Raw genomic sequence first — 72,089 nt, forward strand, 5'->3', positions numbered from 1 at the left:
CCTCCTAACTTCTACAAGAATCAAAAATTATCGTTTAGTGTTCGCTGTGCCAAAAAACATCCAACCATCAAAGCACCCACAAGTCCATTAGGGGATCCAAACCTCTCCCCCCAAAATTTTTAAGTTTGTGAGTCCAGAGTCCTGCGCGGTTTTTTTTTAATGATTTGGAATCCAAACTCCTGAATCAAACCACTTGGCTTCCTCTGCAGTGATACCAAGATGATATTTTGCCTTTTCTTTTATATACCTCTTACATATCCTCAATATTCTTAACATGCATTCTTAACATTCCTTAAGTCTAATAACTTAGCATACCTCTAGTATTTTGTTAGGCTGAGAGACCAAACATCCCAAAGGCCTCATAGCAAGAAGCCAGAAGACCCCATGCTATCTTGGGAAACCAAGGTTCTCTCTAGAACATATCCCATAAACTAAAAATCTGGCCCATTCAGGAAGAAATTCCTCAAATGGAGGAATACCACATCATTCATCCAGGCCTCCAATTGGAACATCTTTATTAGATATCTTAATTTGTAAGGTCTATAAATTATATACGCGATATATCTTATATGTGCATTGTGGCACGTCCCACCTTGATGAAGTGGTGTACCAATAAGCATCCTTATTAAAATACCAAAGTAAAACCCCTTATCCCTTAACTGTGTCTGACTCTCAACTTTTTTAAGACCATAAAAAGGCATCAGCAGTATGCAGGAGACCTGCAAACTAAGGACAGGACCCTCCCTAGGAAATTAACCAAGGAAGATCTAGCTCAGTGCCAGCCCTTTCACATGACTTGTGTTTAATTTGTTTAACACAGGTGTAATATATAAATGTGTTCTAGTCTGGTTGCTGTCTCCAGACCCACTCCAGAGTGAGAACTGCTGGTGGAATCAGCCAGGAGTGCCGAAGGCAGCCTCACCATCCCAGAGCAGTCAGCAGAAACCGGAGCATGGCACGTGGTGGTGGCTGGGTACACACCTTTGAACTTCCCCTTACAAATGCAGGGAAAAGCCAGGCATAGGCAAAAGATAGTTTGAAAAATACTATCTTAGTACAATTCAAATACAACCCCCCACTGAGCAACAATTCACAACCTAGGACCCTTGTGTGCGCTTTCAAAAAATAGTCTGTAGGAAATTTAAATTGCAAATGAAGCTACTCTAATCTTAGCTTCTTTAAATACCTTACTACATGGCTCCTTCAGGGTGACAGATTACTAGATTTAGATTTCTTTCAAGTTAGTCTCATGACAACCATTTGGGAGATAATATAATCTCCATTTCTCTGCTACTCTGAGGTAGGCTTTGGCTGTTTGATGTACACTAAAGATAGCTTTGTTAAAGCTCCTTGATACTCTGCCCCACAGAAAGCTCAGCTACCCCTTCATTCTTAGTCCAGGGTCTGTGTGTGTGTTTGCCTATTAATAATAACAAAAAACCCCTTCAGATCACCAACATCAGACAAACTATGGCCTAGCATATAGTCATTTTTCATCCACATGGACAATGACAGCATTTCTAGTGACTAAACCTTTCTGGCAGAGTGATTGAGATTTCTTATGCAGGGAAAATATTGTCTAGAGCTAAAGTGTATTACAAACTATTTATTGGTTAATCACCACACAGTAAAGTTCTTGATACAATTTCTCAGTAGAAGTATATTAAATTCAGCTGAAGCAATTAAGGGAAAGAGATAATGCTCTGTGCTCTAATAGTATTTTATTTAATTGTTTACTATTGCTAAATTTTGTTTGGACATATAATCTCAAGCTACATCTTTCAAGCCCACAAATCTCATGCCAGAATTACTAGGGAAAAATGTTCTCTGTTATTCCACATTTTGGTAGCTACAGCGGGATTAAGTTGAAGAGCAGAGTTCTAAATTGAACCACAACTATTCTCAATGATGTAAATAATACAATATTTCAGAACTAAACTCACAAAGGAAAAATTCAAAACCTGCTAGATAACATTGTAAAAAATTCCTATATCAATGTCAACATCTAGAAATTGACCTTTTCCTTTGAAAATCTCTTTTAAATAGTCTGATAAAAAATCCCTGATATTAATATTCTTAACGTGAAATTAACGACCTATGCACAAACCCCAGTATTGCTTCCATACCGTAGAAATAAATCTGAACTGATGAATACTTTCAAATAAAATATCCACAGCTATGTTGCCACAATGGACATTTCTAAGAGGCCATGAGACTGCACCTTAGGATGACTGCAAGAGGAGTATAAATTACCTTTATACCATTTCCTACTCCTACAGATTTTGTCAGAAAAATTAATATATCTTGCACTGCATTCTGTACTTGCTGTAGTCTGTCTTAGGAATTAATTATCACCAAATTTTAATGCTTCAATACTGTGCATTTTTATTCTCATTATAGTCTCCCTTTTTTTCTCAATCTTGTGAGAAAAATTATAATAATAAAGAGAAAGTAGCAGAACATTTATCCATTTATCCATTCCCTTGACATCCTTAATATTGTAACCAGAGCAGAAAATTATATGAAAATGATTTGTTCTTATACTAAATATAGGCACAAGGAAAGAAATATGTTTAAAATTAATCAGTCCCTTGAAGAATATGAATCCCTGGTCCATCTTCAGCGCCCTAAAATATACTTCTACATTGAGCATTGTCATCAATTAAAGTTACAGTCAGTATTAGACATTGACATCTGCTACTGTGATGTGGACTGCTGTGAAGTAAGCCTGCAATTGGACATGATATCATTTAGTACAGTGAGGCATAGAGAAAAGAAAGGCAAGCACTAGATCTCTGAAATGTTTTATAGAAGCACAAATGTTAGGAAATCTGAACTCTGCAAGTCCTTGTCTCTAAACTGAAAAGGATCACATTTCTGCTAAACATGCAGAATATGCTATATATAATGTTATTTGGTCACTCCTTTTTTTTCATAACAGAATGAGATACAAATATATAAATTGTCATTTTCTTGGTATGAAACATTTCAATACCAAGGAAGAAAATAAATTCATCAAACGGTGTCTTAGAGTACCATTTCATAAGTACAATCCATCTTTAAGTACACATATATTTCTTTAAATACACATACATCATTACAATGTCTATACACACATAGATAGACATACAAATACAGATGGTAACGATATTCCAAGTAAAAGCAGCCAAACAACTTTTTGCAAGTGAGCTTAGGATAAGCTTGCAGCTAAGTAAGTTGTCAAAACTGTCTTCTTGTCTTTACCAAGGAAGAAGTGTAAAGAAAATTATTGTGGATGCCTGCAGAACATGTGTATCCTCAATAGCAGTGACCATGACCAATGGTCACTGAGATTCATATTGCGTCTCTTTTGGACATGACTAGTTCACCTGATCCTCCCAGTGTCAGGTCTGTCCCTTAGGGTGCTCTACTATCATGTAGTCAAGAGCAATTCCTGTCCCAAAGAGATCATCAACTGCCTCAGTAAGAAATGGGAGAAGAAGCTGAGGCACAAAAACTTGCCATAGGGATGGAAAAAAAAAACAGTGACAAAGAATATGATTTGAGTTTCATGACTGTCATGCCAATATCCTTTCTAGGAGTCATTCACCAATCTGAAAAGCAAGACAATTTAATGACTCGAGCTGATGTGAAGATTTTAATTTTGATATTGGTGGAATACATCCAAATTAACCCAATATTTCAACTGCCTTTACTTTATATGTCATAAAGCTCATCTAAAGTCTAAACATTTTACATTTTACAACTACAAGTACGTGTATTTTACTACATACTTGAATCTGAAATCAAGTTCAGATTAGAAGCAGTGTGAATTGAGGGGCTGTGAATTCCATCATGGCATAGAAAACCCAGAACCCCTGGGTGATGCTGGGAGGGATGCTACAGCTTCTTTCCCTCTGCTGATAAGTCTGTATATCTTTCCTGTCTCTGTACTCTCTTGGTAATATCTCACTGTGTTTTAAAGGACTGATATTTACTAATAATTCGTTCTTTTGCCCACAGTATCTTCCTATGAATTCTAAGAACATGAAAACATGTTCTTATATCTGAGAGGATAACTAGTAAACTAGTGTGTTAATAAACTGATCTTGATGAGTACCCACTAAAACAAAGGCAACCCCTAGTTTTAAGGTAACACAACACAAACATGCTAGCTTATAATTCTTTTTGATCAGATAAAAACTAGTCTTGTGTAACAATCAAAATGAACCCTTGGTTTTATTTTTAGTCAGCGTAAGGATTTATCACATGCTATAATTGGCCTCCTCCTTATATTAAGTGCATAATTTTTGCTTAAAAACAAATTTCTTTTATTTAATTTATTTTAAAAAGAGAAGTTCCTTCCTGGCACTAAATTATATCATCTAGTCCAACTTTGAATTTAGGAAAGTCATAATAAATTAACTCACTATTTCTCTGAAATGCACTTCTGTGGATATACGCTGAAAATCCTATTGTTGACAAGAAACAATTAACTACAAGCCTTAGCAGACTCTTGGGGTACCTAGAAGTTCACACTATTTGGAAAACTAATAACTAGATCTACTAGCTCTGTATCTGCATTGTAGGTAAGATTTACTACTTTAAAAGTCAAATGAGATCATCATTATCCCTGAAAAGCAAGTAAATTATTTTCTTATTCATAATACAGTGATATTATTACGGTACTGCAATCAAGGTCTTTTTCTAATTCTGCACTGAAACGTGAACACAAAGGAAGTAGAAATCTACCAGTATGAAGAAAGAAAATGGAAAAGTATGCTCAAAGTCCATGAAGCTGTTAGATCTTGTGGGCAAGGAAAGCAGTTATTTTCAAAGATCATGAATTATGGAAACATGGGTCATATGGCTTAAAATCATAGGGAAAGAAATCACAGTTAAAAGTCTCCTATTTTCTTCTTTGAATTTTTGATTAACAAACTGCAAATTATTGCTTTCAAGAGTTCTTTTCTGTGTCAAAACCTTGGCAGAACTATTTCTGAAATTTCAAGAAATTTTATGTATCCGATATGTCGGCAACACATAAGAACAGCAAATCTGGGAAATCTGAAAATTGAGGACAATATAAATGAATTAAATTGAATATCTGAATTTAAAACAGCAAGCCTATAGAATTAAGATTTTTTTTTAAATATACAACCTTGAAGAAGAAACTCAGAGCAATGTAAAGAAATACCTTTGCATTTACCACAAAAAGTAAAAAGGTGTCAACTCCTAATTCAATCATCTGAAATGACAGGAGACTTGAAAAAAGTGGCAAGAATAACAAGTTTCAGATCAAAGAAGATAAAAACAGATTTGTGCTTGTAAATTGGCAAAAATAACTTACTGAAGTTTATGTAATAGTCAATTACCAGGGATATCAATGCAAGGCTCTTAAATACCTAGCAGCATCAATTATTAGTAGCTATTGAATTCAGAAACATAGTAGGACATGAGAATTACATTTTTGTCCGCTCAGGTACTGCTTAATTCTGCTAAACACCAAGAAGAACCAATTTAAAGACAGCTGTGCACATCTCCTACAGGAGAACCTCTGGATGTAAGCTATTAAGTTCTACAAGAAGTAAATGAGCACTGGAATGAATTTTGGGGTTAGGAAACATGCAAGATTAAGAAAAGATTTAATAAGTATGAAAGCCTCAGAGAAAACATCTGTAGTAAGTACAGAGAAATTCCGTCAGCCTTGATGGGTGATCATTATGATAAGTGAAGAAGACATGAGGTACATTCTCCATGAATGTGAATTTCCCTTTCTTAGGACTTTGCAAACTTTCTTTCTGTATGCTTTAGAGACCTCCTGCAGTTACCATCATTTTGCCTGAAACTAGTCAGGGCCTCTTAGTAGGACCTTTCTCTGTTTTTCTGCTGTGAAACCAATAAATAGTATTTTACTGCACATTATTAATATTAACAAGAAATGTGCTCTTAGGGGAAAGTGATGAAGTAAAATAATGAGAACAGAGAGGGATCTTTCAAGAGCACAGTTTCAGCATGCCAGGAGCCCACCCTGCTAAACATGTTCTCTAACATAAGGGCACTTTTGGCACGACTCCTTGCTACCTCCACTACTGGCCATGGTAGCAAACTGCTGGCATCTCCTCTTCAGTTCTCCTCCAGACTCAATTACACACTAAGTTTTCCTGCTTCTCCATAGCCTGATGCCTAGAAAATTTACAGCTGTATATAATAATTTTTACACAATCATTTACTTAACGTCCAGTTTCATGCTCCTGGCTATCACAATCTGTTTTGATGGGCAGTTTATCTGGACACCCTCAGTTCGGCACTATCTTTGCAAGTAATTATATATAATGAGTAGCTATTAGGCATTAGTATGCTCACCAACCCAAAGTCTTTGCAGGTGGGGAGGGCTCATTCTCTGCAGCTGACTGGAAGGGGTCCCAGGTGTTGCAGAGCTACTGTGCCCCACCAGCTCCATTGAGACTGATAACAATGATGACATAACTCAATTACTCTGATTCCTCGGCTAACTCTTGACCAAACTTCTTAGTTTTTTCCTTTAGGATTTTACACCTTTTCTTGCTGTGTTTTCCTCTTGAATGCTTCAGCTGCTAACAATCCTGTCTCAACAATTTCATTTTTGTCTCTAAGTTTACCTTCTTGACCATTCTGCATAATATCTGACAGGTCTTCCTCAGCAGCAAGAGCAAAGGTGAGCATGCTCAAAGCATGAGCAGCATGATGCAGTGGGGCTACATGAGAACTAGGACTTGGAACTTGTGACAGAGTCCAGGACCACTGGGTTCATCTGGGTGCACAGCCCTTGCTATTCTTTACCAAGCCTTTGATCCTCACTCCCACATTCTTAGGAAAAGATTCTCTTTGCCTCTCCCAGAGCTGACCTAAAGCCACATGCAGACTGAACAGAGCGTAGATCCCCACCCATTACCAGGTCCAGCTCAGGGTCAATCATCTGAGATGTCAAAGTCCTAACAAAAAAAATTTCAAATAAAGTGAGACCTATTGCTAGTTCTGGGGCAGAGATTGGGTCTTTTAAGGCCCAGATTCTTTGTGAGGGAGCTTTGATGTGCTCCTCAAAGCTTTTTTTTTTTTTTGTTCACAGCCCAGTGTACTAAGGGACCAAAGTGCAGGCAGAGAACGGACATGGTGTGGAAACATGGCAAGCTTTTAGCACTATGATACTTCACAGCTGGTGTTTAATACAGCCGTTTGCTTGACCAGCTGTGACAGAACACATCACTGGCCAGATGCTGCCTTCTTCTGCAGGACAGCTGGGACAGGGTTGGTAAGCTTTTCCTCTGTTCTAACAGAAATTTATACAGTCCAGGGATCTTAACATACATGACTGACTATTCATTCCCTTCAGTGGTCATGGGAGCTTCATTTATTCATGCCTGACCAGGAAAGGAGAGTCTGCACATTAATCACTGACTCGGGTGTTATTTCAGGTAGACGTGATGGAAGGTTATAACACATGATGTAGCAAAGCTGCATTTGCCAGGCTTGGGTACAGTGCTGGAAAAGTGCTCTGAAACACAGGGAGCGCCCAAGCACTCCTCTCCTATCATAACCATACTGAGAGAGAAGGAGTGAGCAACCATTGATCACTCTGGTTATTTTTTGCTCAAGTGCATAGACAGTGCATAACCTTTTGACTACCAGCAGTGATAAAATCAGGCCACACAATTTTGCATCACCTCGACCTACATTTTATAGTATCAAAGAAATAGAACTCATATTTTATCAAATTTATCCAATGTATCTATCAAATATTTATTCTGAGGCATTTACAACTCTGAAAATCTAGCTAATGGCCTTAGAAGTGTCAAGTCTTGTTGCACAAGTGTTAGGCATCTTGGGAAGATGTTGGGTTGGAGATGGGCACCTAAGACTTCTCAGTAGAAAATACAATTGTTTTTTTATGATGGACCCTGCATAAAGGGCATTTTCATCTGAGGGAAGATGCAAAAATGGTTTAAACTGCAAAACAAAAGCAAATTATCATTCTGTGTTTTGGAATGAATTAAGTAAATATTACAGAATGCTAGGGTATTTCATAGTAATCTAAAGCTACCACTGTGCCTGCTCCAACAGAAAAGATTCACAAGAGTTTCTTGCAAGAACCACTAATGTTCCTTTTCTAGATGTCTGTAGTGGCAAGCTGAAAGTGCAATTACAAAAAAACCACATAATGTATATGACATGGTGGTATCAATAAAAAGTTTGAGAATTTGCACAAGTTAACTAAAAGACTCATCAGCCTGGGTGTACAATGACAATAAATACACCACAAACTTATCCAGAGGGAGCACTTGATGAAGACCTGTTACCACAAAATCATTAAAATGAAGGGCTGAAGTTACTGCCATGATATCTAACTAGTTCAGATTTTTCAAGCTTTTATACTGATTGGCAAAAATTAGGTATTCCTACTACATTTCCCCACAATACCTACAAGTGCAATTCAGTGAGAATTTTTTTGCTGTCAAATCTGCTTTTGCCAGACATGCTATATCTGACAGCAGTGTCTGACAATGGGCTTATAGTTCAAAGGACATTTTAGGCATTTTAAAACTATATATGTGACTACCTATAGGACATGGAGTCCATGTTAATTCTCAATACAAAACAAAACATGTTAAAACAATAAACCAGTATTGAGGTGATTGGTCTTTATGTCTTGGGTGATACAGAAGAATAGGGATGCCAGATACTGAATCCTGATCCTGTCTTCTAGGGTCTCCTTAGGTTAGTGATGACTTGCTCATTTTGGATGTGCTTTCCTGTACTCCTTAGGAAGGGAATGCAATTCAAATTCCTTTTCCATCAAGTCTAAGGACTTACTCAGTGTCTCTTGGTTTCTGATCTGAGTATCCAGAGAAGCTGTACATAGATCCTGAAGATCTGCTGGTACTGGTGTCATCAACACATGCCAGTTTTCTGTTGTTCTTTCTGGTGCTTCTGCATTTCCATTCACCATGCTCTCATATCAGTCTTCATGGTTCTTTATAATTCCTTTCACAGATAATATAATCACAAAATTATATCAATGAATCATCTGCTGACAGCCCCTGACACTTTGCTAAACAAAAACAAAACCCCTGCACAGTAAGAAAACAATGTCAGAGTTACTGCGGGATGAGAAAAAGACAAATATGGGTTTAAAAAAGACCTATCAGTACTGTAGGAGCTGCCACCACCTCCTGAAAAGAACACTGTTCATCTCTGGGACAAGAAACTAATCACCAGCATATGTTTTTCAGGAGATTGACCCAAGGCTTATGCAAGATTTTTTCTCAAAAAATATGAGAAATGGAAAAAAGTGTTTAGGAGACTGGGGAAAAGGAAGTACTCTGAAATGTGCCAGAAAGGGCCACAGATAGGGACTAATAACATCAAACTGGTCATGGCATAAATGGATATCTGGACCTGTCAACCTCAAAAGCAGTTATGCTAAGAGACCACAGATTTGTTCATCCAAGAGCAACTCAAAGATTAAATAAAACATGGTCAGCATCGTATTTGTTTGGTGGTATCTTAATTTATTTTTAATGGCATAGCATATTACTGCTATTTTTAATACTAATCATCAGCAGGAAGAGGAAAAAATGACACTGGACAATACTGCTTTCAGAGACTGAGCTTCCCAGGCAGAGTGTCTGTGAGCATCACAGCAGAGCCCTTGAAGCTCCACACTGCCTACTGAATCAAACACGGGCTAAGCCTGACCCCTGGCAGGATCCCCAGCACTGCACAGCCACAAGCAGAGGATAATACATGTTTCTTCAACAGTGCCCAGCTCTGAGACGTTCTTGGTCATGCCTGCAACCTGATAACCAGACATCCAAGCCCCCTGCTACTCGTGCCAGGTCACCCTGATGCATAATGCCATGCTGGCATAGCCTTGTTCCTGTGCTTCAGGGGATGAGGAGAGGCCAGAGACCTGCTCTATGAGATGCTCAGAAGCTATGCAAAACTTGATTCCACAGGAAAAAGTTTGGGTGCAAGGAAAGCAGCTAACCTCTCTGAATTAACCCACTCATTTTTGACTGAAACACTCAATTGTACATCTTTCTATATTTAAGGATGCTTTGCCTTCCTAAGAGGCAGAGCAGCTTGGCAGCCAGGACACTCCTGCCTTATGTCAAACATGCAAGTTTGAGCTCATACTTTGAATGGGGCCCAAGTAAAGATTTGAAGCTGAACCTTTTGGGCTGCTTCCACAGTACACTATTGTGTATGCACACTGGCATTTATGCACCTGGTTCCCAGGCTGTGGTGAATGCTACATCCAGCTGATCTGCACCTTGAGCTCAGCCACAGTCTGGGGCTGCACCTCCACAGTGGAGATCCCTACAGCAACACCGAGGATCCCTTCCTTGGAGCTGCCAGTTATCTCTTGAACAATCAACAGGAAGCTCGTTAACCATGTAGCAGTGTCAGCTAACAGATGGTTCTGCACATGCCTGGTGGCAAGATTATAGACACTTTCTGGTTAAGAGATTGATGACAGTGGTATCACATGGAGATACACTCAGGAAATAAGTCCTCTTGATGAATTTGACCTAAAATTGCCAAAGTTATGACTACAGGGCTTTCAGGGTAAGATAATGTGAATTGTCTACTGCTTTTTCATCAATAAATTTCGAATGCTAAATTGATACAGCCACCAATACTTTAATTCAGATTCAGTTACTCATCATCTGATGTCACAACTGAAACACTGAAAGCAACACTAACTTCAGTTCAGTAACTCATAGAAAGAGTAAGCATATAGCAAAAAAAAAAAAGGTGCTATGCCAAATTTCCTTATATGATCACAAGGAGGATTATACAACATTTATCCTTTCATTACTCATCTCATCATAAGGCCTATTGCATCCAAAGGCTAGATAATATGCTTTTCTGTAATACTTCTTCTTCAGAGAAGTATGACTTGCTGCATCTTATCAGCTTGGAAATGTCAATTGGAGGAAGTGAACCAAAGAAATCAAGACCATTTATTCTACTTCAGAATTAGCCTAAACTCAGAGCAGGTGCCTAAAAAACCTGTTAGAAAGAAAAATAGTAATAAGTACATTCAATCTACAGGAATAAGTTATGTTTCTAGTATCAGTTAAATGGAGGAAAAGAATTTGTGTTTAATTTCTTCAACACATTAACTCCAGCTGCACACAAAGCACTGGAGACTAATCTCTCTATTAGTCACTCACTGGGGTTTACAATGCTAACAACTAGTAATACTTTTCCTACCACAAACTGACATTAAGGGCTTATCATTCATCCTTCATGCAGACAGCGTGAAAATTGACACTCCACAGAGACATTATAAATAAAGCCAAACACTACAGGATTATTAAATAGTCCAGGTAACTTTTCTCATCTTCCAAAGAGACATTTTTGCACACTATCATATTCTACAAATATATTATTGTCACAATGACTTGCTCTTGAGGTTTTTAGAGCAAGCACAGAGAAGAAAGTGTTCCTATGCAATCTGAAGGACTACAATGCAGAAACTTTCAGTAACAGTCATTGACCTTTTGCTGTAGAAAACTGTCAGAGCAGTGAAACTAAGAATGAGGATTTTTTTCAGTGGCTTCTGGGGTGTTATACAGCCTTTCATGGGTATACTAATTCAAATCCTGCCTGGACCACTCTTCTTCTTTCAGCCACACTCAGCGGACAATTACTCTGCCACAGTTAAATGATTGCCATCAGCTTTCTCCTGAAGAAAGCAAACAAAGAAATAAACAAAAAGTTAACTCTTAGCCTCTCTGTTCTGTTCTCCAATGTAATCCTAGTTTTGTGAGACTTGCCCAGAAAGCCTCAGCATCAAAGCACAAGGTGCCTGTTCTAGTTGCAATTAAAGTTACAGAACTGACTAGAAATTATTGCTTTACAGCAATAAATTTAGATGATGCCCATATGGCTTCACATCTGAACACTCACCAAAACAAATCTTCTGTTTTCTTTCCCATAGTATGAAGAATATAACCACTATCTGCAGCTCCAGCACAATCTTCTATCCATCAATACATTCCACCAGCACTTACATGTCAATTGGCCTTGGCATAGCTTTCTTTCTAAATCAAAATCAAACATTTTCACTCTATACCTCCTGTTAAAATATCAGTCCATGCACCTATCATCTCAATCTTCTTCTTTATGGCCTCCTCACCATCTGCATAAATCTTTTCTGATGCATTGAAAATAATAAAATAAGCATGAAACAAAAGGACACTATTCTTAATGAAAGCAATGTCTAAACCAATCTGCATACACCTATTGTGTTCCAAAACACACAGCCTAATGGATATAGGCTTTCCAATTTCCTGCAATCATGGATAAATAAGAAGCTACATTACTACAAGCTAGGAACAGAAAGTGTGACTTATCTCAAATTGGACTGGAAATCATAAAAGAGTCAGAATAAATTTTGAATCCCTCAGTGCCTGACACTTCCAGAAGATGATAGATACAGAAAAAAAAGACCCCAGAGACTATGAATAGAAGCAATTAACATCACCTATTAAATATTTTCAATATATTCTGCAATAACGACAAATAGGAACTCATTTAGTTTATCGTAGGTTTATCATTTAGTCAAAAGCATTAGAATGTAGATGCTCAAACAAAATTGGTTTCAAATTCAGTAATCTTCTGTCATCCCTTTTTTTAGGAGTTAACTCTCTACATCCTCAGGAAGCATTACATAATAGAACCTATTTTCAAATGGTCTTTATTGTAGCTGCCTTTTCTACATGTTTGCATGTAATCACAAAGTTTGTCTGAAAGGCCTCTGTTTGCAGGTATGCAATGGTACATAACACTGAGGCATAAAGCTCAGCTCCTATACACTGAAAATCCAACCTTAACACCTGGAAAAGTATTATAAAATAGCAGGATACTAGTCGAAGGGATTTAGTGCCTTCTCTATTTGCTGGGATACACATTCAGGGCTTGATCTGGCAAGGTCCTAAATGTGCTGCTCCTGACACTGTGAGCAATCAAGCACGTGAGTAAATTTAAACAGCTGACTCATTTCTTTGACTCTCTGTGCTCCATGTACATGCATTGGGTGGCATGTGACTGATGAAGTGCTTCATGGGATGTCAGCCAAAATGCGCAGACTCTCATACTGCTCAGACTAAGGGAGAAGTTAAACATCCCAAACACTTCAAGACAATACATGTATTTATGCACAAACATATACATAAATATGTTCATATACATATAAACACAATTTTCTGTATGTATTCCATACATTTATATCTTCATGGTATTGCATATTTTGTCTAAAAAGTGACAAAGTTTGAGTCTTGTCCTGCTGATACTGATGAGTTTGCAGCCACAGATGAAATCTTTGCAGACCATATTTCTGGACTCTTCTGAAGAGAAGTAACACATCCTTAATGCATAAAATGTGTAATTTTCCCTAGTACTGCTCTAGAGTTACACAAAACAGCAAATATTCCTCTAAGTGAAGTAGCCTTGATCCCATTTGAAATTGAGAATTAGTAAAATCAAATGTTTTGCAATTAAGGATGCTACAAATAAATTCCGAAATAGTGACAGAAGTATATATCTATATTATATATATTTTTACAGCTTCCATCACATCTTTGTGATCTTTGAATCTCCACTGGATCATAAGGCCAGTCAGCACAGAAAAGACTGAACTCTGTAATGGCAAAAGACATTTCCTCAGACATTCATGGGCACTGTGGTTTTGGCAGGAAATTTCATACATCCTGACAGAGATGGTGCATTTTCACAAAAGTATTTTCCTTTTCTGTTTCCACATAAATCTGTGGAAGTGGCCACCAGCTACAATGGGAACAGAAGTGGGGGAAAAAAAGAAGGCACAGGATCCTTCCCTGACTTTGCTGTTGAACTTCTGCAAGAATTCCATAATTAATTTCATCTTTCCATGTCTTGATATCTCAGATGTTAGCTGGGGATAATTGTCCGCTGTTTTTCATAACACACCACAAAATCCATACAGGAAAGCTAATATTTAAACAACAACCAAACTGTACTAAATCTATAAAAAAAAATATTTTATTACTTTGGCTAGTGAGTTTGGATTGAGTGCTCTAATACTAATCTGGCTATCATTATTATTGTATTATTTTTATGTAAATTATTACAAACATACACATCTATATAGCCTCCATATTTCACGAGTCTTAGGGTTTTATCACCATGGTCACTGAAGTAATTAAGGTGAGATTTATCCGTTTTAATTACATGTATTTAGAACTTTATTTCTCAGTTTACACATCCCCAGTGGTATTTCTTATGGCATGAATTTTCAGACTGGTAATAGAAGCTAAATAAATTTTCCCTTAAAAGTTTGTGTAACCTGTGAAACATAAAGGCATTACACAGTTATATTTTTCTGAATCATGGTGTTTTTTTGTAAGAATAGCTGTGTATTTAGTTCAACAATGAAACTCAAACTATTTTACTAATGAAAAAGGAGCAGGCTATTGAAAGCAGATAGTTGGTTCATTCAATGTGCCTCTCATGAGTGATGCCACTTCCCTTTTGACTGGCAGTTAAATAACCCAGACTTTGCATTCTACAAAGTATTTATAGGACTTTCTGTGATAAAGATATAGAAAATACATTCCACACAGAAAATAGAACTTCTTAGCCTGCAACAGAAAAACTTCAGCATTTAGCAAACAATTTCAAGTAGCTCCTAGGATAAATTACTTTTGATGAAATTATTTATAGGTTTTCTGATGGGCTTACCACTACCATTGGACTGCTGCACATGCATCAGAAAATTTATGAAATTTTGGTAATATTGGGAAGAACAATTACCGGATTTTAGATAGAGGTGGATTCATTGGCATACTGAAGGCAATGGGAAAACTCCAATATCAGACAATAAGACAATACTTTAGATAGGGAATTCAAGAAACCTTAAACAAAAACATCCAAGGTGAACATCCATATTTTAATTAGTTCTCAATAGAGTAATCTGCACCTATGACTTCTTTCTTTAAAGAGTAATTATAGTTTCATACTATATGTCTCAGATATTTTTATTCTTTCCCATTTTTATTCTTTGGCTTTGTTAATTTTTAATTCTGTGTATAAATTTAATTACTTCTTGCCTTGGATATAATTCCATAAAAACCTGTGTATCAGGACTGTTCACTCTTCATGCAGAACAGCTGAGCAGCCTGGTCCCTGACCGGGTTCTTAACAGTAGACCACGACAAAAGGGTTCTGAAAGATCTGAGTCAGTCTTAAAAGATTGTTTAGGAAAAGTGCTGAGCTGATGACCAGAAATACTGAGCTGCATTTTTAAAGACACATTGCAAGAACTACATAAAAGCATGTTACAACTAGTGACCCAGAACCACAGAGTATTTAATGTGTGGTTACTTTAGGAGTCGCCAAGGGGTGTATAAATTCCTCCCAAACCTCTCCACTCCTCAGACCAATGTAGAATTTATAGAGCATAGCAACATAGTAGGGACATTGTTTTTGCCAACAGCATGCTCAGGTGTGTTAGGAAAAGCATTGCCAGCAGTTACAGGGAGGTGATCCTGCCACTCAGCACTTCGAGACACAACTGGACTGCTGGGCCCAGTCCTCTTCTCTGCAGTACAGAGTGACATGGATATGACAGGAATGAGTCTAGAAAAGGGCCAGGAAGGTCACTAAGGGTCTGAAGCATCTGGCATGTGAGGAGAAATTGAAATTAGAGGGATGCACTAGCTTGGAGAAGGCTGGCACATCGTTAGCAATGCATACACATATATGCAGCAGTGAGTATACATACCTATGGGGGCTTAAAGAAGAGAGAGCCAAGGTCTTTTCAGTGATGTCCAGTGACAGGATGAGACAATGGGTTCAAACTGAAATAAAGAAAACTCCATTTGAACATATGAAAAAAATTCTTCACCATGACAGCAGATGAAACAACAATAGGTTGCACAGAGAGGGTGTAGAGTATCCATCCCCGGAGCTATTCAAAACCAGGTGGTTGGACTAAATGATCTCCAGAGATGCCTTTCACAGTCAGAAGTTCTATGATTCTCCTTCCTTGGTAAGAATTTTGTCATGTAGCACAGCTCCTCCTTCTGAATTTTGTCCCTTCGTCTGACAAAGATACACCACCTTCAGCCTAGCTGTAATTTCTTGTTTTCCCAAACCACCTTCTAATTTCAGCAAACATTCCTTGGGGCACTAATCTTGAATAAAACATATTTTAGCATGCAAATATGAGGGACAATTTGTATAATGTCAGTTTTTTCATTTATAACTAACATGCTTAGATTTAGATGGCTCAAGCTCCATAAGAAGGTAAACTTTATTTCTAATAATACCTAAAGATGGGGGGGGGAAAATCCATCAATGTGGATATTTTCCTCTAAACAGGTATCCAAATGTTGATTAGATCTAGATTTGAAATATACAATTACACAAGTTTATGATGTTAAAATCAATTTGTTTTTCAAGAAAATTCTACTTATAACAACCATATGCACAGAAGTCAAGAAAATGTCTGACAGCATAGCTTGGAAAAAAAAAAGATGCACTATAGAAAACATGATGTAGATGACAGCTGCTACTCCCCCTTTGACTCTTATTCAACCTCTCTTATGTTAAATAGTATCTTCTTTTATTTGCCATTCAATACTAACAAAGTGTCATCACCAGGCCCTCTGAAGCTGAACTGCTTCTGCTGTATACATTTTCCTGGCTAATACTGTAACATACATTTTTTCTCAAAAAGAAACAGGGTAACAATATAAAATATTCAAACTGCTTGTGCAAGCACTCTTGAAGAATGTGAGAACATCTCAATAGCTGACAAGAGTACAAACACTGAAATCAGGAAGACTAGATTCAGACTTTACTTTCTCAAGGCTGGAGGTAGTTTGGATGCATCATTCTTGCCATTGTCAACCTCTACTTTTGTTATGCTTCTACAAAAGCCCAAGAAATCTGCGCCTTACAATCCACAAAAAGCATGACAGTGTTCATAACCATCACAGGGAATCCCCAGATTTGCCACTATTGATGAGTAGCTCTCACATTGCCCTGTGGAGTTCAGTGGGGAAGTCAATCAATGGGTGTTTAACTCTGGCTGGCATGCTCTGCGCTCACTCCTGCAGTCTGGCTGCTCCTGCCTCCTGCCAGCACCAACTCCAGAGCTTTTCATATTGCAGGGCTGGCAGCTGCCTGCATGTCTCTCTGCTCCAGCCAGCGCTGCACAGAGACATCTCTCAAGTGCTGGCAAGAGAGCTCAAAGAGATTCCAGCAGGCAGAGGAGATCCCCTGCCAGGCTAAAGGACTGAGGGAAAAGGAATCACTGGGCTTTTTAATCCTTTTTTTTCATGTCTGTATAAAGGACAGCAGGAAGTATGTGACCCCAAACGAAAGAATTTTCTGTCAAAAACCAGCACCATTCTTTCTGTAAGCCTTTCTGTGCTCTCAGAAAGAAGCAACTTTTCCTTCTTGAAGGGATCAGAAGGAGTCTGCCAGGGTGACAAAAGAAAAGGAGAAGTTAACCTCCTGACAATGATAATAGGTTAAGCCAGTATGAAGGAAGCTTATACTGCAAAGATCTTCTAGGACTGAGAAGAAAACTGCCTTTGGTTAAGCAAAAGAAGAAATGCAACACCAGAGGATTAGAAAGAGAAGGAACACAGTAAAAATGAGAAACCAGAGAGACACCCCTTTGCAGCAGCACTTTGAATAAACAAAGCTGCAGGGGTCACAATGAGAGACAGGACATGACTAAGCCACAAAGGCAGAGAGAACTGTTAGTAGGCCTGTGCTACATGCAGTAAAACTTCAACACAAACGAGTGGGAATAAAAAGACAGAGAAGATGAAAACATGAGTCATGGATGATATTCAAAACTATTTGTCAATAGGAGCATCCAGGGCACAATCTTTAGACAGTCAAAAACTGAAAAAAACACAGATGGAAGCCTAGCACATCCCCAGCAGCAGAAGAAAGAGGAGCCAGCACTAAAGATTAAAAAAACAAAAGAAGAAATGGGAAAGGACTTTTTTTTGGATGTGCATTGGGGGTTTTTTAAGTGTTTGCTGGATTTGGAAAGAGGAATGGGAGTTTCTAAAGCAACACATCAGTCAGAGCCAATGATGAAACACAGGCCTTTATGGCTAAGTTGGGAAGTGGAGATATTCATGTGATATCCAGCTGATGGAGGAAGGATTGAGCCATACTGAAGGAGATGCAGGATTAGGGAAGTTCTGAACAGCATGTTTGGAGAGGTTAGAGATGACAGGAATAAAACAGATTAAATTATAGGAAGGGACTCCAGTGGGTGTTTTTATGACAGGGATGATTTGTGACTATCTACCTTTATTTGAGAGGAAACTTAAGGACTTTGAGAAATAGAAAGGAAAAAAGGCAGGATGAAGTAGACACGCAGGATAGGATGGCAAGGGACAATAAGAGAGGAAGTAAGAGAAAAAAATGAAATCAACATCTGTGTGACAGCAGACTAAGAAGCAAATATGGAAAAGGTTAATGATAGAAGTAATTAATTCTGTATTTAAACTTTGGATTTTTTTCTGTAGAAGAAAATGAGGTGGTTGCAGTAGAGCCTATTTGTTCAAAGAAGGAGAAAGACACTCTGAAGTCCAAATGAAGAAAGTAATGTTTTTTTAGTAGAAAAACTGGATGTAGATCTATGACTGAAGTGAAAAGATGAGGACATAGTGATAGTCAGCTAAAATGTCAGATTAAGTATCATCAGAGAAAAGTAGCTCAAGGGTGGACATGTGCATGCAGAAGTGATAATCACTGCCCCATAGTCAGCATCTTATCTATAACCAGAGTTAGCCTTTTTCATTACAGCAGTGCAACTGACGTCCAAAAATTATTCGGGAAGCTTTTCAGACATGCTCATTTCAGCCAGAGTAGAGTTAATTTTCTTCACAGTGGCTGGTATGGGGCTGTGTTTTGGATTTGTGCTTTACACAGTGCTGATAATGTAGGGATGTGTTTGTTGTTTCTGAGCAGGGCTTACACAGAGCCAAGGCCTCCTCTGCTTTTTGTACTGCCACACTGGCCAGGGGGCTCAGCGTCCATGGGGGTTTGGGAGGTGACACAGCCAGAGCAGGTGACCCCAACTGACCGAGGGGACATTCCAGACCATATGCCATCATGCTCAGTTCATAAAGGGGGGGAGAAGGAGGAGGGAGATGACATGTTGGAGTGATGGCATTTGTCTTGCCAAGTGTAGCGGGTTGAGCTTGGCTGGGTGTCAGATGCCCCCCCAAGCCACTCTATCACTCCCTCTAGCAGCTTCCCACAGAACCATCCCTGTAGGCCCCCTGCTACCAAAGCTTGGCCATGCAATCCCAGTGCACCAAGCAAGTGTTATGTGTGAAGGGGTCTGCTCTCCTGGGGATGGCTGAACACCTGCCTGCCCGTGGGAAGCAGTGAATTAACTCCTTGTTTTGCTTTGTCTGGTGCAGCTTTTGCGTTCCCTATTAAATTGTCTTTATCTCAACCCATGAGTTTTCTGGCTTTTACCCTTCTGATTCTCTCTCTCAAGCCTGCTGGTGGGGCAGGGAGCCACTGGCCATGTGGGGCTTGTGGGGTGAAAGTATGACATCAGGTCAGCGTGGTCGTGCAATAAACAAATGTCTCTCAAAAAACTAGATGAACCAAAAATGAGGAAGAAAAAAACCAACCCAAAAACCCCACAAATACCCCCTTCAGGGTGTAGCTGATTATAACTTTTTCCGCTCCAGAAAGTACACTTTATTTTCAATTTTCAGTCTCACAATATACCTACCTCCTTAGCCTTGTGCTCAAAATTTACAAAGCTTTAGCTTGTCAGCTCTGGGAATTCTCTGACTTTCCTCTGAATATTAGTTACATAATAGCTTGAGCAAAGCAATCAAAGCAGTGATAGGTCAAAAGGAAGATTTGCCTGAGGTGATGTAGGAAGTTGATGGCAGAGCTTGAAGCTGAATACACATTTCTCTGCTATTCCGACAGCACAAAAACCAACAGAGCCTCCTTGACTGTTTGGATTTTGTTGGCTTCTTTCCAAAGAAGCACTGTTTCTGAAGCCAAAGCTACAAAATGCAATGGCATTGAAAGAGCTAATAAGCCAAAGAGGTATCCCCAAATGGCACTGTTTTCTAGCTCTCAATGGCACTTCCATGTTACTAATAAATGATATATCTTACAATCAATATTTTCTACATGCATGCTGTACTTTGTGTCATTTCATGCCTGTGAATGTGTTCAGTTCTTGAGATACTAAGAGGAGTGTGCTAAGCCCAGTCTTTCTCTTGGATTTTGCACTCCTCACTTTCAAAATAGTTAGCTCCAAAAATGCCACAGCTTTTAGGTACTGACATTTCTAGTTACAAAAGGTAGACTTGAAAGTCATTGCTCAATCCCTCTGTGAGTGTTCTGTGGGACTAAATGACAACTACTGAAAATTTTAGTTGGTAAGTGGTGGCGACAACAAATACAGCACTGGAATTTAGAGGGATGAATTCAACATTTTTTGACATTGCAGAACAGTGTCATATTCACTTGTCACCAGTGCAGGATGCAGTAAATAGACTAAGCAAGGAACTAAGAGGGCCAGGACTCCAAGGCCCACTCTTCTGGGGTGACAGCAGTGATTGACTTGACACATCCTCCACTTCAATTGCATTCTTCAGGTTCTTTGGGGGTTATGATTTATTTGTGACTGATTAGGGAATGGGCTAGGCACCATGGTCTTACTCCTCTCTATAATATTCCCAGAAATTTCCAGATTTTTCTCCCATGAGTTTATTGGGCATCAGCTTATTGAGAAAATGCCTTCAGAAATGAACATGAAGAATCAAGTATTTAAGAACTGAAAAACTGTGAAATAGGCATTTAATTAATAAAAAAGATTGTTATGAGTTATACTGATATTCATTATTATTTGCATTATCAGAGTCTAGGCACTGCTGCTCAGAAAGATGATGCTTTCATAGTACTTGGAATAAAGGAGCAAAAAGATGTTTTTATCCCTGGAAATTTATTGTTTATGACAATTGATAGCTGATGGATCCTGACTGATAAGGAAAAGAAGGGCATTAATAAAAGAATTATCATTGGCACAATAGTAACATCCCACCTCAGATGTGTGAAGTTCCTATAGCCATGAGGAATGGCTGCTCAAAAGCAATTACAGTGAAATTTCATAAGGCAGAGGCAAAGCTGTATGTATGTTGAATGCCCTATCTAGGTCTCCATTTCTCTTTAAAGAAGGTCACCAGAAACTGTTTTGCTCAAGAGAAATGTTTATAAAAGTTGCTTTTTTTAGAGAAGTCATAGGGAACATTGTGAGGACATGGGTTCTCAGTCATGAGTTAAGGCTTGTCGTAATGAATTACAAATTCTATACTGATTTTGACATTAAATTAGCACAGTTTCTTTGGGTTATTTCTCTGAGCACTCCAAAGAGACATACTAGGAACTTATAATAATTGCTCACTGGTCTTTTATCTAAACTTAGGCACAAACCTTTGCCACTGAAAAATAAGACTGGGCTCTGCTTAGGAACTACCTGGTGCAACAAAACAGCCTAATACACAATTTCTACAAGCAGCCTTATCCAAAGGATAAATAAGATAAAAATTGGGACAAGCTAAGATCTTGGGGAGTGCTCTCACTTAATTACCTCTCAACACTTCCCTTAGGTTTTTTGTTTGTTTGTTTTACAAGGGCACAGGCTGCTCTCCACCGTATAAAACTGCTTCAACTGCTTTCCTCAGAGTAGGAATTGGTTATGATGGCACATACTAGGACTGTTATCACAAGGGCCTAAATCTGAAATGATGCAAACTCATGGTGACTTCTTCTACTCTGTTATTTGTAGGAAAAGGATCAGACAACCCAAATCGGTGTGTTTCTATCCTTCCAGGTCAATGGAGCCGCAGCGAGGGCAGGTGGCCGCTGCTCCCAGGTGACATTCTCACAGTCTCGTTTATCGCACCTCGGGCACTTCGGGGCTCCGGCTGGGAGCCGCCCTGGGGAGCAGCACCCCCGGCCGGGGCTCTCGGGCGGCGCCCGGCCCCGCCGCATCCCTCCAGGCCCAGGCCGGCCTGGCGAGCACCGCTCCCGGGGCCACCGGCGGGGCCTGGGGCCGCCCGGGCTGCTGGGGGCGGCTGTGCCCCCGAGCCGCCCCCGGGAATCGCGGCGGGGCACAGCGGGCGGGCGCCGCAGCGGGAGCGGAGCGGAGCGGAGATGGCCCGGCCGGGTCACGCCCGCCCCCGGCCGCGCCACCGCCCCTTCCTGTCATGGCCGCGGCCGGGCAGTGGCAGCGCGGCGGGGCGGCGCGGGCCGGCGCCTTCGGCTGCTGAGCGCCCCGCGGGCGGCGCGGAGCGGGGACGGCCCCAGGCCGGAGCCGGCGGCAGGAGGTGACTGAGGGGCACCGTGCGGGCACGGCCTGCCGGGGGCTGCCCAGGGAGCGGCCGCCCCCCAGCCCCGCGGCGGCGGGACGGGAACGGCGGGCGCCCCGGGGCTGGCGGGGTCCGGCACTGGCTCCGCCGGAGTGCGAGCGGGGCAGCCGCTTATTCGGGTGTCCCAGCGCGGGTTTTTGTCCTGTGCACCCCGCGAACGAGCCATCCCCGCGGGAAGAACTGTTGCGGAGAGGGCGGTCCGGGCTGGTCCCGGCGCTCTCCTTGGGAGCGCCTCTCCAAGTTGTAGACGTTTGTCCCGCAGTGAGGGTGAGCGCGGTGGCACTGCCCCGGAGGTTAAATTCACGGCCTCCCCGATGTACCGCAGTCTGGCCATGCTCATGGATCCCGAGGATGGCCGGTGTTAGGAAGTGTGGGGGAGTGATGTGCAGCAGCCATCAGGCCCTGAACACCTGGTGGAACAGGCCCGCGTAGCAACGCACCGGGTAAGCAGGCTCTGGTAGCTGCAGGCAGGAGAGCCTGTTCTGACTTTACCTCTCGGTAAGTCTTCAAAAGATTAGTTTCCACAGAGTTACATAACAAGATAGTAAATCCACTGTGGCTGTCTCATGATAATAAGTAATTTACTTTGGTAATTGGGAAGATAAAACCTAAATTTCATGAGCTCCACACAGGTACCTGTAATGCATCAATCAGTTGGCTTTTGGCGAGACAAATCCAGGGGAGGAGGAAGGAAAATCATGTAACATTCCTTTTGTTTTCCTTGTAGATACCAGTGAAGTACCTGCTGTCCACCACTTTCTTCATTTAACTTCCCCTTGGGGTCAGCTGCTTGTCAGCATGCCTTCAACCGAGAACACCTCCAAACTTTTGCTGGTCCTCGTGTCGCTGCTGCTGGTGCTGCCCGTAGTGGAAGCCCTGGACGCAGGAGATACCATTGCCTTCCTGCTCGGCCTCGCTGTCAGTGTGGTCGGATTCTGCGCCTGCCTTGGCTTGTATGCAAGGAGAAGGAATGGGCAGCAGTGACTTCAAGAAAATGCTTGGATGAAGTGAATTTCTGAACACAACTTGGGGTTGGGTGTGACTGAGCTTTGGTTCTGGAAAACTTTCAAAAAAAATGTAGTAGATATTTCTGCAAACCCCTCTTACTGTTCAGTACAACAGAGTGAAGACAGTACAAGGCTGTACTAGTAGAAGTGATTTGTATGATCTGTTCTCATTACAAAAAGATAATTTTAAATCGTTTATGATTAACTATTGCCTTAGAGAAGGGTAAAAACTATTTGAATGGGGAAGTAAAACTACAGAGAGGCTCACAGTAAGAGTTTATAAATTTAGCATGTGAGGGAGGCCCTCAACAAGTTCCATAATTTTGGTTTCAATATTAAATCAGGAGGAAGCAGCTATTAATCTTCCAGTCAAGATGACAGGAGTTTTGAAATTTGTCCTAACCAGATAGCTAGCGAGCAGACTGCTCTAACTTGTGTGCTCACGCTCACATTCTCTGTAGTGACAGTTAACACCTAACAGCTCACTTCTGCTGTCACATGGATGGGACTTAAGAGAACTAAGGAAACATGAAAGGCTTTTTTTTTTCCTTTTAGAATATTTTTAGAGTATTTTTATTTTAGAATATGCCACTCCTGTAGCCTGTATTCTTATTATCAAGTAGATACACCTAAGAACAAGATCACCATTTTTACTTAACATGTATTTCACAGAAAAGTACATGTAAGGCTATGTAAATCAGATTAGGAATATGGACTTGGTCTCTTGTTTATTTTTGTACTCAGCTTTTTTCTAGGCAAACCAGGTTTAAGGCTTAGTTCATTTGGTGTTTGCACTTTTTTCTCCAAAACTGAAGACTTAATTATTTTGATGAGGAATTCTGTGTATTTCTGCATTAGAAGTTTATTAAAACTCTAACAAGACCATTGTGCATATGTTTTTTTTACAATGTAGAAAGAACTTGATAAAATTCTGGGTTTAATCAATTAGTCCATTGTTCTTGTGGATTCCTTGTGACAAACCTATGTTGCTAGCTAAACACTTAGGCTTCTCTAACTGATACATATGACTTCCACAAAAGATTGGGACCCAAACCAAAGTAAAAAATCCTGGTGCAAAATGGGAGATGTAAATAGTCTTATTGCATTCATGTTCAGTCAGATTATGTGGTGTATGGTTGAAAGACAGTAATGTGTCTGTTTCTGTAAGTACCAAAGGTGAAATGGCTCAGCCAAGAATGTCTGACACAAGTCTCTCTGACTTTTCGGGGTGTTCCAGCTTGAGCCAAGAGCACACTCTGTAGCAGCAGCAGAATAAGGAGCACAGGAGGATGAGCTCTCCACAGCTGAAAGAATTTCCTTCTGATCTTGTGCTGTGGACACTGCCACTCTCTGCTAGAAATCTTGGCTTTTATCTTTCAGAGTTATGTGTTTTGATTTTTGTATTCTTCTACTTCCTCTGTGCCTCTGTTCAGTGGAGCACAAAGCAATGGCTATGGGCAGGTCTTATGTAAGTAATTGGGTGGCAGATCATGTTCTCCAGATCACGATTTCTGCATGCCGTTTTTGGAAGAAAGGGACAGAATGCACAATTACTATGTAGAAATGAAATGTACAGCCCTAAGAGGACCTTCAGACAGAAGTATCACCTTTGAAAGCTGCCTAGCAGCAGTAAATGATCCTGTTTGTGATAATTCAGCTGGATGGGTGCAAGCACAGATTGAGGTGTGATCTTTGGTGTTCCATCTTAGCTAAAAAAAAAAGAAAAAAAAAAACAAAAAACCAAAATACCCCATAAAACCCCCCACAAAATTGCTACTCAACTCACTTTACAGTTCCCAAAGTTAAAAAATACCATTTTTTCAGTAAAATATTAGGTATTGCTCTTTCAGTAGAATACATTTTAACACAAGCAGATTTTCATGGACTCCTTTATCTCTACCTTAGAAAACATCCATGGCAATAGTTTCACAGAATTGGGCTACAGTTTTTCTCTGCAGGAGAACAAAATTGTAACAAAATTGAGTTAATTATCCTCAGGCAATAGGGATGTGAGACATTATATTATTTGCCCAAAGCTGTATGTACTTCACTGAAAGGTGTTTGCACAGCATAATGGCTTTGTTTCCTGGGTTCTGATAGAAGCTTTATTGTTAAAGACTTGCATTTGTCAATTACTTGAGTGTAAAATCAGATACCCCTGTTTTTCCTCTGTCTTAATAAACTTTGATGTATGATTTGTCAACAGCTTGATGGAGTGATTCTTATGAAAAGGAAAATTGAGATGACACAAGTGACTGTAACTGTTGGAATTCCTTCTGCTGACTATTATTTTGGTACCTACTTTTGCTTATATTAGATAACTTTATGAATGAAAGTATTGTAAGGTATGACCTCAGTTAACATTTGTGCAGTGATGTACTTCTCATGGTTCTACTACTTGTTTATGCCATTCCAGTAACTGTTACTTTAAAGCACTTCAGGGAGCTGGTCCCCTTAGTTTGACACAGTCAGCTTGTAGTTGAAAAGAATCCTGTTTGTCTGGTACATGGAAAACTTGAAGTATTTATTTTTCCTTTTGATTATGAGTTTTCAACATATTGTAGGTAGTTGCTTTTATACCAGAAAAGCTATTTATGTCAGTTTTCTTGTTGGAGACACTAGGGTATAAAAGACCATTTTCTGTTGGTTTGTTTTTGGGGTGGGTTTTTTTGTTTGTTTTTGGGTTTTTTTAATGAAATATTATGTTCTATTGCTTTAGTTATTTGAAGTTTTTTTAAGAGCTAGTTTTATCCCAGCATTTTGTGAAAATGGGATTCTAGCTCTTTCAGGATTTCAGCTACTGCACAAATCAGTTCACTTTGTGCACTAAGCTAGTGCTATTAGTAGCTGTTTTCAGAGCAGAAAGTAGAAGCAGCCTGACAATGTTCACCTCTTAACAAACACAACCTACTCTGATTAAAAAAAAACCTGCAGGACAAGAAAGAGTAGCTTTTGACTGCTATGATTTCCATGTGCTTTAACAATAGTGTAGCTAAAACACTGCCATCCTAAAACATTTTACAGTCCATGTACAGTCTCTCTGTGAATGGACAGAAGGCCTTCTACTCTGACATACCTTCAAGTGCTGCACACCAGCTAGGCCTTACCATTCTGCTGTGAGCAGCAGTACCTGGGGCTGCAGTACAAAGGTTTCACACAGTTCCTAATGCGCTTCCTTCTCTAGGTGTGTCAGCGCTGGTAAACCTCTTTCTCCTACTCAGATAAATCCTGCTGATGCTGCTTTCATACTGTTGTGAGGCCTGGCAGTTGTATGACATCTTGCATTTGAGGACCTTTATATGTTTACAGGTATTAATGCTTGCATCCCAATTGTATCCTTGGAGCAAAGTAGAAGGAGAATCACTGTCTCACGATGGAGTCACAGGAAGCAGTTGGCATCTCCAGGATACTCACAGAGTTTTCTGGAGTGTGTTGTGCTTGTGGTTCTCAGCCACTATGCCTTTCCATGGAAGCTGTCCCTGGACTAGCCCAGGCTCTTGTGTACTGACTAGACACAGTTAGACACAGTCTGAAGCCCTGGTTCCTCTTTGCATCGTGCTGTTTACGTAAGCTGTGTGAGAAGGGGAGTTCACTGTTTATAGCAAGATAAACATTGCTAAATGGATGAACCGATTTACACTAAATGGTAAATGCACTAATTATTATGCTACAGAAGTAACCTTTCCGTTCATTCTACATCTGATGAAAGGTTTGGCAGATCTAAACTGGTGTAATGATGAGACTGTTAGGAGTAGTGGAAAGGAGAGCTTGTGTCTGGTGTCCTCCCAATTTACACTTGAACAAATAGTAAATTATCTGAAGTCAACAGGAAGTATGTATTGTTCACCAGATGAAAAAAGTGAGACTACTAATTCAGAACCAAATGCAGCACAACATATTGGGCAAGATCTGATGTGACTACTGATGCACAGGACCCAAACTATTTTAATTCCTGCCAAAATCAATGTTTTCAGACCTTTCAAGTGACAAGTTTTTAATACATTAGACAGTGACTACATTGCTAAATGTTCAGTTCTTAAAGAACGTAATCAGTTTTTAAATTACAAAGATTTTCAGTTCACATGAATACACAGTAACACCAACTGCTACATTTGGAAAACAAGTTTTCCAGCAAGAAACCTGAATTTACATACCAGGCATGACATGGTAAATAACATAAAAGTACATCTTTCTTTGAACTAAAATTAAAAGAACAATAAAATTTTTATATAAAGTTATATAGGCATTCAAAATATTTCCAAACCTTGTACTGTTTCCTCAGCTCAGTTTCTCTGTAATGGAACTTGAAAATGTGTGGGAAGCTCTGTCACATTGAGGTACAGGCATACTAGACATTCAGCAGAGCCCTTTGTTTCTGAATTATTCATCTGATCAGATCAAAACAGAGATTTTCATGAAAAAGATAAAACCAAATGTCCCTTTAGTATGCTAAGCAAAGAGGCCCATATAATCATACAATCATAGAGTGCTAAGGGGTTGGAATGGCCCTTAAAGACCATCTCATCCTAACAGTCCCTGCCATATGGGCTGGGACACCTCCCACCAAACCAGGTTGCTCAAGGCCTTATCCAACCTGGCCTTGAACACTGCCAGGGCTGAAGCATCCACACCCTCCCTGGGCAATCTGTTTCAGTGTCTCACCACCATCACAATTACAATTTCTTCCTAATATCTAACCTAAATTTCCCCTCTTTCAGTTTGTACCCATTACTCACTGTCCTGTCACTACAGTTGCTGATGAAGTGTCCATCTCTGGCTTCCCTTTAGGCCCCCCTCAGATATTGGAAGGTTGCTATGAGGTATCTGTGCAACCTTCTCTTCTCCAGGCTGAACATCCCCAACTATCTCAGTCTGTCTTTTAGGGGAAGTGCTCCAGTCATGAGCTTCATGGCCCTCCTCTGGACTTGGTCCAAGAGTTCCATGCCCTTCTTCTGCTGGGAGCACCAGGACTGTACCTGGTAGTCCAGGTAGGGTCTCACAAGAGCAGAGTAGAACAGGAGAATCACCTCCTTCACCTGCTGGCCACACTCCTCTTGATACAGCCCAGGACACAGATGGTTTTGTGGGCTGGGAATGCACATTGCTGGCTCACGTAGAGTTTTTTATCAACCATCACCCCCAAGTCTTTCTCTGCAGGGCTGCTCTCAATCACCTCTCCACTCAGCCTGTAGGTATGTCTGGGATTGCCCTGAACAGGTGCAGGACCTTGCACTTGGCCTTGTTGAACTTCATGAGATGAGGTTCACATGGGACCAGCACTCGAGTCTGTCGAGGTCCCTCTGGAAGGCACCCCTTTCCTCTGGTGGGTCATCTGCATGACACAGCTTGGTGCCATCTGCAAATTTGCTGAAAGTGCATTACACAGCATATGTGGAGGCCTGAAAGCAGAGTGCCCTCCTTTAGACCTAGGAGCTGCAAATATTAGAGGCAGGAAAGAGAGAATTGTGTCCACAAGCACACTGATGCAGAAAAATAGATGTTGCTGCTGGGTTGGGTTAAAGTTTGTGTTCTGCTTCAGTCTTCCTGTATTGGCTGTGTTCCTCCTCACTAGTCATTGTCTCAGAAATTTCAACTGGAACCAACAGTACTGGCAGCTTTCTCAGCTGCCCTTCATTCATAGCACTAAAATTTTACATACATCTTCATACTGCTATGCTCCACTTGGCAAGTATAAAAGCATGAAAATTACCTTCTTTTCCTGAACAGAGCTAAAACACTGCAGAGGAACACAGTTCTGTAAAACTCAGAAGAGAAGGGTGTGTCTTTTTCTTCTGTTTTTCCGTTCTTCTGTTTGTGCAGCTGAATGTACACACTGTGATAGTGCTAATAATAAATAATTCCATGTCATTCCCTACCCTCTCACAGAAAAGCAACCATCCTAAAACATGACTGATTTTAATGTCAGCGAATTAAGGTGAAAAAATGGTCGCTTTATCAAAATCTGTTCAATTTCCATTTCATGAGTTACCTGTGAAATGAGAATGTCTTTAATTCTAGAACTTTTCAAGGACATTTTCTTCCAACACATTTCTGAACTGATATGGTTATGGAAATTACATGCTCAATACCTGCACTTATTTCTCAGTCTTTAACCTAACATGATTGTTCATAAGTCCCATGGTATCACTTTTACATTTTATTTTTTATCTTCTCAAATGACCTGGAAGATCAGCAGAAGCCATATTGACTCATTTTTCCTCAACAGCATGTATTTAATTCAGCATCGGAGTGGAAAGCAAGGAACATTTAAGCTTTTCAGAACTGTGATCTTTTCAGAAACACCATTTGTGATCAAATTCCAAAAGTCTAATCCAGTATTTGCAGACAGTATATAATCTATAAAGTGGTATATATCTACTGAAAAAAGAGAAATTTTTTTTCATAAAAAGTAATAATAAAAAGAAATAAAATTAAGGATGTTGATTGTATATATGGAGCAGTAGCCAATAACAAACCACTATTCAGAACTAAATGTCACACAGACATCTTTCATCCTACGATACTTGCAGAATACAATACAGTATTGCAGAAAAAAACCCATAAATCACAAAAATATATATTATATTAAAAATAAAATAGTGTTTTTCAGAGAACAAGTGCATATTTTTTGTAATAATTATGGCTCTAGTGAGAACCTCAATGAAGTCAGCTCAAAAAAATTTATTGTTCTAAATTGAATTCAAGCTCTTCTGAAGGGGTGACCATACACCTTCTGAATCCCACACAACTTTCCTCCATGCCAGGGCTATGGCAGCAGGCTGTCCTGATGCACAGGATGCTGGCTAACCTCAAATCCTGCCTAGGAAGTGGCAGGCTGCTGTGTCTCCCTGGGTGCCAAATGCATGCCCAGGCCACTGCCACCCATAGATTCATCTCCTACTGTGAAGAAAGCCAAATAGGTGATGAGCTATTTGTTTAAACTTTCAGGAATAGCTGTGTGCCTGATAGATCTTTAACCGTCGAAGCAAGATTTCACATTTCAAAATGTAATATTGTTGGTACAAAACCCAGTATATAACCCTTTAAAATACAGCATCCATGCAGGCTGGGGTGAATACATCTAGGAGAAGTAGAAAAGCAGAGGACACTGTCAGATGAAAGGATATTCCAAATTGTCCATCCAAAAAAAAAAGGGAAAACAGAAATCTTCTTTGGGAGGAGTCTGAGCCAAGAAATGTACAAGGTGACCTCCAGAGGTCCTTTCCAACCTAATTTACTGTATGATTCTATGAAATCCTAGTTGTAAATGGGATGCATAAAACAGAAGCTCAATTCATTCATTTCTTCATTGCAAACAAGGATATATTTGTGGTGAACAAATCTAATCACAGTGTGAGCCCATGGGGAACCTGACTGCAAAAGCTGTGAGGCTGTTCAGTCATCATGTAAGACCACAGGGAAACCAGATGTACCAGGATTCTCCCACTGTGTCTAGTGAAACTCAATCCCTGAGGCATTAAAAGGTTATGGAAAAAAGGGAGAAAATGCAACACATGTACACTAATCCTCTTTTCGGAGTGGGATTTTTAGAGATGGGTTTATGGGGCTACTGTACTCCAAATGGAATTCAACTGCTTCAGTGTAAAGCCCCAAATGTGAATTATGTCAACTCCTGCCCAAGTCAACATTTTGAAAATATTAAGATTTGACAGCCAGAATAAAAGACCTTGTTGCACATGGAGTTCCCATTGACATCAGTGGGAGTTTAGGACAAGGTCAAATACAAAATACAGGTTTGGATGCAGTAGATACCTTGATAGGATGGAGGGGTCCCTGCATTTGACCAGTACTGCACCTTGCACCAGATAGTGCTCATTGGGAACTGCAGCCACGTTAGTCTCCATCTACATCTCTTTTCTTAGAAAAATATTAGCTGAATTATTTATTGTGATAACTGAATGCCAAATTTTTATCTGGTTTAAAAACAGCCTGAAGTTGTTGAAATCAGTGCAGTCATCCTGATTTAAATTCATTTTGAACAGAAAACACAAGAGGCTTCATTCTGACCTTGCACCAGCCCTTATACTTCTGTGTAATGCAGTAGAATTATTCTTGATTTCCATTTATGTGAAAATCTAATTGGTTCTTAAAATAGATTCTGTCTTTTTTTTCTCTCAGTCTGTTACCAGTAAATTATTTGACCTACATCTTAATAAATATTAGGAAAAAAATTATTCTCCCCACTCTTATTCCACAAATACACTTTAGAACTTGTGTATCCAACTTAGACTCTACTGTTTTGCCCCCCCAAGATTTATCAAGAAAGGCAAAGGAAAATCAAGTCAACACACTCTCAGGGACACCATACTAATATAAAGCGCCTCTTTGCACACTTTTAATGTATGTGTGCCATACATGACTGATGTACATCTGCTTATCTTGCTGCCTTGTTGTTCTTGCTATTTCAGAAATAAAAGCAATCTGTGTTTGTGGTAAACTGTTCCTTAGGAACTCCTTTCACCTAGTCTACATGAGGTTCTGTGTATTAAATAAGAACTTCATAGATTTTCTTTTCCTGTCCAAAAGTAACACTAAAATCCAAGTAAAATGGATTACATGCTCTCAATTTCAGAAGGGCCAGCAAGGAAATTATTATAGCTATAGATAGAAATGTAAAGGACAGAAATCTGAAATTTACTGAGTTTTGCCAGAGATTTCTCTGCTCAACTCCCAATAGATTTAATGGGAATTAATAATTAAAATCCCTTCTACTTCCAACGGGATGCTGACCTTCCAGCAGTGAATTTAAAGCATGTGATCACTTTATGTACACTACCAAAATAATCTGAAATTGACTGTACATAATAATTGCCAGTCTGCTGCCTTAATATATCATAATGTCAACTGTTGTAACTCAGGACAATGAAAGTTGCCCAATTCACTGCAAAATACAGGCTTTGGGAAATAAATGTCCTAGAAACAGGGCAGAAGCACTGACAGACATACCTTAAATGTGCTCTTTCACGCAGTAGTAGCTAAGCAATTTGGTCAGTGAGAATTCTATGTTCTCTTACAGTACTGGGTTTTTGTTTTTTCATTATCTGTGTTGCATCCCCGCTTTCCTTTTGTCTTCTGCTTCAAAATCTACAACCTGGTTTCACAATAAATATATTCTAAGTAAATAAACCTTAAGAGTGAAAAAATGTGTTTTGCATTTTTTAAACCGTTAATCCCTGTCACCTGCTTACAGGAACTATTTCTGGTCTTATTTCAAAGGCAGAGAAAGATCTAGCTTTTATGAAACTGGGACATTTGTAAAAAGTACTATAAGTATATATGTTTCTTTAAACTTACTACCAAAGTAATACAAACCCATAAACTACACTGGTTCCAAAAATTCCTTCTAGGATGCTAACACAGAACAGAACAGAACAAATCTTTCACCATGCCCTGGTAGAGAGGCCTAAGAAATCCTTTCTCAAAACTGCTATATAATGCACTATTTTCACATCACAACATACCTAAGCCTTAAACCATAATGCTGAGTCAAAGTCTATTAGATTGGATCTCTTTCTTCATTTTAGCACTTGGAAATTCAGTGTTAAAGTCGCAACATATTCTTAGTACAAGCAATTATTCATCCTCTTACTCTTCTTGTATTTTTCAATTTCAGAAGCCCCCAGGCATGAATTAACATGTAGGCTTTTTACATTAAAAAGAAGCATTTTGCTTTCTGTTTTGAAAATGTATCTGTTTACTAGGAGCCATACTTGAACAACCATACCCCAAATTTGCAGATTTCTAAGTAAAGGTTAAAGAGTTTAAGAATTGAAAACCTACCTCACCTTAAAATAGTTTTGGTTTAAGTCTGTTCATAAGTGCATTTTGAGATTGCCAAGTATACCAGAAGTCTGAAAGTTTCATAATTAAGGCCTTTACTTTCGCTTTCTCCAACTTCTCACTACATCCATCGAAGGTTATCCCATGTTCATTTGTTGTCTAACTAGGTTTGCCTAAATTGCTCAAAAATGAATTTGAATCTAGCCTTGCAATCCCACTAGTTTTATGTTTTCAACGGTCTCTGTCTGGCTGTGACAGCAGAAAATAACTTACATTCCTGCTACAAGTTTTTCTTCTGATTTCTCATGTCTTACTCCAGAATGGCCATTAAGTTACCTTCCCTTTTTTAACTTTTGCTTCTCTTCCCAAAACTGTTCCATGTTTTGGTAACTAACCTATATGGGAATATAAATCACTCTGAGCAATTTCCAGCTCTTTATGTCTGAAGGTCTTCCATCTGATTTCAGCTTGCCGACATTTCATTATGTTCCATAGTTGGCCTTGTGGCAGTGTCCTTTGAAAATTCAGTGCCCTAAAAAGGCCAGGAAAAAAGAAAGAACTTTCTTTTCATCAATATAGAGCATGCAGGTTGAAACAGATATATCTTGAAGACCCCTAAATTCAAAGAGAATTCGTAAGTTTTACATAAACTCTTCAAATTGCCACAGTTTTGTTATGCATGCATATCTATGAAGAGATACTATAATAATAGAGATATTATAATAGAGAGATACAGTATTTCAACGAAATGTTCTGTTAGCTTTTGAAGCATTACATTACTACCACATTTACAATGCAGCACAGAATTACACAACAGGTATGTTTTACTTGGTTACTGCTGGTACTGTACTGAGAGGAGCTGGTGTGTTGACTCATTTAAAGAGCAGTTTTTTGTCCACATACATATCTCCAATTAGGAAAAACAGATTAATATTATTTGGATGCCTTATTTCCACATTTTGTTTTATAATGGAGAACAAATAAGTACAGGGAGACAATAAAATTATGCAGTGAGGAACTCTAAGAGCTTAAGAGGTAGTTTAATTATCTAAAACATGACTTCAGCAAAATCCCTCAAAAAGGACACAGCAATCCCTCACTGCAGCAACAGAAAGACTTATCAGTGCTAACTTTTCAATTGACATTTGCCCTTTAGACTTTAGGCTTTCCTTTCACATGCAGAACTGACCAAGATGTGCAGTGCAGAATCCCAGACGTCCAGCAGTGACACAGAGCATAACCTATGTGTGTTGCTCCCAGCAATGTCCCTAGCAGAGTCTGACCTGAGTGCTGTGTTCAGGTAGGGTACAGCAGCAGTAGTGAATGCCTCAGTGCTGCAGGAAATCCAGCTTTTTTTCCACCTAGTACTTACTGACATTGAAAAAACCAGAAAATCCGGAATTCAAGCCCCGTCTCCCAGCTTCAAAAAAAGTTCTCTGAAGTACTAGAGAGTGCAGTCCTGGAAAGCATGGTCTCCTCTTTATCCTGGATTCTCCAGCTATTAAAATGCAAGAGCAGTGAGAGAGGGAGAGTGGGATGTAGGCAAAAGAGGCTGACTTCCATGTTTGCTGCTTAGGATACCTTCCTCTTAGAGCAAGATTTAGGTCCTGGTCTCACCTCCAGAGCCTGACATTATACAATCAATGAGAAAACAAAGCAAAACCAGCACTAAACTATCTATGTAGCTGGGATGAGATTCTATGCATTTCTCCTGCTAGCAAACTGTCTTATCTAGTACAGTGAAACATCCTGATTCTACTAAATATTTCACTCTTTTCCTTAAATATCACACGCAAACATTGCCTGACCACATGCAAATACTGGTCCAATTTAGCAAAAGATACTGCCATTTGCTACAGTTAGGCTTGACTAGTTTTGCAGGTGACATTTCAGATAAAACTCTCATTCTTTCATACCTCCATGAAACAGGCAATGCAGTAGTAAATGAATATTTACAGTTTTAGAGTTACATCAGAGATGCATTCATGCAGTTCCTTCTACCATGCCCTCACAGTGCAGTTCTGATAGTATCTGCAGAATTCAAACTGTTGTGTTTCTTAAAAAGATGACCTACCTTTACTGAGAGACTGTTCCCTGAATCCTCAAAAGTTTACAAACTTAAAATTATTTCTCCTTATTCTACATATAATTGAGACTATTTCATGCTTAATATCCAACAAACTGACAAAACGGGACCATGGCATAAGGTTCTAGATATCAAATTATTTGCAGTGAACAGTTAACAGCTGATTTGACATGAATATGCAAAACTATTTTTACTTTCTAGATCATAAGACCTAAAGCTTGGTAGTACAACATATATTCATGGTAGCTGCTTGCAAAACCAATGTTTATCTTCCACCTCAGACATTGCAGATTTGACTCTCCATTGTTTCAATCTTGTGCATTCAAAGCAATTATCACTCAGCAGTATACCTTTTAACACAATTTATATTTTCTTTACAGAGCATCCAGAGTCATTACACAATACTATATAATACACATATATATATATACACATATATATCATATCTATACATAAATATAGAAAGTGTACACTGTATGTGTTATCTTAAAACTTGAACAATAGATTTGTAGGAAGGGTAATGCCTAGATGTGAACTGGTCATATCAGCAAAAAAGTAAATATTTCTTACAGTGACACTGTTAATTTTTGTCCCTAAGCACAGCCTAAAAGACAGCTTTGAAATATGTCAGTGACAGTTATCCTATTTTATCCTATTATTTTTAAATCCCCCCTCGGTATATTGCTAGAAATAGAAAATTCTATTGTCAAATAGTCTCTGTAATCCTACAACATACTGTCCATGGTTCACCTCTAACCTACCTTAAATTTAGCAGAAAATGGAACTATTTACGTATCTCAGCTCTACAAAAATGATTGATTTGACACATATCCCTCTGCACTGATAATAGTCATGCAAATAACTCCATGAGCACAGAAAGTAATGGTGCAGTAACTGAGGCAAGAGGAGCTCAGCAGTGTGGCTGTGGATCAGTTTGATGCTGAGCAGGTCAGTAGGATGTGCAGCCTGTCACAGATCCAGCATGGCCTCTGCCACCTGCCATTCTGCCCCGGGAGCAGAAACCACAGTGACATATCCAGGGTCCTGTTCAGCTGCGCTGCTGAGCGTAGCCAAGCCTGGTCACCAAGACTCCAAACAAGAAAGGGACTAGAACTCCAGGCCATGGCCAGTTTTGGGCAGGAGATGAATCACTGCATACTGAAGCCTCAGTTACCGAGCAGGGTCCCTAGGGAGGTGTGGCCAGTCTGAGCCTGGAGGTCAGCCAAGGGAAAAGGTAAACTCTAGGACAAGCAGCCAACACTTACACTCACAAAATTTATAGGAACCTCACCAGCCTCTGAGACCTCTCTGCTCATGTATCAGACTTCACTAAAATCAGCCTTCAGATTTAAAAGAGAAGGAAGGGAAGAAATATGTGTAAATTCACTTAGGCATTACATAGCTTTATGACAGAAGGTGTATGAAAAATAATGAGCCATAATCACACCTTTCATTAGGCCCCAACTACATGCTAATAACCTCTAGTGAACCAACAGCACTAAAAGGGATGGGAGAAAAACCTGCTAACACAGCAGTCCCCTCAGCCAAAGAATATTCCACCATTTCCATATATGCTGGAAAATTATGAAAGAGCTTGGGATAGAGTAGGTTTACATAACAGGTAAAGTTATGTGCATCTCACATGAGTCTCTCTGTGCTTTACATTGGATGCATAAAAATGTTGGACACAGCTCAGCTGGAAGAAGTCATCTTTCCCCTGTCTCTCAAGCATTTTCAAGTTTGTCTCTCAAGGCAAGCATTCTGTTCTGTAATGTCACTAACCCCATTCATTTTGCTCCACAGTGTTCCACTGGTGCCTATAATGGTGATAGGAAAAATGTGCTCCTGAATGCTGTGATTGGCACTGTTAATGACCATGATGCTGCAGAGCTGCTCTGTGCTTCAGCAGGGTTAGCTGATTTCAAGACCTGAATTTCCATTTAGCAAGGTAAACCAGAAGTGTTGTATAGCTGTGGGAAAGCATTTTACTGAAAATCAAATATTAAAATCGCAGAGACAAAAGGACTATAAAACATAATATCTGAGAAGGGGCGAGGTTCACAGAAAACACAAACCAAACACTTTGTTTAAAAAAGAAAATCTACAAGCTTTCTAGAGCTAGCAGACAACACTTCTAAAATCACTGTAACACTGTAGTAAATTAACAGAGCTTTCCATGTTAGTGGTTCTGGGGTGCTGGCTTGCATTGACAGGAAACCTTTTTTTGTATGGCATGCTCTTCTTCTACCCAAAAGTCATTGGTACAGTGCCATATGGTGAGGTAGGGGAATGTGGGATCTCAGTCTCTCAGAACTGGGGTGAATGGTGAAGGGACAAGTTAATTGGAGTGTGAGATACAGGGTTTAAGATCCCTGTACAGGGGGGTCTAGAGAGGTAAGATGGAGGAATTGGGGCGTGCCCTTCTCCTTCTTCTTCTTCCTCTAGGCCTCCATCTTCTGTGGTGGAGTTGGCACTCCAGGATTGGACCTTACTAGGGGAACACTGGTTAATAAGGGTAGAGGGTATTGGAGAAAAATGATAAATATTGTATACGTAACTCCGGGTATAAAGATAGACGACCGCCCCAGGGGCTCTCAGTGTGTGCCCATGGCTGACTGCTGAGCAGAACTCTGTCAGGCCAAGAGAAAATCTTTTAGATAAGCAATTAATAAACACCAAGACCGAGAACAAATCTGAAGCTTCCTCTCGTCTTTTCGAACCCGGGGGCCCAAGGCCATCTTTGGGCTTTTCCCAGACCATCTAGACAGCACCAAAATCCGACAGGGGAACAGTCACTGAAGAGGCCAAGGTTGCTTAGCTGTGCATCAGAAACCAAACATCATCAGCATGGCCATGGGTCAGTGCTCCCAACTCAACTTCTAAATTCTGGAGCACTTTCTACCTGTTTTTCACCAGATTGTTTTCATATTATTTGTTAGATAAGCCTCACGCAAAAATCATGTTTTTCACCCATGGTGATTTAGTCATGAATTCCGAATGTGTTCAGCTGCTTTCAAATATTTTGGTTGTTGGATTGTACCACTGTGATGTATTCACATTACCGTATGTCATGCAGAGAAACACAAATAGTGAATGGAATGTATTTACAGTGGTTAAAAGACATATTTTATTGTAGATTATACTAAAATATCTACAATTAATCGGATTAATTAAACAGCAGATGAAAATACATTAAATAAATGAATCACTATTTCTGTAAGACCATTCTGTGTCTATGCATATGCTTCAACAAATCCCATCAACAAGATTTGTAAGGAATGGTATTTTATTTTTTGTATAGAGAAAGAAGAAAGTATTCTCCCTCCTGTTCCACATTCAATTATCAAAACACCAAAAAGTTTTCTGGCATAGAAAGAGAGTGGAGAGACTGGATATAGCAGGAACTTTACTAAGTTTGGTTCACATTCTCTTGATGCTCTGGCAAGAAGTTATTTCTCCATGCACTAGGTGTGCAGGTAAAGATAGTCTTCCTGAGGTCTGCAGCTGAGGGTCCTGCACTGTTACTGAGGCATCTTTACAGTGCTCCCCATATTAACTAAAAACTGTGGATGGAATAAGAATTTCAATGCTTCCCACTAACAAAACTGCAAGTTCAGAATAATTCACATTAAAAGACTTGTTATACAGAGACATAAGATAGTGCCTACCTTCACTATCAAAAAAATCTCGCCAAACAATCCAAAACTTGAACTAAACAAATTGCATAAAGATTACATTTTGAATATTACATTATTTCTCTACTTGCATGGAGAGGTCCAAGATGAAAGTATTAGAAAAATACTCTTGAGTATTCTCAACCGTTCAAAAATACTATTGCAACAAACATAATCATCTTGAACCTGCTTCTTCATTGTGAAGCTCCTTTTTTACCTTCTATGGAACTCCATCATCGATCTGCATCACTGTGGATGTGACTGGCTTTATCTTTTTTAAGTCTCTTGTTATCGCTCATCCTTGGCCATGAAAACAAGCATTTCAGTAGTTCTTCAGCACAGGACAATACATTATGGTGCACGAACAACAGAGACAACAAATGAACCTTTCTTTGACTCACTAACATTCTCTTTTTCCCTTTAATCATATATGTAAAACCACCATTTCTGAAGTCCAGCACTTTAAAAATGTATCTTATCTTTTTGCAGACACAACTAATTAGCAGTGCAATTTAACATTGCTAATTACCCATGGCCACAGTTAAGTTCATTTGCACTTTTAACTACCTGATATGCAAGTGAAGTCAAGTAATTCCCTGTCCACACTACCTAAATTGCACAATAACTGAACTTAACACTGCAACACTAATGAAGCAGTTTATCTACAAAACCTAAATGCAAAAGATGTGTCCAGTCTTTGAAATGCAGGCCTAGTGAACAAACTGATGAAAGGTATTTAGAAGCCTAAGGAAACAGGCAAGTATCTAAAGGGATTTTCAGAAGTATATAGGTGCCTCACTCCTATTAGAGTAATGCAGAGCAGTTTTTTCTTTGCAGGACAAAGCATTTTTCAGTTGTTTGGCAGATAAGTTTTTTTGTATTTAAACCTTCATTTATTCCTGTGTAAAAGTGCAGCATAGGTCTACTTTTAAGAACCAAATTAATTTTCAAAGGCAACTATGAAACCTTTTTTAAAACACTGAATTAAATGTTTTTGAGAAATATTTATAAAACATCAGAGGGTAAACACTAACATTAAAAATATAACTATTATCCATAAGAATTGTTATAGTCACATGAATGGAATTTTGTTGTAGGTGAAAACATGCATCACGGAGACAGAGACCACTAAAAAGATTTTCAGTGTGGGGTGAAATTTATGTTTGTGTTGAGAGCCAACCCAGGAGCCAGACACTGCCAACAAATGTCTTTACTCTGAAAACACTTCACTAAGGATAAGAACCAAATATATTGCAGGTGACATTCTCTATTGTGCAGGGGTCCTACACAGGTCTCTGTATTATGTAAGTCCTACTTAAACACTGCTCCAAAGTTGCACAAATCTACTGCACGGGCAAGAAAGTTCCCTTGAAAAAATTCCTTGAGCCCTTTGAAAAGGATGCACTTTAGTAGCATCTATCACAGTTTCTCAAGCAATACATAAATCTTGTGCTGGCCTCTGCACAGGGGTAGGCACACCTTTCCTGTGTTGTAGAAATATTGGAAAATCCTACAGTGCTTAAGTTCACATTATGCAGAACAGGCTGATATTGCATATATACAGATTTCAAGACAATCAGTAAATGTTTTTGAAATGTTTTTGCTACTGACAACTTCTGGCCCCATGCTGAAATCCTCATTCCACTGAAATAATTGGGAGACATTAATGACCTTAGTGAGGACAATATCTCAACCCATCTAATCAACTAATTAGATGTATTTAGATGTAATTCTTCTAACCCAGTCTCTACCTCAGACTCCATTAGTGAGATTTCTCAGTGTCAGACTTCTCAAAACCCTCTTCCATTCTGAGGAAAGGGTTCAAAATCACGGGAGTCACGCAGCAGCCTCACTTGGTTCACAACTGTGAATTTCAAGGCACATAGCCTCAAAAGAAATAGATGGCAGCTACCCCAAATGCTGCTTACACACCAACAAATTCCTCTTCAATAGCATTTAACTGTGTCCCATGTCTGCACTCAAGTTCCTGGCCCCTTGTCCACATGCACTCAAGCATCACCTCACGGGAGAGAACTGTCCAGACCTGCAGATGATACCAAAGACTGAGAATGTCAAAGTAGGAGTCTCCAAAAAGATGATCTTGATCTGAGAATGGACTTAGTGGATCCAATTCACTAAAGAGTGTTCCTTGGTCATTCTTGAATAGTATCTAATTTGGAAAAAAACCCTAAAGACTTGGAATAGAGAATCCACCAACAGTCACCACCAACAAAGCTGAGTATTTCACCACTTATTTTCTTAGCTGTGATACTTACATAACTCAAGCAGGAGAAAATGAAAGAGCTCTGTACCATAACTCTCAAGAACTTTATACTAGAGTTTTCCAAACCTGGAGATGGTTCCCATCTTTGATCTAAATCAGAAAATCAGTGAAATTGTCTTGCCTCTCTCATTTTCTAGTGAAAGTTCTAGTCAGCCTGCTGTTAACTTTAACAAGGTACATGAACCCTCTTGTGCTTGTACTTCACTTACACTCTCCTTCTACCCTTCCTCCATGGGGCACAGCAGTACATAAGTATGAAATGAAAAAATGTCAAGGAAAGCTATTTATTTCCCTAGGAGTAATCACTTCTTATGATATGCTTGTTTGGGACCATGGGTCCTCTGTGTTTTGAAGTCTCCTTTGTGTTGCCCTTAGTGTTACCCCCCTTATATTGTTTGGTGGACAATTTATTCAAGATCCAGGATCCTTCCTTGTGCCAAAACCCCAAGAAATTCTTCTTGGCTACCCCTAATCTCACTATGCAACTTGGGCTGCCTCACATTTTTTTTAATGAACCTTTCATATTTCTAGTCCAGCTGTTTTGAAGAACTAGTTAGCACACACCTCATCACCTGTCCTTACATTCTTCTCGCTATGTTCCAATTGCTCTTGCTTTCTGGAGCCATCTTTTCCTGACATCTGCCTTCACCTTCCGGATTCCCAGCCCCATGACTCTTAGGTTTTTTTCCCCTAGATGGAGGACCTGCTACCTATGCAACAGTTTAACACAGCATCACGTCACTCCACCCTCTTACTTTGCAACAAAGGTTTCTCTTGACTGACTCTACCCTCACAACAAACAGAACGGAGTTCAACCCATGTGATGGACTTTGAGTTTGTGACTCAGAATGAGATAATCTGCTCCCTAATGCATATCTTTCTCAGTGATTTCTATGATAGGAAACTAACTGTGTCATGTGGCACTTCAATCTAGATGTCTACATTTTGTTGAACAAAATTAGAACACTTGTTCTCAGGTTACACCTGTGACGACAAATGGATTTATGCTGAACTGGTGGTTGAACAGTGAATGAATTCTGAAGTTCACTGGTTACTTCTAAGCAGTTTGTTACAGGTCTAAAAGGAGAACAAGTTTTAAAATGTTATATACCAACATAATCTTGTAACATCTCTAAAAAAAGCCCAGACAGGAAAAAAGTTAAAACCCGCATCACTGAATCTATTTTATTATGATGATTGTGTTGCCTTGTTTACTCCTAACAAAAAATCATCACTCTTACACATACCAGAGTGTAAGAACAGGCCCTGACCATGACCATACTATAGTCATTCAGTACTAAGTATTATAAATCTTCCTAATCTTGCATTGCAAATGTTTCATTTCCATGCATGGCATTTGGAGAGCTCTATATTAGAGAGACCATTAAAGCTACTTCCTTGCCCTTCATATTTTAAGAATGACCTCAAAGGTTATTGTTCATGTCACTGTGGGTACATGTATTTAACAACAGAGAAAGGAGGAGGGCCTGCACAGCTTAGGTGATTGCAACATGAGAAACACAACTTGAAGTAGTAGCTTTAACAACCACCCAGTTTTTAAAAGTCAAGCTAACCCCTGCCACCCCAAAGACGAGCACCATCATGTCCTCATAAGTATGTTTGCAGAGAAAATTAAAAATTGTGTGGCACCTGAGCTTTGTGTCAGTTTTCTGCCTAAGAATAAATTTTATCTGAAACAAGTCACATGGTGGAAGTAGAGTGATGCTAGTTTTAAATACATGTAGTTTCCAGTGGCTGGAGACCTCTAGGCTTGGTCAGGCTGCTACTGAAGCTAATTTTGTGGTTTGGCAACCAATTCCAATGCCTTTTACTGAGTGTCAAAAAAAAGAACCCAAACCTGACAACAGCCTTAAAAAATGCCTGTAGTCTACTAACGGTCTCACGGATGTGACACACATTATGAATCAACCCTATAAATCTGTCCCACAGAAGGATTTATTCTGGCTTGTACGGAAGCTCCCAGCGAAGAAGTTCCTCGGGATCCAAATCTCTCGACCCAAAACAAGCTGTTCCTCAACTGCCTTGCAGCCAAAGCGAATTACTCTTGGGGCACGGCTTTCATGTTCCCACTTCTCCGGGATAAACTTGCACACAAACCAGAGAGGCGGGAGGGCGGAGGGGTCCCAGTCCTTCCCGCTGCCTCCCGGTTCTGCCACGGCGGCCCCAGCGCGGGTCAGCGCCGCGGGTGCGGGGGCCGGCGGGAGGCCCCGGCTGCAGCCCGCCGCCTCCCGGCGCCGCCGCCCCGGCCCACCGGCCCGCATGACATCATCGGGACGGCTCGGGATCGATCCCCGCCGGCCGCCGGCTCGGGCGGCGCTCCTCCGCGGCGGCCGCCGCTGCCGCCCTGCGTGCCGAGGGGCACGGCGGGCCCTGCCGCGGGCGGAACGGGCTGACAGCGGGCTCATCGCCGCCGGGCTCATCGCCGCCGCCATGCAGCGAGCGCGCTGACGGCTCTGCGCCGGCTTCGGGCTGCGCGGCGGGAGCCGCTCCGCGGGCTGCCGGGGAAAGGTGCGGCGTCCTCACGGCCCCGCGGCGAATGCGCCCTCCGCCAACAACGGCGCTTGTTAAGGAGCCCTCCCTGGCTCGGGGGTCAGGAAGAAGGAATTCACCGGGCGGGAATCGGGAGGAAGGAAAAGGAGCCACGAGCGGGAGGATCGAGCAGCGGCAGCTGAAGAAACCGCCCGGTGCCTCTCCTGACAGGCTGCGACGCGCAGCGCTTCCAGACCCCCGTCGTAAGCGAATGGGGCGGGAGGGGGAGCCCAGAGGCATAAACAAGGAGCGCAGGACCTAATTCCTTCCCCTCCCTTTCCTCACTGGCTCGCCCGGGCTCGCCAATAAATCCAGCTGGGCTATACATCGGGATGGGAACGTGCTGCCAAGGAGGCTGCCTTCCCGTCGCTGAGGATGCTGCCTTCCCCGCACTGAGGAGGCTGCTGCCGCCGGGGCTGCCTGCGCACCACTGAGGACGCTGCTGCTGCTGCTGCCGCCGAGGTTGCCGTGCCCTCTCTGAGACAGCAGCAGCTGCTGCCGCCAGCCTGCCGTGCCCTCATTGAGGCGGCCGCCGCCGCTGCGTTACAGAGAGAGATTGTGGCGCTGCGACAGGGGAGGACGGGGCTCGGCGCGCAGGGGGGAGGCGCGGCGAGCATGCGCCGCCCGAGCCGCTGACTGGATCCTCAGCCAAGGTACCGAGGCAAAAAAAAAAAAAAAAAAAAAAAAAAAAAGGGAAATTGAAAAAAAAAAAAAAAAGGAGAAAGGAAAAGGATTGAGAGAAAGAAGAATGAATGACGGTAGAGGAGAATAGAAAAGACCGCCGGGGTAAAGCAGCCCCCGGCCGGCGGGAAGGAGCAGCTCTGGCATGTGGGGATCTCCGGCACCAACAGGTAGGAGGAGAGGGGCTGGGGGCGCCGAGGCTGCCGCGGCTGCAGGTGCGTGCTGAGAGGGCTCTCCCGCTCGGGGCTGCGGGGCTGGTTTCCAAAGAAGGGGCATGATGGAAGCCCTCCCAGACAGACAATGCCTCTTCCGCTCTCCCCAGCTCCCCGCCGCGGGGGGCTCTCGCACGGCTCCGGCAGATGCGGCTGATGCCAGGCAGCGGCGGCCGGGCGGCGCAGCCAGCCCAGCGCAGCACGGCCGGGCGCGGGGAGCGGCCCGGGGCGCGAGTGGCGGCGGTGAGAGCGATGAGCGAGCGAGCGGCGCGCGGCGGGGCCGGGGCGTGCGGGCTCCGCGAGTGCGGAGGCTGGGCCGGCCGCCGCGGGGACAGCTCCACCGAGCAGGGGGAGCGGCGGGGCTGCCGGGGGGGGAGGGGGAGCCTGATTTCATGGCTCTAAAACGATGCCATGATCTGATCAGCCTCTGTTTACACAGCAGCAATCAGGCTCTTTTGTGGACGGTAAGAATGGAAGGATTTTGCTGGGATTCAGTGGGAATATCCTTTGTACACCCGAGGTGGCATAGGAAACACTTCGTGTGAATAACGAAGGAGCCTGATCATGCCCGCTGTGGCTCCTGTGCCTGGCTCTGGAGGGAGAAAAAAGAAAAACAAAACAAAACCGAAAAAAAAAATAAATAAAAGCAGCAACAGACAGCTCTTTATTTTATTTTATTGCATGAAATGTATTCCGGTACGATTCTCTGGGAGGATTAATGGGAATCATGGAGCCCTAATTAGCAAAAAAAGGATAACAACCAAAAATAAAAAACCAACAATTTATATGGTTATTTAAGCATAACCAAAACCAGCTCTCCCGAAAGGGTGGGCATTATATCTGGGCTCTGCTGCCTGTTTTTGCTCAGTATTTACACTGACCGTCGCTTATTATGAATTATGTCGAGGCTTTAACGATTTGCATTAAAGCACGGGGGAAGGGGGGGAGGCCGGGGGGGACGACACCCTAAAGCATACTGCTATCGACTGTCTAGATGCCTGTTTATCGAAAAGGCTAAACGATAAAATTATTGTTTATAGCAGGAAGGGAGGGGGGTAGTGAATACTGTTTCTCTTACAAAATGCATAAACTAACACTGTGTGATTAATGTGCTTTGGTGACTTGGGCTAAAAAACATAAATTCTGCAGGGTTTCTTTGGGTGTGATCCATATCAACACAGCAGTTGCCTCTTAAAACATTGACAAATACTGTAGCCATAAAATAAATGTAGGTAATGTCAAAATATCAGCAGTCTTTGGGGATCCTTTAAAAAAGATGTCAGTGATTAACTCTTGGGCTTGCAAACTGGGAATCTTTTGATTCATAAAATCTCTGAGGCTTTTACTGTGAAATTATATGTGCTACCAAATATAAGGGGCACTGGTCAGTCGTGAAACTGTAACAAATCTGCCAATTGTCAATTATACTAAATAGTCAGTAAAAAAAAAAAAAGCCTCGTGTTTTTTTAAAAACAAACAATAGTACTCAAATTTACAACTTCATTCGGTTCTCCATAAATTAACATCTTTGCTAGCACTTTCTGACATCATTTTGTGTTAACTTAAGAACTGATAGCTCGATTTTTTTTCAGATATTTTGATGGCATGACAAATCAGAAAGAAGAGGATGTACTGTATGACTAGACACAAGATCAGTTCTGTTTGTGGATTACATTTTCAGTAAGATGTATGGATCTATTTTTTCCTTGTTCTTAAATATAGATCATGAGACTTGACTGAGGCAATATACATATCATCCATCCATCTATGGCGAACTACAGCCATGCAGCTGACAACATTTTGCAAAATCTCTCTCCTTTAACAGCTTTTCTGAAACTGACTTCACTGGGTTTCATAATAGGAGTCAGTGTGGTGGGTAACCTTCTGATCTCCATTTTGCTAGTCAAAGATAAGACCTTGCATAGAGCTCCTTACTACTTCCTGTTGGATCTTTGCTGCTCAGATATCCTCAGATCTGCAATTTGTTTCCCTTTTGTTTTCACCTCGGTAAAAAATGGCTCTACGTGGACGTATGGGACTCTTACTTGCAAAGTGATTGCCTTTTTGGGGGTTTTGTCCTGCTTTCACACCGCTTTCATGTTATTCTGCATAAGCGTCACGAGATACTTAGCTATTGCCCACCACCGTTTTTATACGAAGAGACTGACCTTCTGGACTTGTCTGGCTGTTATCTGTATGGTGTGGACTCTCTCTGTAGCCATGGCTTTCCCCCCAGTTCTAGATGTGGGCACCTACTCGTTCATTAGGGAGGAAGACCAATGCACTTTCCAGCATCGTTCCTTCAGGGCTAATGATTCATTGGGATTTATGCTTCTTCTTGCCCTTATCCTCCTAGCCACACAGCTTGTCTACCTCAAGCTGATATTTTTTGTTCACGATCGCAGGAAAATGAAGCCAGTCCAGTTTGTTGCAGCAGTGAGCCAGAACTGGACTTTCCATGGTCCCGGAGCGAGCGGTCAGGCGGCTGCGAATTGGCTGGCTGGATTCGGAAGGGGTCCCACGCCTCCAACCTTGCTGGGAATCAGGCAGAACGCCAACACCACAGGCAGGAGGAGGCTACTGGTTTTAGATGAATTCAAAATGGAGAAGAGAATCAGCAGAATGTTCTACATCATGACATTCCTCTTTCTGACCTTGTGGGGTCCCTATTTGGTAGCCTGCTACTGGAGAGTTTTTGCGAGAGGGCCTGTAGTACCTGGGGGATTTCTAACGGCCGCTGTCTGGATGAGTTTTGCCCAAGCTGGAATCAATCCTTTTGTCTGCATTTTCTCCAACAGGGAGCTGAGGCGCTGTTTCAGCACAACCCTTCTTTACTGCAGAAAATCCAGGTTACCAAGGGAACCTTACTGTGTTATATGAGGGAGCATCTGTAAATCTTTAGCCTTGTGAAACACTACCATTCTCTGCTAAGCAATTGTGGCCTGTAGCCATGTCTTGAGGAGAAAATCAAGAATGGGACGTCAGCAGCTGTAAGGATTTGGGCAACATTCTGCAGTCTCTGCAATAGCTCACCTCTAATCCTGTTTTAAACCTAAACAAGTTCCTGCTGACCACTGCTGAAGGTTTGTAATTAAGAACAAAGGACTGAACTACTGCCCTGAATTCCTTTATGTGGTTGAAATCTAGATTATGAAAGTAGCAGGTGCTAAGTATCAGTGCTAAATGCTGTGTATATCACTACATAAAATAAGAACATCAAAAAGATTAGCATTGGACATCTTAATAAATTAAGTTGATATGAGGTTAATGTGTTGATAAAACTAATTTTAGACATCTGAAGACCTTTAAAACATTTCATACAATTATTATTTTGCAAAGACTGAAAACTGGGGACTCGAGTACTGTAACTGATTAAAGATGTGCCATGCATTATTGGATTATCACACTTACAAATCTGTTTGCCTTGTGAGTAAGTTTTGGGGAGCATTCCAAAGCAGTATTTTTGTTCAGATTTTGACTTTAATTTTTTTTTTCTCCAAATATATTACTCTTTCTAATTACCATTTTCCTTAACAGTGAAATTACTAACATTTAACTGTATTCTGTGTTTTTTGCTGATTTGGTATAAAGTTTAATAGACTCTTATTTATATTTTTTAAAAAGCTAGATATCAGTCTGTTAGGCAACGTTAATGATAATATCCAGTCATAATTGAACAGTTATAATTATACAGAATAAACACATGTTGCCTTAAAGGGTTATCTAGTATCTTCCATTTTGTTTAGCATTGAAGCAAATAAGCAAGGAAAATTGAATCAATAACTCTGGTCAGTCATTTGGGAGTGCATGAAAGATCACTTATTCCTCTTTTTTCCTTTTTACTCCAACGGTTCCCAAAATCAATATGCACATCACTGGGATTATATGATTTTTTTCTAGGTGTGCCGCCCTTTCTAGTTTGTTCTGAGAAACACAGGCAGTTGATGTATGTTTATATTTTAAGACAGCTGTCATGGGGAGACCGCAGCCTTAGTATGATATCTTGCACAATTTGTGAAGCATTTATTCTACTGAAGGCACAGTCTTGTTTATATTTTCTGCACATTTTGGTGTATTGGTTGTTTTAAATTATTTAAGTTTTAACTTGTGAAAGCATATACTATGATTTCTTAGTATTTTAGAAATACATTAGAGTCTGTGAGTCTTTCCTTCTTTAAGATACAGATGTGTGGATTTCAATATAAAGTTGCATTTGCCAAAATTTACCTGTGTAGCTTGTTAATTTTCTTGGAATAAAATTTTACATTTTTCCAGTTATACAATTAACCTTTTTTATTTTGTCTAGTGAGCTAGCATGAAGTACTGAGAATGTAGCCATTATGAATTATTATCCTTTGCAGTCACTGTATTCCCAAACTGTAAATGCATGAATGATGGGGACCACAGGATTGATAAATGATATTATCTGCAGTAGCACTATTGTGTAGTTTATCATAATTACCCATCTATCTGTTCTAATATGTCAGTTATATTTAAAGTTACAACACAGTATTTGACATTAACTTCACAGTTTAATTTTGGAAAATGTGTATAACTGAAGCACAAAACCATGAGTTGATCAGTCATAAAGAACACAGATTTTTCTTAATTTTGGGAGAGACAAGACTAGAGGTCTGAATTCAGTATCGGTATATCTTGTCCTTTGTTGCAGTTTTATGACCAGCAAGTATGCATACACAAGTAGCAGTCAATAATGGAAATGCTTAAATTTGTGTGATAACATTATACAACATATGCAACAATTCAGACAGTTGTGTCTGTATGTGATCAGACAACTTGATCAAAGATTTGGTGAGCGATCTGTTTGACCTCACTTACACTTTTATACTGAGGTTGATTGGTGAGAGGCATGGCTTTATATACTGTGTTGAAACAGAAAAAATGCTAAAACAATGAGTCCTCATCAGTGTAGGAATGCTTCAGAACGTAATTTGAAATGGGACCAATAAAATTCTACCAAAAGGACATTTTTATTACACTGGAAAAGGCTTTGAAATTAAGGTAGTTAAGCAATTGTCAAAGATAGAAGGAGTGAATAAAAACTGAATCATATGTTGAGAAAAATTCTGAAAGTCATCCCACTTAAGTTTATTAAAAGGTTGATTGGCAATAACTTCAGTCTAATTTCTTTAAAATAGTAACCTTTACAAGGAACATTGATATTACATATTGTAATAAAGAAGTACATATAAATAAAGTTGTAAATAGTATATAGTTGTAGAAGTAGTCAATTCTGATGATTAGCCAGAAAATTTTCAACTATGAAATTTCAAAAGCTGCAAATCTGGGGCCTGACCTAACTCTTAATAAAGTTAGTTGGTGTTTTCCCATTAACTTCATTTGGAGCAGAAGCAGGCCCTAACATTTCTATAGTACTATACTTCTGAAATACTAAGAAGGCTGTATTTACTATGCAGTGGGAAAGAAAATAAAATTTAAATTATTTCCCTGGAAGTTTTGCAAGGAGCAACTGATGTAAATTAAAATAATAAACAGTAAACAAATCTGAAAGCAAATATTTTGATAAATGTTTTTCTTTTGACATGAATATAATTCCTTTGGCTATATGACAATACTGTATTGCTACCTGAGAAAGGGCAGGTAGTTTTTATTAAGTGGATTTTAAAGAATTGTGCCAGTAAGAAATCTTGTGACAGAAGTATTTAGTTTTATTTTTCTCCAGTGTTGCAAGGACAAGGGGATGTTCAGTGAAATTAAAATCCAACATATAAAGTAGCATTTTATGCAATGTTGTTGCTCAGTGGATACAGGATGATTACACACTGATACAGGATGTCAAGTAGTTTAGAAAGATTCTCCAAAGAAGTGAATGTATACATGAATTAAAGCAGTGCTTGCACTTTTTGCCATCAGTGTCATTTTGATCCTAGACAGCATATCAAAACTAATGTATTAAGGTATAAATTCAAAGGAGCAAGAAGGTTCATTCCAATTCAGTTCACTGTTGTGTCACTGTATGAGGAGCCTTTTGCTTTCATTTTAGTACAGGAGTTAAGCTATTGCCAAAGCTAGAATACAGGGCTGGTAGATTAGTGCTTTCTTTTCAGAATAGTAAAGAATATCACAAAATTTATATCTGCATTGATCTATAATGTTCATGGGTAATGTTAAGTCAAAAGTTTAAATTTTCTAATGAGAGAGGAAAAAAAAACCCAGATTCCCTGAGAGAAAGGCTTTCTACCCCTGTTCCTTTCCTGCCCTCTGTTGCCCCATGGCCCTTTGGCAGCCTCTTCATGAATCCTTCTACAGGATCAAATGTTTCCTAGGCTGGGTTTTGTATTTCTCCTGCTCCTTGGGAAGAGCCTCAGCCCCTCCTGCCCAGGAGAAAAGCTCCTGCAGCAGCTTCCCAGGGTTGGTCAGTGTCTGGGTCCCCCCCTGGATGGAGAGGCACTGCCAGCTCCTTCCAGCTGCCTCGGCGGCTCTCAGGGCACTTGGCTGGCACGCTGGCTACCTCTGTCCTCTGGCTTTGCTCATGAAGTAGAGGCTGTTTGTGTTATGCAAACAAAAATGAGAATGGGGAGGGGGCAGCAGGAAACAATTTTCCCTCTCACAAATTTTTCACAAGGAAACCACTGTTTTTGTTGCATTGCCCAAGAGCACATTGTATTTTAAAAGCATAATCGGTGTTAATTGCCCTCTAAATGAATAAAATGTACAGTTAGCCAATTAAGTCAAGGTTTTTGGTACAGCTAAAAAGTCTTATTATAAAATGGCTTTTTATCAGTCTCTAGACCTTGGAGGCAGAGGAGTCCATTCTGTCTGTCTGCTTTTAAGTGCATTGTGTTTGTTCACTTGTTTTGCTTTCGCTTTGACTTTCAAGCATCTCAAAATTTTATTTATATTAATAGGAATCCAGTAATGCAGCAGGCTTTTATCACTCATGGGTTTAAAAAAATAATATTAAAGGGAACTCTGATGATTTTTGTGGTGAGTTAGGGCGATATTTTGGCAAGTACTTGGTTTTTAGCAAATGTTTAATAAACCTGTAGGCTGCTGGGCTCCTGCATAGTTGCAGACTCAGTTCTTAAATATTGAAACTAGCAATGGAATAGACTAACCCACATAAAGCTAACACCCAGGTAATACAAAGCATGTCCACATTGGATAAGAACTTCCTATGTGTATTACATTTATCAAGGAATGGAGTTAAACTGAAGTAAAAGTGAGATCAGAAATCCAAAGAAGAATGGTGGGTGGTTTTCCTTTTTTTTCTGCTTTGTTTTAGCACAGCAGTGCTAATCTGCAACCTGGGTTACACACCCACATACAACTGAGAGTTGCCTGTACAATTCTGCATAGCACATAGGCAACTTCCTTCTAGTTTATATTCATTGAGAGCTCCATGAGTGCACACTACTAATCTGATTGACTTTTCAGAGAAAAAAGAAAGCTCAGTCTGAGATACCGCTCTTCAAAATTAAAATTCAATAGAACTTCTCTGCTTTTGTATACTTCAGTGATTTTGAGTGTGAAGAAATCAGTGACTTAAATCAGCCATGATCATAAGTGTACTCTGGCCATGGCCATTAGAAAAAGGACAAGATGACATTTTGCAATGCATATGCAACAAATCAAAGACTTTGATATTATACACCAAGACTTTGTGTGAGTGGGCTGAAAATAGTTTATGTTTTTCTTTTAGAAAAAAGTATGATGAAGCTATCCGTTGAAATGGATAAAGCCTTTAACTGTCCAGTGTGGAAAAAGAAGAGGAACTTTAAAAATTGCTCATTATAAATAGTAAACAGTTTCAGTGGTGTTTTTGTTCAGTTGAACTGTGTAATTATATAACTATATGATGTTCGAAGGAGTGTCACAGTAAATAAGTTAGATTTTTAGTAGTCTAGAAAAGGAAATAAGTAACAACAATCTTCTGACATTTGAAATGAAGGAATTACAGCAATCGATATGTTTTATAAAATTTAGGTAACAAAATAATTATTTACATTTTCTGTACTTACTGATTTATGTACTTAAAGAACAATGTCTTTAGAGAGTGAGTTGGCTTTTGCAGGCCAATGAGAGACTTCTTTGTATCACAGGTTTTTACTTTGCTTTGTATGTAATAAGCACAAGAGATATAAAACCAGAAGTTATCTGATATCAACCTCAAACTCTGCATTAGGTACAGAACTTCTCCAAATGGTCGGCATATTACTGTCTCCAGAGATTATTCAAAACTGTGCTGTGCTACTTCACAAAAATTCTACTTCACCTTTGTTAAAGAGCAGTCTGGTTAAAGATATGTGTTTATTTTCATTCTATAACCCTCCAGTTCAGGCTTGCTCACATCCTTATACAAATTGAAGAAATTGCTAGAAATAGGAAGCTTTGCCCTCACCAATAATCTTGGTGAGTTTTGCCTTCACCAATATTGGTGAGTTTTGCCCTATAATAATCTTGGTGAGTCAGGTTCTTGAGAGAGTATAAAAGGGTGGCACAGATATTCAATGACTTGTCTAGGCAGAAGGTGGAAGGATGCAAAAAAGTGTTCATCCCTGTTCAGGAAGTGTTTAAAATCCTGCTGTTTGGTGTCCTATAGCGAGACCATCTTCTGTGGGACTGGCCCACCCCAGGCCTGCAAACCCCTCTGTGCTGAGTTTAAACAGGACTGTGGTTGCACATACTGAGGTCAGAAATTCTTAGACAATATTCATAGGCTACAGACTAGTGAAGCTGCTTGTCTCCTCAAAACAGAAGTCACAGAATAAACAGAGGCCAAGAGAGAAATTCTTGTTGCAAGTTGCTTGGGATTTTGTGCCCCCTTGGCCCCCTCAGAGGTGACTGAGAAGACCTGTTTCATTCTTGACTTTGTTTGGGCTTTGTTTGTTTGTTTTGAAAATGCATGCTATCTGAGTTGCTCTGTTCCATCCCACCTATTGCCAGCTGAACTTTTGATGTTATGCTTTATCAAGTCTGAATGTTCTTTAAAATACATATCTAATAGTACAATGTATTTGTAACTTTGCACTGATTATGCTGATATGTATCACTGTTTGTTCTTGCTCATTTCCATAAGCATTTCCTGTGTTTTAAACACTCAAATCCTAATTTTTAAGTTAAGGCATTCTATAGTTGTTTCCTGATTTTTCTGTGAAGGCCTTTTTAGTTTTGGATATTTCTCCTGTTTGTGCCAAAATGCAGATTCTTAGGACACATCACAGGGAACATTTAATTTCTTTGACTGAAGGACTGTCTGGACATCATGAGACTGGAAATGTATATTTAGGTCCTGTAAAATAATTTATGGTAATGACTGGGCCATAGAACCGATAGTGATGGGACTGCTGGAGTAGGATATTTTAGTAACTGTGGCTTTAAATTACATCGTAAGACATCTAGCACAAAGGAGAAATGCTCCTTTTGTAAGATAATTATGTAAATGAAAAGTAAACACACACACAAATGAGTACAGTTCTATAGAATTTTGATTAACACATTCAGTCATAGCTGTAGCAAGATGGGCATAAAGCAAAAAAAACAAAAAGAGAAAGTATCTTACCATTCAAAACCTAATCCTTGTAAGTTTGGCTTGATTCCTACAATCCCTAGTCTAGGAAAATTTTCCATCTCTGTTTTGTGGAAACTCATCTCAATAAAGACTACAAGATCTTGGTAATTTATATCAATATTTATGTTTTTTACTAGACTAGTTCTCAGTGCGAGCATGACACAGCAGGACTGTAAATGTAATCTCTGTCATAGTGGATATGCAAAAGCAATCTTTCAGTGGTCTCCAAGAGGGAGTCTATATGCACACAGATAGATTTCTCAGACTCTCCAAAACAATGTACTACAGTTGATACCAAGTAGGGACAGCTCAAGTCCTGGAAGGGCATGAGATATCACACAAGTATGGTAAGTGAGTTTAAAATCAGATGCAATGAAGGTGAGGGGCATTTAGTAATAACTTCCCTTGTTAGTAGTTGTAAATAATGGTTTTGGCCTAATTTGCAAACCTCCTTCTAAGTTCCTAAGTAGTGGTAAGGGCATCTGCAGTAGGTGGGGTAATGCTGCAGCTGAGTCCTTATGTCCACCTATTTTAGATAGGGATGGACTGGAATCAGTGCACATTATAGCCTGGTTCCTCCACCAGCCACCTTGCATGGTACTCACAGGCACTAAGCTCATCAGCCTAGACATCTGCTCCAGATGGATGATTTGGTCACAGTCACATTTTTGAAACTTTTCTGCCAGTGTTTTCTGTGAGTAGTTTCTGTTTGTAAAAGGTGGAAAGAAATGTGTGCAAAGGAATTGTGTATATTGAGCAAATCCTTTTCAGCCCAGCCTTGGAGTGAGGAATTTTTGTAAGAGTGCAGATAGGTGTGGAAGCCCCTCATAGTTTTACCCCATCTGTCAGGCACTCCTGTTCTTTGGCACAGTTGGATACATGCACACAGGGTCTCACACAATGTCCTTCTGTCTGCATTCAGTCTCCTTTCCCCTGTGCACCACCAGAAAGACAGACACCATCGTTTGTGGAGGCACTTCTATAGAAATGACCTTTCCCCAAGAGAGACATTATCGCAAAAGCTGAGATTTGCTGTATCCTTTTGTATCAGAAGAAGCAAATCAAATTTGTATGTTTTCTATTAAAACTTTGTGTTGAATTTTCTTCTTGACATATTAACTGAAAGGCAATATCACAAAAAAGCCATTTGTTCCCCCCAAACCAGGAAGACCACCAGTCCAACTGGTAAAAACACTTTCAGTGGGATTATTATGATCCTTTTTTATCAGTTAATAAACATTTGATATGATAATAATTACTGCAATATTTGATTATACTAAAGCCCTGAAAGGGTTAATTTTCAGCTTTGGCATTTTACTTATGTAAACACCTTCATTCCATTTCATGCAAGACAGGTTTGGCAAATGTGGATGTTTTGGGTGGTTTTGACATCTAAGTTATGCCATCTAAGGACAAGTGCTGGCTGATGAATAATTTATTCACTTAAATTTCAGAAGAGACCATGTAAAACTAGCTGCCACCAAAAAAAAAAAGCAATGTTTTCTTTAGTCATGCATGTGATCCTTTAAATATTGGCTTTGGAACCTGGGTATTGTCAAACTTAGCATTCAAACCTAATACAGAATTAGAAAGCAAGCTGTAAAGATAATTTCTAGTCACTGACTATAACTACAAAATTTTATTGTTATATATATTCTGCCTGTCTTTTCCTTTGCAAATATTTAAAATATGTGTATGATGAGATTCAGATGGAAAATCCTTGACCATACTGAAATTAGTGATAAAATGTCTGTAGCTAACAGAGGAGAAAGGATTCTATGTATAAACCTCTATTTCTAAAGACAATGGAGGTATGCCACACAATTGATGTATATATTACACTCATGTATGGCCAGCATGTCTGAAAAATGAGTTTTTAAGGCCCAGTTCACGTTCTTAAGCTTTGTAGTCCTGTTTTCTTTATATCAAGGTCTTCATACTCTGCTCTTACATCACTGAAATCTTAAGTCCTGTTGTAATTCGTATTTATATAACCATGGTGCTTGATAGCCTCTTTATAGGAAATTACCCCTTTATCTTAGGTTCTGTGAAAAAGCAGCCTCTGTCTGAAAGTAAATAATTAAAAGATAACACAAGAAGGATATAGACAAGTGGGATTTGAAGAAATTATGAGACAGTGCTGTTAAGTTTGTTTTGAGGCAGTGTTGGTAAATATGATGAGCAAGGCAATCCTAGCATTTTTCTTTTTCTTTTTCTTTTTCTTTTTCTTTTTCTTTTTCAAGAGCAAGAGAGATGATTGAAAAGTAAAGTTTCAAAAGAATTGAAAAATAACAAGGGGGTGGATTCTCAGAAGAGAAGAGCAGCTTGGGAGAAAGTACAAAGGCTGCTCCCTGAAAATGTAATTGTCAGTGATAATTGTCAGTGGTAGTCTGTCAACATGAGCAGATTGGAATCTCTTGATAAAGAGAAAAAGATGATAGGCCAAGAAGAGCAGAATGAAGTCACATTGAAGCTGGAGAAGAGACTACAAATGACTGCTGATTCACAGCATTAGTTAGAAAGAGGTAATTGGAGGTCATGTTGAAAGTAGGGTTCAATGAAAACAGTTGGTGAAAGCAAAGAACATTGACTCCAAGTAGTGATTACAGTCTGTGAGCTTAAAAGGGAGAGGTAGAATAAAATGGCTGAGTGGTTACCAAAATAAGGGGGATAGAAAGCACCATCCTCTTTCTTTAAAAATTAAGGAAGAGACTGCATGATGTCAGAATGGTTAGGTGAGCAGAGAGAGGACAGAAGAAGGTGATAAACCATAAAGGATGTGTTGAGAGTCAGAGCTAGTTACTGGAAAGGGTGATGTGGGGTGAAAATAGCTGACAGGAAGCTGGCAGAAAGAACAAATTTGGATGAATGTCCCTGGAGTAGTGTGGGAAGATGTGGATTGACATCCCAGAAGATGGAGGACTCTGGGAAAGGTGGAGAGATGACAACAACAAGAGATGGGAATGATGTCAGTCAGGGATGGGGAGGCACAAAGAAGCCCTGAGCAGCTGCCTTGCCAGGAGGATGGCAAGGGCCAGCAGTGAGGGTCACCAGACAGGAACAGGCTGGCTGTGAGAGGCTCTGCTTATCAATGGTGTGCTAACCCATGCCAAAAGGAAGGGAAAGGATACCAAAGGATTCCAACCCTTCTGAGGTCTGGACAGCTGCCCCCCCACAGCTGAAGGTTTGGACTAGATGACCTTCAAAGAGTCCCTTCCAATTCCCAGCTATTCTGTGATTCTGTGAACTTTCATCCCAGTGTTCTCAATGTCTTGCAGCTGGTATTACACCTGAGTTCAGTGGGAACTTGAAGAATGACTGAATAGTTTCCATTACTTACTACTATTTCCTTTTTAACATTTTAACAGGATTTTCTGCTTTCTTTCCATATTCTTTCTCTTGCTCCTTTTGCAATATTACTCTACTAAGAAAAACTATGTTCTTTGTGACACTATACATTTAGAGCATGTTGGCCCAGCAATTTTGTTAACTTTCAGACTGAATGATAGCTTTTCAGAGCAGTGAAAGTGCAGTTTTTGTGCAATTTGAGAGCACTGCTGTGTTTTATTATCATTGTTTCCCATAATGGGGGTGTCTTGGTTTGGTGAAGTGACCATTAGGATGAAAGCCAGTAACTTCCAGGTTCTCATTGTAGCTTTGCCACTAAAATCAGTGCAGAGGTGACCTTGGGTGATTCCTATAAACCAACTTTTCAGCTATCCACTAATTTTAAGAAACTCAAGGACATTTTGGGCCTCCAGTTTAAGACACTAGTGAATCCATTCTCAAGGGAATGCAGCACCCTTAAGTATAGATTCTTTTATTGTTGTTGGCATATAAGTGGTAAAATTGATCAGAAATGTCCTATTTGACTTGTTTTACCAACTTTTGATCTTCTGTAGGAAATTTCAACTTGCATGTCTCAGACTTTTCCTTCCTGAGAAACTGAAAATATTCTTTAAAGGTCTGTTTCCTGACCACTCGTTTAGAGCAAATAGTACTTGCAGGTAGTCTTTCAAAAATGAGGTAACCAGATTAGTCATCAGCTTGAAAATATGTACTAAAATCCTTTTTTTTCCTGCATAGTTTGCCACTTAAGATAGATGACTAACCAAATAACTTATTTGAAGGGTGAGAGATTTAGTTACATCAAGTTTCTAAGTTTCTGAAATTCATTATAAATCAGGATTTACCCCATTTACTTGACAAGGCCATGGTAAGATGCTGCACTAGGAAGCAAATAATTGTTTTTTTCAGTTAAAGCCAATGAGACAGTTTGAGGGTCAACTTTCATTGCTGACTGTAGACTACAACCCAAAAGTTTGGAGACAAATGTGACAGATGATTTGGGATGTTCAGATAACCTCATCTTGCCAAGAGATATGTTCATTAAGCTGTCAAAGAACTGAAATGTATGCATTGCCCATCCATCTGGCATATAATTTAAATGCATCTGAATTCTTGACCTCAGATATGATATAAGCATTTCTGAGTAGACATGACTGATAAATGTGTATAAACAGAGACTTTTAGAATAAAATTGTGTTTTAAAAGCAGAGTAAAAAAACTCTTCTGAGATCTAGAGACTCGTGACAACATTGATAGATGGTAACATACTCATATAAAAAAATTAACTGAGTACTAAATAATATTTTAAAAATATTTGCACAGGATTTTTGGTACAATTAATAAAGCTCTCTGTAGCCTGAAGAAAGGTGTCAGAAGTTGAAGTGCCTGAAACTGAGATACTGAATTAATCACAATGAGTTTTCTGAGGGCTGAATAGATAATCTGCATTATTTTAAATATTAAAAACCTTTGTCAGGGTAGATGTGCCTGCAAAAATGCAAGCTGGCAGTTGCACATGATTAAGTCACAGTTGTCTAGGCTATTCTGTATCTGGGTTACCACAAACTATTATAAATAAAAACAAGTATTGATACCTGAGGTTTTTTTAATTTACCTCTGTCAGGCAGCAATGTTGTCATCATTCAGGTGAATTTTTGTAATGTCATTTTAAAACCTTTGTATTTGAAGTTGTATCATACCAATAGAAGGTTAGAACCCACACCTGCCAAACCTGGGTGACCCATAATGACCCTGTGGAAAGAGTAGCACTGTGGAGATTTGGTGTGTCCCTTGAGGGTTCACATGAGCAACCCAGCTTCCCTTGAGTGTCAGTGCAACTTCAGCAGGATGATGGTTTGATTGATATTTTTGGAGAGAGATTCTGTGATTTCTGGGGGCTTTCAATGTAGGCATCTGAATCAGAGGCTGAGGCTTGATGGTGAACACCCTTTCAGTCTATTTTCAGGTCTTGCTATATGAACACTGCCTCAACTCTCAAGACTGTAAGAAAAAGAGAAGACTCATCTTTCACAGTGCAGAGGATCTGGTGCATGAATTTAAACTTCTACACAAACAGATGGCAACATTTTCTTTTGCACTCCCTTTTCTCGGCATGGAGCATCACTGTCTTCAAGTCACAAATCCTGAGATATGTTTATTGACAGAGCTAATAGCAAAGCCTTCTTCTGCTGTATGAGCAGCTCTAAAGAGTGATATATTTCTCAGTCTCATGAGGATGTTGAGAACCTGCTTCACTTGTGAGCAGTTCCAAGCACCTTGTCAATTGCTGTTCATGTCAATGAGGCTATTGTAGATACCCACAGGGCTCCCATGTCACCTGTGTGGTGCAAGTGACACCTCCTAGTAGATCCTTAAAATCCAAATACTATTTAGTGGCATCACAGGGCAGAGACTTCTGCCAGCATCCAACACAAAGAATATAAAAGCAGACTTGGAACATTTTGCTACTGGAGATACAGGGTAGAAGTATTTCTATGGCAACTGTCTTATCAGCACTTGACCTGCCCAAGTATTGCCCAACTCTTTATTTTATCCTTCCCCCTTTTCCATTAGATACAGCCTTAAGACAGTGCATTCTGGAGGACAGCAACTGAAGAACTGAATCATATTTGTCCCTATTCAACAGAAATTCAACAAAAAACTAATTCACGTCCTGAGCTGTCTCTGCATGATGCCCCCATGCTTGCTGCCAGGTGTCTCACTGTGGGAAGACAGAGTTCATGCCCCACATGTCATGTGATTTACCCCCAGTGATTTACCCTGCCAGGACCACTTAAATCTGTAAAGATTTGCAGCACCCATCTTTTGTCTATCTTCAATGTTCAGTGGCACAGAGGCTCAAGAGCAACCTGTTCTATGTTCCATGCCCCTCATCACAGGTTCCCATTTCAGCTCCCAGTGACCATCCCATATTGTCTGCAAAGGATCCAAACAGCCTGGTATTCTGGGATGTCTGGTGGGCTCAGGCCATGCTATGGGGGTTATGCCTGTCCAATTGCTGCTGCTTGAAGGGCATGCTTGGGAAAGGTGGTATGCCAGCTCTTGAGAGTGTCCTCCTGAATGTAGGCTTGCATCCAAACTGTTCAAGCTATGGCTGTAAGCCACACACAGCTCACAAGGTGATTTCTACAGCCTGAGGGGGTAAACAAGTGCTTCTGTAATTGAGAGCTGTGGTGGCACAGGTTGTCCTTAACCAAGTGGTTGATGGGTTAGAACTCTCCTAGCTTTGTTGTTATTGCTCAGGCCTCTGACCCAAGCAGCGCCCTGAGCAGCAAAAGTTCTCTCTGAGGACCAAAGAAAGAATGGTCACTGCAAGAAGGGCAAAGGGAAGAACTGCAGCAGGAGAAAGGTGGTGGACATTGGACTTTAATCTGAAAGAGGAGGACATAGGGGTGGCAGGAATTAGAGTGTCAGAGGCAGAGTACCTGGAGCAGTGTGGGTGGTCAGAAAAGAGAGGTGATGTGACAGATGACAAGAGACACGGGGTATAGGGACAAGAAGTAGCAGAAATGCTTGGAGAGGTAGACGTGTGGATCCGAGTGTGAGAGTGTGGTGGTTTGAAAGGCTGCTGGGATGTAACCCTTTGTTAGTAGCCATTCTGTGCATCATACAGTCAGTTAAGACACAGACTAAGTTCCCGAGTGAAACATGCCTGAAAATGACAAAAAATGCAGTCTGAAAATTTTCAAGGAGTCTGGAGGGCGGTGGCACTTGTACCTGGTGATCCTGTTTGTTCCAGGTCTGTAGCAATTCTGGTGTACAGCTCATTGAGGCAGGAGAAGTGAGAGAGGAGGTGTGAGAGGCCATACTCATACTTGAAGGAGGTGTGTGGTTTGATGCTTCCCCTGCAGGCTTTCTCACTGCAGTGTGCTCCTGAGAGGCCTTAACTGGAACAGGAAACTGCTTTTTTGCAGAGCTCCTGAGGGAGAAAGGGAACAGCATTGCCTTGCACCCTCATGGGGATGCCTTCTTTCCTCCTTTCCTTGCCGTGTGATACAAGGAGGGAAATTAATATTAATATTTTTACCTCTATTTTTAAAATTGATTTCATCTAACAGCTTTTCTAAAACCTTGAAGATCATAGTATGTTCACAAATTCAGCTAATTTGTTTGTTGCAAGGACTCCAGCCATGAAGTATGTATATCCAAGGCAATTGTGAATTGAGACTTAAGCCATTCAAGCAAGTCTGTAAATAACATTCAGTAAATAACATTCAGCCTCCTGGTTCCCAAAAAATATCCAGGCAGAGCCAAGAGAACCAATGCTTTCAGCACAACACTGCCCTCTGGAGCTCTCAGAGAGAGAGTTTGCTCATTGCAAACCAAACAAAGGAAAAACAAGGGGGAAAAATAGGAAAAGGCCTTGGTCTCCAATGTAAAAATTAATAGCACAGTGTACACAGTGTAGTGAGTAAAGAAAGCAGCTATACTTCCAAAACAATGGAAAAATAAAGAAAATCATTCCCATCTCAAATGCTGGGAAATATTTTCCAGCATTGAATAGAAGGCAGAAAGAAATTGAGAATTTTAAACAGACCAGGAAAGAGTGACCTACTGCAACAAAAATTCTTTTTAATTTTGCTTAAAGGCATTTGGCAGCACTTTAAAAACAACAACAAAAAAAATCTAACTATTGTGAAGGAAAAAAAAATAATTTGCTCTCTCAAAAATCTATTTTAGATGCAGTTCTTTTTCTGCTGTGCATCCTTTCATATTTTGATAGTGTTTGTGTCAACACAAGGATGATATGTTACCTTGTGCTGTCAAAAGCTTACCAAAATAAACCTCATCAACAAGGCATTAAATAATAATATCACCTTTTTTTGGAAGTTTTTATATTCTCTGTGATGTACTTATGCATATTTTTAAAAGAACTTAAATTATTGATTCCCACCTTCCATCAAACCTGTCTAAGCAGTGAAGTGTATATAGAATGTTGTGTTGTACTAAGCTCTGTTAAAGAACAACCCACAACACTTAATTGAAAGCATGGACTTGTTAGCAGTGAATTTCTTGAGTTTATGAAACGCTGAGTCTTGCAAACAGAGTAACAACGCATCATTGCTATTTCTGATGGCAGATATTATTCTCAGTAATATACATACATGGAATTGGATTCAATAATAATCATTCCAGTACTTTCTCCCCAAAGTATTTTTCTATTGAAGTAAATGATGGAAAATATGAAGTTAGAAGGAACCTCTGGAGAATATCTAGTGCAAACATCTGCCCCACAAAGGGTCAGCTATAGAAGCTTGCTCAGAGCCACATTCAGTCAGGTTTTGAGTGCTTCCAAGGATGGAGGTTCCACAACCTTTTTGGGCAAATTGTTCCTTGCTTTGATAACCCTTACAATAAGACAATTTCTTCTCATTTTTAAGTTGTATTTCCTGATTTTCAGTTTATGCCTATTGATCTTCATCGTGACGCAGTGAAGAGTCTGACTCTGGCTTCTTTACTCGCCCATGCCTGAGGCATTTATACACACTGATAAGATCCCCCCTTAAGCAGTTCCATCTCCCCCAGCCTCTCCCTATATGTCAGGTGTTCCAAACCCTTAATTGCCATTGTGGCTTTGTTGAACTGCCTGCAGTGTATCTATGTCTCCTGTAATGAGGAGTCCAGTGCTGGACCCATCATGCCAGATGAGTCTCTCCAGTACTGGGCAGACAGGAAGGATCCCTCCCTTTATCCTGCTGACAAGGATTCTCCTAGAGCAGCTCTGGATGCTGTTTTCTGCAGAGTTTATTGCTGGCCTGTGTTCAGTCTGGGGTCCACAAGGATCCGAGGGCATTTTCTGCAAAGCAGCTTTCAAGCCAGCCCACAGTGCTGGGGCTCTTTCTCCTAAGAAGAATTCATAGTGCAATCCAAGTTATCAGGATAGTAGCTGCCAATTTTTAAAAGAACTGAAATGATGGCTTGGGAATAAATAACTTGTATTGCTGTACTTGAAAGAAAGGTTATTTGAATACCAGCAGACTAAGAGGAATGGATCAAAACAAACAAAAATGGCAGCAAAAGGGAAGCAGCGATCCTTGTGTGAGTGAATGTCTGATCATAGAAACAGAACTCCTGAATTATTCCCCCAGGGCTTGAGCCAGTATATATTGAAGCCTGTGAGAGCTTCTCTATGGTTTTGGGGGTACTAAATGAATCCAAAATGTACTATGAAGAAAGGGGAAAGGTTTCCATAACTTTTTTATTTTCTATCTTGCTAATAATAAGCCGCAGCTAAGCAAGCATCTAGAAATAGTGGTAAATTCTAAAAATATTTCATAAATTGAATTTAGGTAAAAATTGTTTATCTGCATAAATGTTTGTAGGAGTGATACATATATGGGAAATGAGATCAAAAGTAAATAATAACACAGAAGATTTTCTTCTTCTCTTCATTGATCAGGGAAAAACAATTAGCTTGGCACTACAAGATTCAAATTCCTATAAGTGTCCTAGGCAGTTGACCACTGTGCAAGTAGGAGAAAAAGGAAGTTATTCTACATTTTATCTCTGAGTCTAGTTATGAAATACTGATGCCAACACTGCTGTATATGATAGAGCTAATAATAATTAGCAGGTTCCCTTAGCATCCTTAGTGCAGATGGCCAAGTTTAATAGCATGTTTTAATTTCAATTCAGATCCAAATGGATAGCATGGGTCAGCTTGGCTGATCTGCATATATGTGCAGCAAGATCATTCTTAAAAGCTGCCTTTCCCTTAACAACTGAATTTTCCCAATATTTTATTTTGTAAAATTTATAAGACAGCAGCTGTAATCCAAATACCTTTTCTTCACAGAATACAAACTGGAATAAAATTGGAATACAATGTTTCCAGCACATGTCCTGGTTAGGTAAGTGATAGGATCTGATTTTAGGACCATGGATTAGGGCTGCTTTTGAAAGATAACTTATGAAGAAGATATGGCCCTTCCCCTGTGTCTTAAAGTAAAAATAGATCAGAAACCTGAGTTGCTTGTTTTCATTTCAGTTTTTTGTTAGATAATCTAACTTTCTATACATCATTCCAAAGTTTACTTATGTTACTCTTTCCTTAAAAATTGATCTAAAAACTCCAAATGGGGGCTCTTCTCTCTGCAAGGCGAAGATTTCTTCACTTTTATTCTCATTGTGCATTGTATACAATGTGTACAAATACACTGAGGAGCGTTTAAACTTATTTCTGAGAGTCCTTTCAGACAGGATTGCCAAAGAAGAAACCATGGATGAGAACTCACTGTAGGAGTTACTTTATTTCTTCCCAATGTTCATGCAATTATCTCTATCATCCAGCCACATTTTGGCGGATGCTAGCATTATGACTTGAGATCTTTAGGATTTTTTCGTAGCTGCAGACACAATGTCTTTACAATGTTCCTTTCCAGGTTTGGATAGTCAAAATTGTCTTAACGAATTTCTCATCTATAGCACTTTTATCATTGTTTAATCACTAAAGGAGTGGAAGGTCTTGTCTTCAAGAACATCAGTTTAAGTCCAGCTGTATGTGTGTATTTAGCTAACTCAGAGGACATGATGTGGCTCATAGTGATTAATAACTATGTTCTCCAGAAGCTGGCATCTTCACTGAGGTCTGCAGTAGATCTAATTGAATTGGCCTCACTGAATTTAATCTTGAGATCCTCAACACACCAAAATTAAGTACAATTTTAAGTATAGTTATTAAATTAAACCTTAATTTTGCTAGAAAACATGGGCATCTAACACTTTAGGGATACATGAGGTGAAAGATTAATAATAAATCTATTAAATTTAGAACAATTTACAGCTTCTCTTTAGAAACAGAATTTACTTTACTTTTTTTTAGAATTATAGAATTTTTTAGAATTTTAGAATTCTTTACTTTTTTAAAAAAAAGAAAGAAGAAAACTCAATTATTTGGATGCTTACCCATTATAGGCTAAGTCTTTATTTGCCACAGGTCCTCTGATATTAGGAGTTAGACTGAATGACCCTGATGGGTTCCTTTCAACTCACCATATTCTATGATTCTGTGAGAATGGTGAAATCAGTATACAGTTGAGGATGTGGAGTTTCATGTGGGCACACTGCCAGCAAAGTCAGTGACTCTTTACCCTTCACTTAACCAAAATGACCATCAAAATGACCATAATTTAGGCATTGGAATGGCTAAAGGTGAGGCAACTATTTCATACTTGTTGATTCAGAGGGTGTCAACGTGTCATTAGGGAGCACATCAAATTAATTGGCAACCAGGAACACCTAGGAACTGAGCAAAGGGAGAACTCACTGATAAACCCAGAACACTCTGCTGACCTTCTGCCCTGCTCTATCGAGATCCAGAGCACAAAATCCTCTCCTGGGGAAGGCTGCAAACCAGAGAAACCAAGCATAAAAGAATTTGGGGTAATATTTTAGAGATTATGAGAGATTATAACTCTTTTCTAAGAGATGTCTGCATTGCATTGTAGCCTACCTGATTGTCTCTAAAATAAGTGCTAATAATCTTGCCCCACAGTCTGCAAAAAAAAAGTTTATGCTGGGTGAATAATTCTAAGTGTTTTCTTAAGTTGCAACTGATTCGTCTGGTAACAATATCAGAGTATATAAGGAACAGATAGAAAATCCTGGACAATAATTAGTCCCAATGATGGGATTCATGATAGGATTAATGAATGACTAATTCCAATTAAAAAAAATTAATTGACCCAATACTTCTTACTCAGTTACAAATCTAATCATTAAAAGAAATATTGCAGGTGTGACATACTCGCACTTAGGTACATCATTTGACCTAGACTTGCACAACCTTTTGTCTAAGAAACAGGATACAAAAATAACTGATTAAAGCTATTGAAACTGCACTGACAGTGTGACTCTATAGACTCTGAAATTTCATCAAATAGAAAAAATTACCACACTCTTCGAGTGTTTATTCTTGGCCTCAGATGGTTTCAGTTTTTATCAGTGACATGGAAGAAAAACAAATCATGATGGACAAAGTGTGCAGGAATAGAAGGAGCAGTAAACCATGTGGGAACAGTAGACAATGAGGCTGACAGATCACTGATAGAATTTGGATTGTGTTTCTGAACAGGCACAAGCAACAATATGCATTTCTGATCAGTTTATTGGCTCATAGTTAAAGATCAAGAGCTGTGTACTAATGAATAATCACTCTGGTGATGATTTACTCTCCAGGTAATCAGCAGACACCAGTTCTCAGAGCACAATTGTGGATGAAGGGACTAAAATAAATTCTTCAGTATTTAAACAAAGCCATGTGGAAGAGGAGTAAAGAGGCCATCTCACTTTCACATTCAATATGGATGTGACTGCTACCAGAATACTGTGACCAATTTCTGGCTGAGGAAGTGTGAAAAATTGATCAAGATTTAGAAAAGCAGAGAGAAACACTTAAAACAAATTTGTACAAAGGCTATTAAGCTTGAAAGACTGGAGAAACTTTTTTATTCAAGGCTATTGCTTAATCCCACCTAGGAAAAAAAGAATTTGTTTAGCTGAAAGATCAGCCTGGTATAGGTCAGCAGAAGGGCTGATCAAACAGCAACTCTAACAAAGTCCCTTACTGGCTTTGTGTGTTCACAGAGGGGTTAGAAATGTAGTGTTGTAATACTGGAGTCCTTTTGGGACTGAGTGGTTCCACAGTAACAAAAGATTGCAATAACAGTTAAATTAAAGAAAGGATCCTATGACTTGGCCCTTCATTGCTATCACTGCTCTGCAGGGCCAGGTGAACAAAAGAAAGAGAGAAGGTCAGATTAGATAATCATCTTAGATCTTGGTACTTACCTGAACCATATATTTATCATACCCTACTTTAATCAGTTGTATCAGCAGAATTATTTTCTAACCTTATTAGTACAAAATGTTCTCAACCATTTAATATTTTACATCTCTAGTAAAATTCTCCTTTTTGGGGAAAGTGTATTTTTCCATAATATCTCAGCACGAAGTCAGAAGTGCACCAGCTTGCAAAAATGAGGAATGGGGGGATAATCCTAATTAAATTTCTCCATTAAAATAACTTAGCCCCTAGTGAGGGCATTGTGGGGGTTTTGCAGCATGGTATTATAACTAAAAGGGCAAAGCCACCAGTGTTTGTTATTTTGGAAATGACAAAAATGCAAAAGATAACATTTGCAATGCAGTAACCCACTGCAAGCATCCCTGCATTTCTGAGGGCATTTCACATGCAGGCTGCCTTCCAATTAGTGCAGGCCAGATGAAGCTTTGAGCACTAAATAGAAGCTGGTGAAATGATTTTGCACAGTAATTGACCTCCCACCACATGTCACTGATACAGTGTCCTTTCCCCTCACTGTGGCCTATAATAGAATTTTTTGGAAGAATATTAACCTGGCTGTATATTATTTTCTGGTTCATCAAATATAATAGCAATTCTGGCAAGGCCTTTAGTTGATGAGAGAGATTTGTCCTCCACAAGAAAGCGTCACTACACTAAATGCTGGATCCCCATCTAATTTTCTTACAGTCAACACATTTTTGAATAGAGACATGAGAAGGGAAACCCACAAAGGACCATTTATAATTCACAGCCTAAAAATCTCTCTGAGTTCTCAACTTTATCTTTACTGGCCAACACTCCCCATAGTCCTATGAGATCTTTTGTGGGTTTTGACGCTCTTTGGCCATGAGGATTCTGAGGGAGGAACAAGCATATCACCCTCTTGGTGGTATCACTCTCACACATGAGAAAGACCCTATAAAACAAAAGGGCTCAAGGGTCTGTTTTCAACATTTCATGCAACCTTAGAGCATCTTCTCTTGCCCTTAGAGAATGTCCCTCTTTCAGGTCATTTGCCGCTGTCCCAGCTTGACTGGCAGTGACAGGTAACCTTTGCTTAGCAACCTGGAGGTATTTACTTTGTACTTAAATGTATTTTCTCTCTTGCATACTGATAAAATACCCACATTTACAGAGGATTTTTTATCCCAAAAGATTTCAACAAGCTCTGCAAGCTATAAATTTACAGCAGCCAGTACTGTACAGGCAGTGTAGCTTTTTGCTCAGTACAGAAGACAGTAGACAAAGTCTCGGAATCCTGATGTTTTAACAAGCAATTGCTGACTCAGAATTTAAGCAGAGGGTTCTGAATTTTGCTGAATATTAGTCCAGGATGCAGAGCTAGGTTTCAAGTTGCTGATGAACCCAGGATGACAAAACTTGCCCAAGTGTCTCATGGCACTCATGGAGGAGCTACTGCAGATCCACAAGGCATACGGACACAAGACGTTGGATGTCAGTGGAACTGAAGCACTTCATCCTAATGGTGCAGCTCTCAAAGCTATGCCTGGGTCCCTAGGCAATAGAAAATCTATTAACACCTTCATTTTCATGTTTCTGATGATGATAAAAAACCCAAAACAGCAATGCTGATATTTCGCAAACACAATATTCAAACTACAATGATGCTGCTCAGACTAAAAAACAGGTATGTCTCACACCCTTTCCCAGTTAAGACTCACAGACAAGTTGTCCATGTCCTTCCCAGCCTTCCCCATTATGCAGGTTTAGGTCAAACTTAATGCAGAGTGGCAACAGTTTATTTCAGTACTAAACACAACTGCAGCAGGAGAAATCCTAATTCAGATTCCTGGCCTTGGCAGTATCTGTCACAGATGGCTGAGGGGGAGAGAACGTGTTGCTTTCCATCCAGTCCTGGTTGAATATGAAATTCATAAGAGCAAGGAGAATGAGGAATTTTCTCCAGCTCTGCCTTTGGTCTGTGTAGGGACTAGCATCACTGAAGCTGAGGAGAGCCTAAAACTGGAGGCTCCTTCTCTCTGAGCAGGTGGGTGACTGTTGGAATGGTTTTACAGAAGAAGTGCTGGTTTTACAGAAGAAGTAGAAAGGAAACCATTAGCTAGCTCCACCATTAGAAGGAAATTGATGGCTCTTAAGCCTCAGAAAGTTCTCATCTATCTTGTGCCAAGGGCATAGATCTGCATTCAGAGGCTGTAAGGAAACTACTGAGCAGCCTGTCAGACCCCTTGAGGCACAGGACTAAGGGAGAGAGACCTTGAGTTGCAGTGCAAAGAGTGTCCACACTCAGCCCAGACGCAGCTGTCATGTCTCACCCACCAAAAAAACACCAACAAAACAACCCACAGCAAAATCAGCTTTCCCTCTTCACACTTGGAGGCTGCACTCATATAGTAACTTTTGAAGTCAGGATTATTTCCAAGTTTAAAAATCTGACATAGTCAGAATCTCACTTACCTAAATTAAGCAGTCATTTTTAAATTTTTGGCCTCAATATCAAAAGTTGGCTTTGGATCACCCCAAGTTAGTAAAGATCAATGTTTATATTGGATTTCTATCGTAAACCAAATGCAAATTTTTACCTTTCCTCATTTTCAGTTACCTCTGGCTATTTAATACATCCTCCACTAATTCTGTTCTGTAATTCTATTGGTCTGAAATTTAGTCTGCATCAGAAGAATCCTTAGTTGATAGCACTTTAAACTCATCTATAAAAAGCTTTTGATGACTAATATACATTTTCTGTTCCTGCATTAAATTTGTTTCAAGCAAAAGGAGACTGTTTGGAAACAACACATTAAGTTCTCTGATAAATCAACTACTTAATATTTAATTTGAAATCATACTGGGAAAACAAATTATTTTTTTCTCAGGCTAACAACTGAAGGGAAAGATGTAAAATAGCTGCAGAAATACAGAATTAGCATCATTCTGATATGGATTATGTGTTCTTAATCCATAAGTAGAATAATTTTATATGTGTACTTTATATTGTTCTATATTAAAAAACAGTCACTTTAGATTAATTTAATTTGAATTCCTACATGGCAGCTCCAAATAAAGAGGATGAATAACCAAATGAAAAATGCCTTTGCTTATTCCCTGCTTTGAAAGGGATTCATTATTTAAAATATTACCATTAAAAATGAACCATTTTCACAGATACGATAAAATGGATAATTTTTTTACAGGCATCCTTACAACTCTGAAAAATGTGAATATCTGTTTGCTGGCAAGCTTTTGAAAGGTATCCTTAGTAGTATAGGCACAAAGAGACATCACAGATGTCTCTGTCCTACATTTTTTATGCCATTGTCACACTAAATGGCACTTGACTTATCATACCTTTCTCGTGGATTCTTCTTTTTGTGCTGTGTGCAGTCCCTGCTTGCATCTGCAGCTAAAACCAAACTGGCTCCCGTGTTTCATGACTGAGCCTCTTGTTCTAAGACATCACTACTGCTGCCTAATGACAATTGATTTACACAGCTGCCTCATCCTGCCCAAGGACAGAGTGTGTAAGAGCCCTCTTTAGCCTTGAAGAAAGCAAGCCAGCCCACGAGCATGCACTGAGCACGTTTTGCGTCACTATCAGAGGCTCTGGGTACAGTCTGCAGTTTGACCAGGGAAAGCAATTTCATGGAGTAACAAATATGATCTGGACCATAATCTCAAGGATGAAGTCCTGTCAAACCAAAATATAATTTCCTCACCTGTCCACAAATGTAAAATGTGTGATTAGAGAGGATTCCTGATGCAAGTGTGATGTACTATGGGCACACGTGCAGCAGCAGTAATGGGGAGATCATGGAAGTATAGCTGGCATCCAAGAGGAGCAGCAGACCCAAACCCCACCATTTAGGTAATTTGGCTGATCCTTTCCTTGTCTGAGTTTTCTCATAATTCTTGGGATCTCTGTTTTAGCTAAAGCAAACAGCAGAGGACTGCATTACCTAAAATAGCTCTTGAAGGAAACAGGAAACAAGCAAACTGAAGACTGAGAACCTGACATTATTATTTTCAAGAGGTAACAGCTAGCACAGTCTTGTCACAATTCTGTTGCAAACTCAGATTTTCATAGCTGTTTCTGCTGACTCCACACAAAAGATTTTGCTAGCAATATGCAATTGCATTTTGTGATGCAGGTCCTTACTTCATGCCAGTTAAGCCCCTATGCCAGTGGAATTAAAGCATTGTCCATGCTATTCTGAGTACATTAGGAGAAGCACAAGAAGTTTATTCCTCAGAAAGTCACCAGATCAGCCCAAACTGACCCCTAGATAAAGGTTGAGATACAGGTAATATTTTTAGCTCTCAGGCCAACTCATAGAGTCTTATTCATTAAAAGAGGTGGTTCATGCTCCTCAACATGAAGAATGTGTGATTCATGGGTTCAGTCCTCTTGGGCTCCTTTACTATAATATGTACTGTACAGGACCATCATTTCTTGGTGTCATGAATTTCACCCTCTTCAGTAGTCTAGTTTGGTTGGTATAATTTGGCTGATAGGGCTGCTTTCTTTTTAGCCAAATAGAAGTACAGAACATACTTTATAGTAATTCATGGCATTTTTAAGTCCTATGTGGACTCTTTTGAGAAGCACTAAAACAAGTTATTATTGAGGTAAATAGTACATG

The 72,089-nt window shown here is 39.9% G+C and overlaps 2 protein-coding genes across 5 annotated transcripts; both read left to right on the top strand.

Annotated features, from left to right (window-relative positions):
* Positions 1 to 22,334: 22,334 nt before the first annotated feature.
* SMIM30 (small integral membrane protein 30) lies at positions 22,335 to 25,192 on the top strand. Of its 2 annotated transcripts, none has more exons than XM_054275712.1 (2): positions 22,335 to 22,409; positions 23,179 to 25,192. In XM_054275712.1, exon 2 carries the CDS (start codon positions 23,250 to 23,252, stop codon positions 23,433 to 23,435), a length of 186 nt encoding a protein of 61 aa, XP_054131687.1. In that variant the 5' UTR covers positions 22,335 to 22,409; positions 23,179 to 23,249; the 3' UTR covers positions 23,436 to 25,192. The 2 variants fall into 2 exon arrangements, with proteins under 2 accessions (XP_054131687.1, XP_054131697.1); XM_054275722.1 differs by lacking the exon at positions 22,335 to 22,409 and adding an exon at positions 22,807 to 22,949.
* Positions 25,193 to 44,433: 19,241 nt separating this feature from the next.
* Positions 44,434 to 48,972, top strand: GPR85 (G protein-coupled receptor 85). Of its 3 annotated transcripts, none has more exons than XM_054277376.1 (2): positions 44,434 to 44,506; positions 46,339 to 48,972. In XM_054277376.1, exon 2 carries the CDS (start codon positions 46,514 to 46,516, stop codon positions 47,624 to 47,626), a length of 1,113 nt encoding a protein of 370 aa, XP_054133351.1. In that variant the 5' UTR covers positions 44,434 to 44,506; positions 46,339 to 46,513; the 3' UTR covers positions 47,627 to 48,972. The 3 variants fall into 3 exon arrangements, with proteins under 3 accessions (XP_054133351.1, XP_054133335.1, XP_054133344.1); XM_054277360.1 differs by lacking the exon at positions 44,434 to 44,506 and adding an exon at positions 44,561 to 44,704; XM_054277369.1 differs by lacking the exon at positions 44,434 to 44,506 and adding an exon at positions 45,123 to 45,210.
* The last annotated feature ends 23,117 nt before the right edge of the window (positions 48,973 to 72,089 follow it).

Source organism: Melozone crissalis, unplaced genomic scaffold, assembly GCF_028551555.1.
Source record: "Melozone crissalis strain CALT ecotype California unplaced genomic scaffold, PUWL_Pcris_2 ptg000004l_1, whole genome shotgun sequence".
NCBI lineage: Eukaryota > Metazoa > Chordata > Aves > Passeriformes > Passerellidae > Melozone > Melozone crissalis.

Excerpts from the sequence above, each read along its gene's own strand:
- GPR85 (XM_054277376.1), top strand. The coding sequence starts at position 46,514 with ATGGCGAACTACAGCCATGCAGCTGACAACATTTTGCAAAATCTCTCT.
- SMIM30 (XM_054275712.1), top strand. The coding sequence starts at position 23,250 with ATGCCTTCAACCGAGAACACCTCCAAACTTTTGCTGGTCCTCGTGTCG.